The sequence below is a fragment of the Gymnoscopelus microlampas genome (genome assembly GCF_963454915.1).
Source record: "Gymnoscopelus microlampas genome assembly, chromosome: 9".
NCBI classification, from domain to species: Eukaryota; Metazoa; Chordata; class Actinopteri; order Myctophiformes; family Myctophidae; genus Gymnoscopelus; species Gymnoscopelus microlampas.
Window position 1 is genome coordinate 51,259,224 of NC_139946.1, and position 72,089 is coordinate 51,331,312.

General features: G+C 41.3%; 2 protein-coding genes across 2 annotated transcripts; both read left to right on the forward strand.

The window, feature by feature from the left end:
- Positions 1-24,268: 24,268 nt before the first annotated feature.
- Positions 24,269-42,690, forward strand: LOC311051245 (uncharacterized protein). Its single transcript, XM_084065728.1, has 10 exons — positions 24,269-24,393; positions 28,173-28,312; positions 28,525-28,650; positions 30,647-30,671; positions 34,657-34,683; positions 35,686-35,813; positions 37,782-37,907; positions 38,743-38,767; positions 38,990-39,016; positions 40,639-42,690. The coding sequence occupies exons 1-10, from the start codon at positions 24,342-24,344 to the stop codon at positions 40,905-40,907; spliced, it is 945 nt and encodes a 314-aa protein (XP_083921854.1). The 5' UTR covers positions 24,269-24,341; the 3' UTR covers positions 40,908-42,690.
- Positions 42,691-46,454: 3,764 nt separating this feature from the next.
- On the forward strand, positions 46,455-52,076 carry LOC311051252 (uncharacterized protein). Its single transcript, XM_084065736.1, has 6 exons — positions 46,455-46,532; positions 47,948-48,209; positions 49,368-49,409; positions 49,745-49,783; positions 50,609-50,759; positions 50,918-52,076. Exons 2-5 carry the CDS (start codon positions 47,948-47,950, stop codon positions 50,611-50,613), a joined length of 348 nt encoding a protein of 115 aa, XP_083921862.1. The 5' UTR covers positions 46,455-46,532; the 3' UTR covers positions 50,614-50,759; positions 50,918-52,076.
- Positions 52,077-72,089: the final 20,013 nt, after the last annotated feature.

Sequence of the window (72,089 nt, forward strand, 5' to 3'; positions counted from 1 at the left end):
TCCGCACGAAACTTGTCACAAACACTGGTCAGGGCTTTGCCATCACAATGGTAATGGGTGAGTGCGACAGGTTCACCTGTGCTCAAATCCGCACCAAACTTGGCACAAGCACTGTTCAGGAGTCTGCCATGACAATATAGTCGCACCAAAAAAACTAAATTGCACACATATGATGCACTACAGCAGTGTTACAGCAGCGTTTAACATTTCAAATGGCCATAACACGGTGACCATTGCTCTGATCAGCACAAATAGGGCTGATCAGTGCCTTATTTTTAGTGAAAATATGTAAATCATTTGTAAATGTTCCCATACTATCATTATTCAGTGTACTGTAATGCACAACCTCACGGAGGCAAATTCTTCATTATGAAACTGCTTATTATGAAAATGACCCCCCCCCCCCCTCTCTCTCTCTCTAGTAGTTATTTCCATGGTGATTGTCTCAGCAGAAGTTCCAAACAGTGGTGATGTTATGAGAGGTAAGTCTGTTGGTCTACTGAATGAATGAATGGATTGTTTTATTTAAGTGTCATGCCTCCTCGTGGTGGCCCATCCCTCATGCGATTATATGACACCTTTTCAAACATAATAACAATATTCAAAAGTAACTGTTTTGATACAAACAATGGTTACCGGTATTGCTGATCATATACAACATAAATACCAACAGAACAGAACAAAACAAAACAAAACAAAACATAAGGCACATATCCCCTACTGACTGTACAAGGCTTTTTCCAGTATGTGATCTGATCCATGTATCAGGAACTCAACTTTATTCTCTGTCTCTGCCCCACAGCTTCTCTCAGACTCAGTCCTGACAGAGCTCAGTTCTTTAAATATGAATCTGTCTTTCTGAGCTGTGAGGACAAACAGTCTAACTCTACTGTCTGGAGAGTGAAGAGGAAAGATACCAAAAACATCACCTCAGAGTGTGGTGTTGATGGTCGTAGCTGGGGGAAGATGAACACCACAGGATGTTTTGTCAGGACCATGACCCCTAAAATAGACAGTGCAGTTTACTGGTGTGAGTCTTCAAAGGGAAAGAGTAACACTGTTAATCTGACTGTGACTGGTATGTACAGCAAATCAACAACTTTGTTCAGTTTTTCTTGTATTTTATCTTTTGTGTTTTTCTAACCATTGTCTCTCAGAGACTTTCATGTTAAAACCTCATCATGTTGGGATAGTGTTGTTCAGAGTGATGTAACCTCAGTCAAATGCTCCTCTACTCTGTTCAGATGCTGTGATCCTGGAGAGCCCTGTTCTTCCTGTGATGGAAGGAAGTGATGTCACTCTGCACTGCTGGTCCAGAATCAAGGCGACTGCTAAACCATCCTCTGACCATCCAGCTGATTTCTATAAAGATGGATCCCTCATCAGCACTGAGTCTACAGGACAGATGACCATCCATAGTGTTTACAAGTCTGATGAAGGATTCTACAAGTGTCACATCTCTGGCCTTGGAGAGTCACCAGAGAGCTGGATGGATGTGAGAGGTAAGATCGCTGTGTCACATACCCAGACTTTATTTGACCTGCATAAGAGAAGCGATAAAATGACTGAGAGGTTGTGCTGATTGGACAACAACTCCTATAGGGCTGATACGACAGATAGGGGTGCAAGCATTGACCCATCAGTGTAACTAAAGTGGCAAGGTGAGGTCAACTAACACCGTAAACCAGCCACCCCCCTCCCCGCCGCATTTGGTACGCTAAGCCTGTACATTAAGCCGGGTTGACCATGTTGACCGCTCTACTTGACCCTCTGGTCTAGATCTTAGATTACAGATTATTTTACAGTATTCGATTACATTAAGGAAGTCACCATCGAGCATGGGTGAAACTCAGGCAACAAACTTTGTTGTGGATTTGGCTGAATTCACGGCTGAGGAGACAGGAGAGTTTATCTGGGCACTAAGGAAGCAAAACAGCTGAAGCATGTCAGCACCACACTAAATGTTCTGATTTAACTCTTGACCCATATCAGTGAATCCCGACAAGACTAAACCATTTCATCCACCAGGTGGAGTTCCTTGTTAATAATGTTATAATAATGTAGAATTTAATGTTAATCTAAAATGCGTTAACATTTACTGGCTTAGTCGACCAGAGAAAAATATATTCTATTAAATATTTTATGCAAGTGTTGGGCGAACATATTTTGGCCGTTGAATTCACTTTTTTTTTTGGCCGTTGAATTGCCGATCTCAGATTGAGTAAATTGTTGACATTTAAAACAAATGTGTGTTGAAAAGTAATATGTGTCCATTCTGCTTCATATTCTCCGGTCTCCAAAGACAACGACCAACCAGACCCTACCTTGTCCTCTCTCCCTCAACCTCTCTCTTCCTCTCTGCCTCCATATTTCTATACTATGATGTGTGCTGGAGTCTCCATCTTTCTGCTGATTCTGGGTCTGTGTCTCTGGAAGAAGTGCAGAGGTATGTCAATAATGTTCAGACACACAGACTGATGATAGATTAGGCACCAAATGGACCCTTATGGGTTTGTAACTCTGAGAGTGTACAAATGGAACCAAATGGACCCTAACGGGTCCATTTGGTTCCATTTGTACACTCTCAGAGTTAAATTCACATAGATTTTACAATATAAATTGCGGTCCAAGTGATAGAACTGCTATTAAATGGGGGTCTGTAGCCTAATGCATGTCAAACTGGGGGTCCATGAAATGGTTGAGAATAGAGCCGTAAAAAATCTTCTCTTATGGGGGTCCCTGGCATATCTTTTGAAATGGGGGTCCGCGGGCTAATAAGTGTCAATTTGGGGGTCCTTGACATGAAAAGGTTTGAGAACCACTGGTCTAGGGGTTCGAATCCACCGCGGTGCATCCGGCTTTGTTGAGCGTCTATACGAACATAGACTGCCCTGGCATAGAGGGGAGGGTTTAACATCTCCGTAGAGGGAATGCGTGCGATCCCATTGGTTCACCGATCTGTCCGTCAGCCCCCTTATTCCATCACAGCACTTCCGATACTGTTCACACTACTGGCCAGGCTGCTCACAATTCATCTGACCTTACTTTCATACTTATGTTTACAATGCACCAAGTAAAGGTCCTTGTTGTGAAAATAAATGCCAAGGCTTCAGAACCTTTGACTAAACATGTGAATGTATTGTGATTCATAATTTATATTAGTTGATGATGATGATAGTGTGCGTGCGTGTGTGTGTGTGTGTGTGTGTGTGTGTGTGTGTGTGTGTGTGTGTGTGTGTGTGTGTGTGTGTGTGTGTGTGTGTGTGTGTGTGTGTGTGTGTGTGTGTGTGTGTGTGTGTGTGTGCGCGCGCTACAGGCTGTAAGACAGACAGACAGAGTGAAGATGTGACGTATGCTGATGTGAGAGTGACACAAGAAGCTCAACACAGGCAGAGGAGAGGTACAGTAACTCAACTACACACTAAGATCACTCACATAAACAATGATCACACACTTACTTTGTTATTCTGCCACACTAGCTACGTCGTCCACAGTTCACACAAATTGGTACACAACCCATCTTGTATCATTCCGATTTTTCATATTAGATTCCCATTGGCTTCTAAAGTTTGCAGAAGGGGACCATTTTTACAGAAAATCCAAAATGTGGGTACCACATTGAGCCAAAAGCTATTTCACTTTCACTTTGTGGGGCACCACAAGTTTTTTTTTCTTCTCCAGATTAGATGTGGTAATGTTGGGCTGCTGTTTCCCTCTCTCTGTGTTTACATTATTTCAATGTTTTAACACTATATTTGTATTTATTTTTAGATGACGCGTCTGAAGGACAAGACATCTACTCCATTGTGAAGATACACACAGGTCAGTCACATTGTACACAATGTACACAGTATGAGTATATTATCCTGTGTTCAGGGTTTAGGCTTTAGTCTGGTTTAGATGCAGGGAGATCTGTCCATACTGCTAACATTGATCAATAGTGATGCTACCAGGAACCGGTGTAATCTGCTACTGGTACATGAAGCTTCTGGACAAACAGTGCTGATTCAGTATCTCACCCCTTCAAGAGCTGTTATTGTTGTCATTTAAAATACAGAGCTGCTTATTGTCATCATCATCTAAAACTCTGTCAGGCTCAATAGATTTTCTGTGGATGTTTTTCACATTAATATCTTGTATTAAAAACTAACAACGCAAGATTTAGACTATGTGAGGCTACTTTGGGTGACCATTCATCCAAATGTTATTATATACTTCCTTCGAGTATACTATTTAACATAATAAACAGTGTATAATTGTATTAAATTATGTTTTTGTTTCTTTACCACCAATTTAGTTAATACCTACCACGTTAGACATTGTATAAGTAAGACATTATGTTTATTTTTCAATAATGACCATCTCACTGTACACTGCACTGCTTATTAAATGTACCCTTATGAACAAAATCAATAATTTGATGGAAATATTGATTTCAAAATAATTCTATTAGCTTACAAGCTTGTGCTTCTATATCAATGTTAAAAGAGGCAGACCACTGGATGCCTTGACTGACCGGTCAGAATCTATTTATATTCAAATATCAAATATTTGTGTCAATGCTGACCATTCATCATAATAATGTTACAGTTTATGTTTTATTGTTTTATTGTGTTACAGGTGGAGTTGTTTGAGTGAAGAAGAGAGGAAGTGCATTGGTCACACTGTCCACCTTTAAACAAAAGTAGGCACTGGCTATTTACATTAAACCCTATATGACAAATGGGTTGTCCAAAACGTGGCAGCATAGTGCAAAACGTGGCTGCATTTAAAAGGCACTATTCGGTGTGCTTTTTTTTTGTGGAGCGGTTTCAAAAGTTGAGAATAGTTTAACTTTTTTGAGAAACGTGCATAGGATGTGGGCCGCTTTATATCAGCTGAACAATCAAGATAAATATGTCCCACGTTTATTGTCTCAAACCTCTGCAACAGGTCTTCAAACTGAGCCCTGTTTAGCCTGAAGTAAGCATTAAAATGAGCCTCATCCAGACAGAGCTCATTAAAGCACCACTATGGAAATAAGCTGTGTTTTAAGGCTTTTTGTGTTTTATTCTTTTGAGACAGATATGGATACATGTATGGTCATGCATAATGCACAGTGGTGGAAAAAGTACTCAAATTCTTTACTTAAGTAAAAGTACCAATACTGGAATATAAAAATAATCTGTTACAAGTAAAAGTCCAGAATTCAAAATTTACTTGAGTAAAAGTACAAAGGTATTGGCATCAAAATGTACTTAAAGTACCAAAAGGAAAAGTACTAAATATTTGAAAATAGCAGATCTACAAGCTCACAACGCGTCGCGATGCGTTGTGAGCTTGTAGATCGGCTATTTTCAAATAGCCTATTGGTACAAAATAGGGTTAAAGTGGTTAATGTGTGTTTCACTCATAGGGTTTCACTATATCATAATTTATACCTGCAAAGTAACTAGTAACTTAAGTTTTCAAATAAGTGTAGTGGAGTAAAAGTACAATATTTGCCTCTGAGATGGAGTAGAAGTAAAAGTATTGGAAATTGGAAATACTCAAATAAAGTACAAATACCTCAAAATTGAACTTAAGTACATGTACTTAGTTACTTTCCACCACTGAATTAATGCTCCTGGGTCTGAAATAAAGATTGAATTGAATTGAATTGAATAATGCATCTTTGTAAACCACAACATCAAATCAAGACAAGCTCGTGATATGGTCAATGGAGGAAGTCACGTCTTTCATTTTCTGTAGAAAAGGCTCTGTGTTCTATGAAACCAAAGTCTGAAACCAATAGATTCACTGGTATAGATGTTGCACTCTGCATCATCAGTGGAAGATATGTTGTGGTTTTCAGATGAAAAACCACAAATGTTCTCAGTTCCAATCACCCATCATGTGTTCACTGTTTGATGTGAGTGGATACAGGAAAACAATGAAATACCGTATGATAAAAACAACTTTTAAAATAAATGTTAACACTTTTAAGAATTTACATTACCATCATTGTTTACCCAGAACGGACTTGTTGTCACCAACAGCCCACCCACACACTGAATAAAGAACCCAGCATCTCATGTTAAAACAGTTTATCCTGTGCTAAGTGCGCCCTCTGCTGCTTTTCAGTTATCTTAGAGCACTTTTCAAAAATAACTTCACAGAGTGTTTCACAGACATGGAAACAAAGAACAAAGTTCAAGTGAAAATATAAACAGTGCAGTCAACAAATATGAATACAGGAGAGACAATGAATACATCTAAAAATAAAAGCACAGTCTTGCTGTCTACTTGTCAAAGCATAGAAAAAGAAAAACTCAACTTAGTTTTTAAAAGAGTTTTAAAAGAGGACACTGAGGTAGCCTATGTGATTTCCAGTGGAGGTTTATTCCACAAGCTGTTATTGCCTTCTGTTATAGCAGCCTTGAACTGGGGACTAAGAGCAACAGCTTGTCTGCTGATTTATAGATTACAGGGAGGTGTCTACAGTATGGATCCTATATCATGCACTAAAATAGCCAATCTGCAATCTCACAGCGCGTAGATGTAGATTGGCTATTTTCACTATTTAAACATGTTTTTCAAAGTATAGAAAATGCATAAGAAGATTATGGATAAGGCATAAGGTAGGGCCCTATAAGTATCAACGCCACCCTACCAGACTATGGGACTGTTCCCACCTGTCAGCCATCTGGATGTTGAACAGGACCTGAACCCTGTCACCATGTCAGACACAGGCATCACACAGGTTTTGTTACTTCATATACATTTGACCTTGAATACCCATTGATATCTGCTGTTAAATGTGTCGTCTCTACTCGCACAAGAGACTGTGATTTTCTGCCTAATTTATTTCTAATTTGATGCGCCTTATGTTTATCTGACCCACTCTTGTACACCTGAAAACGTGTGATGGGATGGGATAATAAAGTTGAAGATGGGACATGGGAGCCCCTCCTTTCTCAAAGCTGTTGCCTTAGAAGTTATCCCTACTGATATTAGAGGCGGTGATATAGATTAAAGAAACTGCTCTACAGGGAGGTTTTCTGGATTGTCACTCTACAAGTACTTTTCCAGGCCTAAATGATGAAGTTGACTTTCTGCCGTTCTTGTAGAGTAGTTGGTTTTGATATTGTGATGACTGGGCATTTCTCTTTTCCCAGTTAACTGTTTTTTATTGGTGTTTATTTGGTCACTTATGGTTTGCATTATGTATTATGTATTATCTACACTGAATGATCTGTATAATTATGATAATGTCTGCTGTGGATCATCCTCTGATGGTGATGTATTATTGGTCGTAATGATTTTAATGCCACCCACAGCGTGACTAATCACCCTGATTGTCTCACATGTGTTGAATTATTCTCTGCTGCCTTGCTCAACAATAAATTGATTATTTTCCACCTGTAGACGGAGTGCCTCAGTACTTTTCTCCCTACAGTCTGCATCACCACAAGCAGAACTTCCGTTTGTTATTTTTTTTTGCTTCTATGGAGATATTAGGTTTCTGCCCCACAGTGACGATATACAGTATATTATAAGTATCCATGCATTTCATGGGTTAGGGTTTTGGTTAATCTGAAGAGCAGAGCATCGTGTCTCCACCTGTAGGTTCACTCTATAGGCATGAATTCCAATAATCAACCTGAATGAATGAATACTCACCCATTGCAATAGTCACATGATTACAGATTGATGATCATTCAGTTGAATTCATGAAATTCACAGAACTGAAGGTCAGACAGAAGTCATACAAAGTGGAAGTGGTTTGATACGTAAATGAGATGTTATTGTAACATAGACGTCTGTTTTGTTTGTCTCTTTATTTGTCACTGTTGATTCTCGGAAGGCAGACTCTCTCTCTGTGTGTGTGTGTGTGTGTGTGTGTGTGTGTGTGTGTGTGTGTGTGTGTGTGTGTGTGTGTGTGTGTGTGTGTGTGTGTTTACTTGCTTGTACACTTTCTGTCTGCAACATTCTTTTGTTTCACTTCCTTTGTGAGGTGAGCACTGATCTGATTGTGTGTGTGTGTGTGTGTGTGTGTGTGTGTGTGTGTGTGTGTGTGTGTGTGTGTGTGTGTGTGTGTGTGTGTGTGTGTGTGTGTGTGTGTGTGTGTGTGCGTCACTCCCAGAAACAGGTTTGAGATCACTAGTCTTGTGGTTGAGGGGGATGGGGGGTGGGGTGGGCTGGTGGGAACTAGTATGTTCTGTTATGTTGTATTGACGTCAATGTCACACATGCAAGAGCGTGTGCGTGCGTGTGCTTGCGTGCGTGCGTGTGCGCACGTGTGTGTGTGTTTGTGTGTGCGAGTGAGGCCTATTGCGTCAATGGTACTTATTTCCTAACCTGATTGCCTGAGGGAAATAGTTGAATTCCTGGAGCTTACTTGGTCTTGTCGATCACAATTTTTCCACAACCAAACAACTTTACAGGTGTGTAGTTCAGATCGAAATGGAGGGTGGATGTGGTCCAAGCAACGGTACAGGAAGAAGGGGGTCAGACCGGCTCCCATTCGTTTCAATCATCAGCATTGTCTAACAAGTTTTACAGGACATTTCTCAGTAGCCATAGTGCCGATTAAAACAGGACCAGTACCTCACCATAAATAATTTGAAACATGTATCGGAATTGTTATCAGTATTGTCAAACATGGGTGTAGGAGCCATTTCGATTGTGTTTGTTATTTGGTAGGTTGGCATTATTACTTTTGGACACTGGGTGGCGGGCTCTAGTTTTGACAGCAGTGGGTGGATATTTAAGGGGTCACAAGTGCACTGATTAGGTAGATCAGGGGTCTTCAACAGGGGGTCCGGGACCCCTAGGGGGTCCTCAGAGTTACTACAGGGGGTCCGCCAAATCTTTGTGTGATATATATATATATATTTACATTAACCACTTGAACCCTAGCATCCCCTTTCTGAGGAATACTTTAGCCAAAAATAGCCGATCTACAGGCTCACAACGCCTCAAGCTGCGAGGCGTTGTGAGCTTGTAGATCGGCTATTTTTGGCAAAGAGTTATAGGTGTAGAGGGAAAAAAGAGCAGCAAAAGTCTGAAACACAATTTTATACAATATAGAGGGGGTCCCTGCTTCATCTCTCTCTCAGCTAGGGGGTCCTTGGCCTGAAAACGTTTAAGACCCCTGAGGTAGATCATAGCACAGAGGACACAGGTTGGTGAGGAGCCACACCGTTTTTACCAGTAGCAAGGAGAAGGAGACAGACAGAACCACAAACCCAGAGATTCACTACAGAAATTAGACTGAATCATTCACTGGTATGCTCATAACAACTGCAACTTCAATAAATACACCTAAAACTGGATTTTTGGACTGGACATCCGTCTTATTTGTTTTTTTTTTACTTGTCTACTGCGTAGGATCACTCCATACAGGCATACACCACCTGTTGAAGTAATGGGCAATAATGGAACATTGAAAGGTGGAAATTGCCATTACAATGGGTCTTCTTCAATCTTCACCCACCCCGAGATAACATTGCTTTTTTTTGTCAGACGTGAGGTATCACTCCTCTCTGTGTGTATGGGTTGAGAAAAGAAATGCATTTTACCATCCCTGATGAGATTCTTACAGTAGAGCGTATAGCAGCACAGAATCATTATTACCCAAGCAGCAGCATGTGTGGTGTCATCTTCAATGGACCAAATTAAATCACTCCCAGTAGAATAGACTAGAGCAACAACAAGATCTGCATTAAGCCAAAGTCACTCAACGAAGCTCTGGACTCTCATTAGTTACATAATGCCAACCTTTGATGTGTTATCAACACAAGAAGGAAACAGAACACATTCAACACAAGCACTCTTTAAGAAACCTCTTTTCTGTGCATTCATATCTCCAGAGCCCATGATGCTCACAGAACTACAACACGTATAATGTAAGCCAGGCCTAGGCATGCACATTAGTAATTATAATAAAATACACATACAATTCATATGGCGCTTTTCTAAGTACTCAAAGTCGCTTTACAAAACAGAAACAAAATAAAAACAACTTTATTAGGAAAAACTAGTATCCTCTTGCAACCAGCAGATGGCACAAGAGGACACTGAAAATATAATTCAAGCTGAATGTCTTCTGAGTGTTTATGGGATATAGAGTTGCTTCCACACCTCAGCACAAACCACAGTACTGAGGTACAAAGCCCAATAGGCTCTATGCACAGCAGCCATATTATCACTTCCTTCACAGGTGTTACCAATGATACTAATGAAGGCTCTGTTCCATTTAGCACAGTGGTTTCCACGACCCCCATAACTCTGAGAGTGTACAAATGGATCCAAATGGACCCGTATTTGTACACTCTCAGAGTTACACACCTGTAAGGGGCCATTTGGAAGCCCATGAGGGTCCCTGGACCCCAACTTTAGACCCACTGGTGTAAGAGAGTGTTTCCAGTGGGCCAACATGCACACAATATCAGCACCCTGACTCTGTTTGACCAGAATGGAACAGAGTCTTCATTAGTATCATTGGCAACACGGCAACACCTGTGAATGTCTTCATAATATGGCTGCTGTGAATAGAGCCTATTAGTAAGGCACATGCAGACAGCTTGTCTGTAAAGGGACTGGTACCTAGGATACACTAATTACATTGTTCATAATAGTAACGTGCATTAAACACTGCCTGCCTGCCTGCGCGCGGTGTACGCGCTGAAAATAGCGCAACCTGGATAAAGATAAAAGTTGGTCTGTCTACTCTGCTCCCATTACAACACAATCGCCTTTATTTTACCGCACACACACACACACACACACATACAATCACACAGAAATCCAGCCCGCTGGACAGACACGTGTAACTACAACACATTTTGCATCATATTTCACTGAGGCTCAGTATGAACAATAGCCTATTAGTAGGCTAATTACACTCAATAGAGTGTAAGTTATTTCAGTATTCTGCCGCAAGGGACTAAAAGGCATGCTTTGGTTGTAGTAGGGTCATTAATATTAATGGTCAACTTGGACCAAGCAGGGTTGCAAATTAACCTTTTTTTTCTTTCTAACTCAAAACACTAGTTTGTTTGACAATAAAGATAACAGACTTGATTTAATCATTGAGGAAACCACATCAGTCTGGCCACATGATGAGACTAGCAGATTATCACATACTCAACACAATGATGACTTCCTGAGGCTGTTACATAAGCAACAGGAATAATGACTCATGCACACTTTGGCACCTTTTTGTTGAATTCCCCTTATTCACACTGATGTTATGTGAAAAAGGCAAATTATAAAACTGCAAAAGCAAACTGCTGTTGTTTTTCTTTCTGTGGATAGATTGTATACTCCTAAATTGACACTGTACATACACAGACACGTGTGTGTGTGTGTGTGTGTGTGTGTGTGTGTGTGTGTGTGTGTGTGTGTGTGTGTGCTAAATAGTGTAAATGTTTATCCAATTGTAGCAAGGCTATGTAAAGCAATGACTACGCCACCCACACATATAGGAGTGAGGGATCCTTTAAACACATTAACCATATACTGTATATATAGATATATAGGACTGAACAAGTTAAGGTTCCCCAGAAAGGTACGGGTTCAGAATGAACAGAAACAGAGGCTGATGTATCAAATGTGTCAAGTTTATTCAAACAGTTGGTATAAAAAGTAGTCAGGTTAAAATACAGAAAGGAAGAAAGCGGTTAGTATTACTGGGAGTTCTGCAAAGGGACTAAACCCAAAAAGCAAAGGATGCGTAAATTACGTCAGACTTCGGTGGTCTATGCCGAGAGAGACCCTTGTGGTCTCCTGATAGATGTGTTTTTCAGGCCAATTTTGAAAGAAACCAGTGGATGGTGTCAGGGCATTCCACATTTTGGTGGCAGAGCAGTAAAATGAGAACTTTCCCACCTTTGTTCTAGATTTGGGTGAAACCAGATCATAGCAGTGTCGGTGTCACACTTGCTTACTCTGATGATAATTATGAATGATGTAATTTCATTATTGTGCCAAACAGGACCAGGGGGAGAAATGTCGGGCGCTGAGGATGGTGCTGAGCTGTGCAGTGGTGTTCCTGGTGTGCTTCGCCCCGTACCACGTCACCATGCCCCTGGACTTCATGGAGAAGGCGGGCGCCCTGGGGGGCAGCTGCTCGCTCCGGGACCTGGTGCTGCGCTGTCACCCCATCACGCTGTGCCTGGCCAACCTCAACTCCACCCTGGACCCCCTCATGTACTACTTCACCACCGAGGAGTTCTGGAGACGACTGAGCCGCCCGGAGCTCCCCGACAACTTTGCGTTTCGCGGCAGAACTTTGCGTTCAGCAGACAATTGTCCAACGTTACGGAGGAACGAGGCCAAAGGCCGACCCGACGAGGACGTAGACCCCGAGTGTTGTTTTCAACGGACCGCCAACCAACCACTAAAACCCACTGAGACGTCATGATGATTGTTGTTTGAGGGGCACTTCGCCCATTTTCAACCTATCTCCATGTAATTGGTCCTCACTAATGCTCATTATAAGATGGCACCGGTGTTGATTTCGTCGACAATGACGAAAGATGTCCGTCGACTACCTTTTTTTCACTGACGAAAACTAAATAAAAACTAAGCTACGATGACTAAAACTGAGACTAAATATATTGACAATTTCGTCATAAAATAAAAACTAGACTAAAATGTTAGTGAGGGACGAGTGGAGAGGAGATCCAGTAAAGACAAGTCATTTTATGTTTGGTTGCGCTCGGGTGTTGCGCTCTGAAAATAGACGATCTACGAGCTCACAACGCGTCACGCTGCGACGCGTTGTGAGCTTGTAGATCGGCTATTTTCTGCCTGCAACCAAGTGTAAAATCAGCCATTACGACACCATCAAGGCACCGCCAAAATTCCTTTTTGTCGACTAAATCAACTGTAGATTTAGTCAACTATAATCTTATATTTAGTCGACTAAAACTAGACAAAAACTAATACATTTCAGGTGACTAAAATATGACAAAAAGTAAATGGAATTGTATTCAAAAGACTATGACTAAATCAAAATTTGCTGTCAAAACCAACACTGGATGGCACGTTTTCTGTCTACTCACTATGTGTCTCAGAGGAGGGCTGTGGACAGTTCAGAAACCTGCCTACCAGTGACGTCATTGGTGGGCAGGTTTGGTCATTTCAGACAAGATTTTCATGTTTTATTGATGCAAGAACAATGGCTTCTATTGCAGCATGCTAACTTTCCAGGAAGAGAAAAGCTGTAGTTTATATTTGCTTAATTGGTATCCCCTTCGATGATGTCACTGGTAGGCAGGTTTCTGAACTGTCCGTAGCCCACCAGTGAGACGCGAGTAGACGGAAATTGCACCATCTTATAATGAGCATCAGTGAGGACCAATTATATGAAGATGAGGTTGAAAATGGGTGTGGTGCTCCTTTAAACCCACAGAGCTAATTACAGAAAAGCACCTTTCAAGGTAAACAGAACAGTGTGTTTACACTCCAAATGTTTAACAGAATGTTGTTTAAATACCCAGCTAAACTCTTTTTAAGTCTTAATAATGTAAACTATAAAAAATGATGTTTTTCCTTAAAGCAATGTCTATTTTTATTTTTTTTCCCTGTTATGAGAGACCTATCTCTATAACAGTGCAAGCTACTGTGAGCATACACCTACTGTACCAAAAGAGGTCCTGGAACCAAAAAATATTCTATACAGTTGCTCTCTTCCTATATCATCCACCCACCCATCCATCTTCCTGTGGTGGAAATGTTTTTTTGTCACATTTTTCACTTAAGTAAAAGTATCAATACTGCAATCTAGAAATAGTATGTTACAAGTAAAAGTCCGCAATTAAAAATGTACTTGAGTAAAGGTGCAAACGTTTTGGTACAAAAATATACTTAAAGTACCAAAAGTAGAAAGTACTCATTATCCCATCTCACAAGTTTTTCAAATGTCTAAAATGTATTAAAATCTTTCGATAGCAGATCTACAAGCTCACAATGTGTCGCACGAAACGCATTGTGAGCTTGTAGATCGGCTATTTTCAAGCGGCCGTAATGTATATAAGGGCTGAAGTGGGTAATGTATTTTTTTTTTAATAATTATCAAAATCTACAAAGTAACTCAAGTTTTCAAATAATTGTAGTGGAGTAAAAATACAATATTTTCCTCTGGGATGTAGTGGAGTAGAAGTAAAAGTAATGAAAATTGGAAATACTCCAGTAAAGTAAAGATACCTCAAAACTGTAAATGTAATTAGAGGCCAGCCGCCCGTCTGAGAAACATAATTTCGGGACGATTGTAGGCCTATCTGCCATCTTATTCTTTCGGTCATGACCCACACACACTTCATAACCATAGGCAAGAGTATAGGAAAGACAGATATTATAAATACATCAGGGGTCTTCAACGTTTTCAGGCCAAGGACCCCCTAGCTGAGAGAGAGATGAAGCAGGGACCCCCTCAATATCGTATAAAATTGTTTTTCAGATTCAACTTTTTTTGTTTACTTGGTCTGCTCTTTTTTCCCTCTACACCTATAGCCTCTTTGCCAAAAAATGCCAATTAAAGTGTAGTGATTGCTTTGTTGCATTAAGAATGTTTTTTTTTTAAAATACATATACACTGTGTTATACAGTATATGTTGCACCTGCCAAAAGGCTAGACATGTATGCATATAGCTTGTAATAGTTTAAAAAAAACATATTTCATTTTATTTATTTTGAAAGAGCCCACAATATTTTTTTAATAGAACCTAGTTCCATTTCGAGCTTTAGTTTAGTACAGTAAATGTACACAGCATGTCCATGCACTCGTTGCTTTAATCAAACTGTGAATCAATTTAAAGTCCCTCAGAGTTACAGTGGTGGCTCCAGAACCCTAGGTTGAGAAACAGTGTCCTAGCTCAGTGTGCTCAAACTTTTCCATGTGAAGGACCCCCAAAATGACATGTATTTGGCCGCGGACCCCCATCTCAAAATATTTTGTTCCAGGGAGCCCCAGACGCAAAGATTTGAGTTACAAATGTTCGCTTAAATATATACATATATATTCAAAGGTTTGCACACATTTTCACGATTTTTCAAAAATAGCAGATCTACAAGCTCATAGCGCTATGAGCTTGTAGATCTGCTATTTTTGAATAGCCAAAGTATAAAAGGTTAAAATTATTGTGATGCTATGTTAACACATTTTGCAGGGGGCTCCCTGGAACCCCCTCAAGGACCCCCGGGGGTCCGCGGACCCCACTTTGAGAACCAATGTCCTAGCTATAGTTCACATTCCTTGTGGAGGGCTTCGCTGTGACCTTGTGTCCAGTCTGGTGAGGTCTTCTCTCATCTGACCACATTCTTCTCATGGAAGACATGGAACCGTGGTTCTCAAAGTGTGATCCGGGGGCCCCCCCGACGGCGCCCCCCCAGCAAAATAGCCGACCTATAAAAGCTCACAACTTGATGCCCACACAACCTGTGCGGACTTGGGGGTCCCTGGCACAACATATGTTCAGATGGCAAGGGGGTCCACGGACAAATACATATGAATTATTGGGGGTCCTTGACATGAAAATGTTTGAGAACAGCTGTCTTTTCTGTCTCTTAACTGTCTTTTTCTTCTGTATTGTGAATTGTCTTTGCACTCAGAGCTGGTGATTAAACTCTGTCAAATGTGAAATATCTTACGTGGCTCGTTTTACAGTTCAGATTCAATCTCCTCCATCTTAGACGTTGATACGTGCTGACCTGCAGTCCAGTGGTGACAAAAGTACTCAAATGTTTTACTTAAGTAAAAGTAGCTATACTGCAATGTAGAAGTACTCTGTTACAAGTAAAATTACGGTATAAAAAATGTACTTACTTACTAAAAGTACATCTCTTTTTTTGTTTTTTGTTGATAACTGAGTGAACGCTGGACTTATTGACCACTTCCACTTGCTCTATTCATTTTGTCCACACGAGGGGGACAAAGACAGTTGAATAAAATACACTGCATTAGTTCAATGGATTTAGATCAATGTTATGTTTCAAACCCATGCAGTCAGTCAGTCAGTCAGTCAGTCAGTCAGTCAGTTCAACAGCTCACTGTGTAGAGCAGGGGTCTTCAACGTTTTCAGGCCAAGGACCCCCTAGCTGAGATAGAGATGAAGCAGGGACCCCTTACTCTATATTGTATACAATTGTGTTTCAGATTAAAGTTTTTTTTTTTACTTAAGTCTGCTCTTTTTTCCCTTTACACCTATAGCCTCTTTGCCAAAAATAGCCGATCTACAAGCTCTCAACGCCTCGCAGCGTGAGGCGTTGAGGACCCCCTAGGGGTCCCGGACGCCCCTTGTGTAGAGAAACACTGCATGATCCAAAGGTCCTGGGTTCAAATCCTACAAATAGCTGATCTACATTTTGAAGAATCTTACAATTTCTTAATACTTTTCAAAGTTTTAAACACATTTATAGGAAGGGGGAAAACCATACATTACAAATTCCACTTTAGCCCCATTTCAAATATATATATATATATATATATATATATATATATATATATAACATAGTAGATCTAATATAGTGACAATAGCTCATCTACAAGCTCACAACATGCCGCATTTAGACGTGCTGTGAGCTTGTAGATTAGCTTAGTTTTTGTTTTTTTCTGTCATTTTTTCCCCGATTTATATGAATCCAGATTTGGATCACATTCCTAAGTGGTTTGAAATGAGAATCTAATGAGATTTCTGAACACTCGTACACTGAAGCTTGATTCATACTTTGTCAGTACAACGGTGTCACTTAGAAAATAGCAGATCTACAAGCATCAGTTTTTACGCGTATGTACTTTTGTTTGGTTAAATTTCACATCCACAGACAAACGTAAACATTTCCATGCTCCTTCGTTGCCTCTTTTGCTGGACAATATATAGAGGATGAAATGCATAATGTATTAAATAATATAAAGGTTACGTCAAATTTGTATTTGATGCAACCTGCATTTTTCAATTGATTGCTATAGCACCACCCTTTGGGCAATGGTTGTGCGCTTCGTGTCTTCGCCATTTCACATAATGTCCTCTACCATATTGCAGAGTTTTGTAAAAACTGACTGCATTGTTGGCATATGGAAAAACGGTGGAAGAGTAAAACAGAGAAACAAGAGGGGACCTTGGCCCCCTAATGAAGACTAGATACAGTACCATAGCATTAAGTGCTTGGCCCCCTAATGAAGACTAGATACAGCACCATAATCATTTTGGATTGTATAGTTACCTTGCCATGATGTAACTCCAAATGTGGGCGAGCAATCAAAAATAGTTGCTCCATTGGTTAGACATTTTTCATTCAAAATGTGCATCTCATTGTTGATCAAGATCATCATGTTGATGAAATACATCAACATGGTGATCTTGATCTTCTTCTTGTTCAGGCAAGAAATTAAACTTTTAAATGAAAAACGTAGATTGTCTTGATTAAAATGTAGCAGCGTCATGTGATTAGTGTGAACGGAACGAAATGACCAGGTCTGGATTTACAGAGGCTTATGTCTAAAAATGTATTGAATGCAAAGTCTCTCTCACACACACACACACACACACACACACACACACACACACACACACACACACACACACACACACACACACACACACACACACACACACACACACACACACACACACACACACACACACACACACACACACACACACACACACACACACACACACACAAAATAACAGCCACAACACTACCAACATAGTCGTACTACAACCTGAAAGAAACGTGTTAGGGTTCGGGTTACACTACCAACATAGTCGTACTACACCCTGAAAAAAACTACCTTGTAGATTCAACCTGAAAACAATAAATACATATACAATTGTCGATTCCACAACCTGGAAAAAAAAGCAGCAGAGCAACATCTTTAACCACATCAGCACACATACGACTCAATCAGCATCCAACATGCATACGCCACAAGCACCATCCAACAGACTGCAGCATGAAGCAACTGCAGCATCCAGCAAAGGAAAAGGAAACATTAGTTCCTAAAATTAGGTCCTACTATGAGGTGTCTTCAGAGGAAACCCCCGCCGGGCCGAGGTCTTTGGCGGAGACCACCAGTGGAGACCACCGTAGTCGACAGAAATCTGATCGAGCAGCAATCGAGCCACAGTGGAGGTCCACCTAAGACCAGGGTCAACCGCACGGAGGAATCCCCCCCCCCCCCGGCAGACAAATCCATGGATAGAGAGATCTCCATCTCTAAGGGCATCCTCGGGTTGAGCCTACCAACGGCGTCTTCCGCCATCTCCTTGAGAACCTCAGTCTTCTGGGCATTTAGGGCACAAGAACAATCTCAGCACAGTCTGTGTCTCCACTCTGAGAAAGAGAGAGAGAGAAAGAAAGAAAGAAAGAAAGAAAGAAGTTTGCTTTAAAAAATATTATATTCAAAGATTTGCACACATTTTTCTAAAATAGCAGATCTACAAGCTCATAGTGCGGCACTCGGTGCCGCGCTATGAGCTTGTATATCTGCTATTTTTGAATAGCCAAAGTATTAAAGGTTAAAGTGGTTGCAAATAAAATGATTGTGATTCTATAATAACACATTTTGCTGGGGACCCCCTGGAACCCCCCCAAGGACCCCTGGGGGTCCCCGGACCCCACTCTGAGAACCAACGCTCTACAGCGCTTTCCCAATCAACAGGATTACCCTACCAGCTCTGCAGAGGAGAGACAGGTGACCCACACATCATTTAACTTCCTCACAGGGTCAACAGCCTCAATAAACACATTTAAAACCCTTTTAGTCCTTGTGTGTTGCTTTAACAAGGGAACCAGGAGACCTGGTACTGCCAGACCCCTAGTGGTTGAGATCTGGATGGCTTCGCATGACGTGTGTGCAGAGGAAAAGAGGGACAGACCGACCGACAAAGCCTCATGTAGGCCCGACCCCCTGGGTCTGGCAAAAATGTCATTATGCACTCAGAGGAAACATTGCAACACAATTAATCTGTCACTTCCAAACCAGCGGGTGATGTCAATTAGTCATTTGACTCTGTCTGTCTGTCTGTCTGTCTGTCTGTCTGTCTGTCTGTCTGTCTGTCTGTCTGTCTGTCTGTCTGTCTGTCTGTCTGTCTGTCTGTCTGTCTGTCTGTCTGTCTGTGTGTGTGTGTGTGTGTGTGTGTGTGTGTGTGACACACACCACAAGGTGTTGGCATCAAAATGTACTTTAAAACCCTTTAAGCCATGGAACGCATCTGTACAATTTTTAGATTTGAGCTAAAAAGCTTTATTTTACACTTTGGCTATTCAAAAATAGCAGATCTACAAGCTCATAGCACGGCACTGAGTGCCGCGCTATGAGCTTGTATATCTGCTATTTTTGAAAAAACGTGAAAATGTGTGCAAATCTTTGAATATATATATATTTTCAAAGCGAACATTTTTAACTCAAATCTTTGCTTCTGGGACCCCCTGGAACAAAATATTTTGAGATGGGGGTCCGTGGCCAAATACATATACCGGCCAAATACAGACCCTTATGGGTCTGTAACTCTGACAGTGTACAAATGTAACCAAATGGACCCTTATGGGTCTGTAACTCTGAGAGCGTACAAATGGAACCAAATGGACCCTTATGGGTCTGTAACTCTGAGAGTGTACAAATGTAACCAAATGGACCCTTATGTGTCTGTAACTCTGAAAGTGTACAAATGGAACCACATAGACCCTTATGGGTCTGTAACTCTGACAGTGTACAAATGTAACCAAATGGACCCTTATGGGTCTGTAACTCTGAGAGTGTACAAATGTAACCAAATGGACCCTTATGGGTCTGTAACTCTGAGTGTACAAATGTAACCAAATGGACCCTTATGGGTCTGTAACTGAGTGTACAAATGGAACTAAATGGACCCTTATGGGCCTGTAACTCTGAGAGTGTACAAATGTAACCAAATGGACCCTTATGGGTCTGTAACTCTGAGAGTGTACAAATGTAACCAAATGGACCCTTATGGGTCTGTTACTCTGAGAGTGTACAAATGTAACCAAATGGACCCTTATGGGTCTGTAACTCTGAGAGTGTACAAATGGAACTAAATGGACCCTTATGGGTCTGTAACTCTGAGAGTGTACAAATGTAACCAAATGGACCCTTATGGGTCTGTAACTCTGAGAGTGTACAAATGGAACTAAATGGACCCTTATGGGTCTGTAACTCTGAGAGTGTACAAATGTAACCAAATGGACCCTTATGGGTCTGTTACTCTGAGAGTGTACAAATGTAACCAAATGGACCCTTATGGGTCTGTAACTCTGAGAGTGTACAAATGTAACCAAATGGACCCTTATGGGTCTGTAACTGAGTGTACAAATGGAACCAAATGGACCCTTATGGGTCTGTAACTCTGAGAGTGTACAAATGTAACCAAATGGACCCTTATGGGTCTGTAACTGAGTGTACAAATGGAACCAAATGGACCCTTATGGGTCTGTAACTCTTAGAGTGTACAAATGGAACCAAATGGACCCTTATGGGTCTGTAACTCTGAGTTCCTCTTAGTATCCAGGGTGTTAACAGTCGCATTGGATCTTAACGGGCCATAGAGAATGCTAATAAAACCCCTTGTAAAATCCATTGTCAGTGCTCTTTCAATTGGAGAGGTACCTATGTTAGTTGATAGTGTTGTGTGCGCCTGAGAATGAAATCCCTCACCTGTAAAAAATATGAAAAAATTGACCATATTTTTCTAGTATTTGATCAAACGACATGAGTATAGGACCCTCAGACACATTTCCTAATGTTGTTATACCACCATCTTTACAAGAATTAAACCCAGGGTCATTAAGGCCAGGAGGGAAGTCTGGGTTCCCCTGAATTGAGGTGAGAGGTGATGTTATTTTGGCTCGGCCCTCCAGGAGCCTCGTCACCCTCCACGCCCTAAGCGTGTTGGAAACAATCGGGTTTTTAGAAAGTTTCTTCACTGTTTTAGGGTCTGTAAGAAACAAGAGATGCCGGAGAGGATAATCACACTGTGCAGTTTCAATATCTAGCCAAATTGAAGGCTGGCCACCCTTTAACCAGGCCGCTACAAACCGCAATAGGCTCTACGCACAGCAGCCATATTGGGAATGAATTGGGCCCCTTCCGTACTTCCTTCACAGGTGTTACCAATGATACTAATGAAGGCTCTGTTCCATTCTGGTCAGGGTGCTGATATTGTGCATGTTGGCTCACTAGGAACACTCCATTTTGGTTCCCAAATGGCCCCTTGTGTGTAACTCTGAGAGTGTAAAAATGGAACCAAATGGACCCGTAAGGGTCCATTTGGTTCCTTGAAAATAAGACAACTACTGTGCCACACTAAATGGAACAGAGCCTTAATTAGTATTATTGGCAACACCTGTGAAGGAATTAAGGAAAGGGCCCAATTCATTCCCAATATGGCTGCTGTGCGTAGAACCTATTGTGCAGCTGCCTGATACCACTTTATAAGATCTAGTCCACCCTCAGGGCCAGACAGAACTTGTAATTTTGATAATTTTAACCTGGGCCGTCTCTTGCTCCAAATGAACGAGCTCAGCCAGCCTTCAATGATATTAACCACCTTGCTTGAGAGACAAATAGGAACCAGCGGACCCCCCATCTCAAAATGTGTTGTTCCAGGGACCCCCCAGAAGCAAAGATTTGACTTTTCGCTTTTAAAAAATATACATATTCATAGATTTGACAAATTTTCACAATATCTTTTTCAAAAATAGCAGATCTACAAGCTCATAGCGCGGCACTCGGTGCCGCGCTATGAGCTTGTAGATCTGCTGTTTTTGAATAGCCAAAGAAATCTTAAAATGACACAGATGCATTCCCGGATTGAATGGGTTAACTCAACTATTATGTTATCTACACAATGACTCTTAATCATAAAGGAATTTCCAAACAGATTCCACTATATGTCACACACAGGCCCAGTTCATTCACAAATTATAAAAAGACAAAACATGATACAAATATGAACATCCCTCCTCCTCCTCCTCTACAGCAGTGGTTCTCAAACTTTTTCATGTCAAGGACCCCCAAAATGATATGTATTTGGCCGCGGACCCCCATCTCAAAATATTTTGTTCCAGGGACCCGCAGAAGCAAAGAATTGAGCGTTCGCTTTAAAAAATATTATATTCAAAGATTTGCACAAATATTCACAATGTTTCTAAAATAGCCAAAGTATAAAAGGTTAGAGTGGTTACAAATAAAACTAGAAAAAGTGCTCCTCGGAGCACAAGTCTCCGCCAGCAGACTTGTGTTGGGAATGTTGGGAATGTTCTAATTCTTATGTTCTAATTCTTACAAAAAATAGAACATGTTACTGTGTCAAAGTAACATGACACATGACACAAGTGTCCTATCCGTCTGTATAACTGTCCTATCCGTCCTGTCTGTATAAGTGTCCTGTCTATATAAGTGTGTCCTGTCCGTCCTGTCTATGTAAGTGTCCTATCCGTCCTGTCTGTGTAAGTGTCCTGTCTGTATAAGTGTCCTATCTGTCCTGTCTGTGTAAGTGTCCTATCCAATTGTTACAGTATCCGCCATTTCGTGATTATTCCTGTCTTACCTCACTTTGAAAGAGGCTAAGACTCTTTCAAAGTGACACATGTATTTATAGGCCGCTATACGTCACTAGCCAATCAGATCACACTATTTCACCGTATTGTCACGTGTCACGTGTCACGTGAGGCTTGACCAATGTTAGCTTGACATGTGGAAAGTGAAAACAATGTCTCCTGGCGGAGACAATGATTGTGATTCTATATTAACACATTTTGCTGGGGACCCCCTGGAACCCCCCGCACTTTGAGAACCAGCGCTTTCCCAAACAACAGGATTACCCTACCAGCTCTGCAGAGGAGAGACACGTGACCCACACATCATTTAACTTCCTCACAGGGTCAACAGCCTCAATAAACATATTTAAAACCCTTTTAGTCCTTGTGTGTTGCTTTAAAATGTCATTATACACACAGAGGAAACATTGAAACACAATTGATCTGTCACTTCCAAACCAGCTGGTGATGTCAATTAGTCATTTGACTCAGCTGTGTGTGTGTGTGTGTGTGTGTGTGTGTGTGTGTGTGTGTGTGTGTGTGTGTGTGTGTGTGCACGTGCTCTTACGTCAATGGGGTGATGATGCTGTGTTGTTACAGGTCAGTCGGTTTGCATCCTGAGCATTAACACACACATAAAGGTACACAAATCAAAAAGGAGTGTCTGAGTTTAGTGTTTGCAAGTCAGTGCTTTAACTATTATATGGGCGAGGAAACAGAACATATTGTAGTGCACTATACACCCAGACACTATACTGAACTCTCAACAAAGTGTACACCACAGACCCTACACTACAGAACTACAACCTCAACATAATGTACACCAAGAGTTCCCACACTTTTCAGGCTGTGACGGCCCAACATAATCATATTTGAACTGGGGACCCAGTTTTGAGCTTGTAGATCTTGTTGTGAAGCTCACAATGCCTCACATTGCGAGGCGTTGTGAGCTTGTAGATCTTGTTGTGAGTTTGTATTTTCACAATTGTTGCCTCTTTCTCAGGTAATATTTGTCAATTTGGCCAATGTTTGACCTCTTTTTAAAATGACTTTTGGTCGTAAAAGTCATTAAATTGTGACTTTAGAAATGTGCAGATACCCTGTATAAACGTACTTATTGGCTTGTTTACTGTTGAGTGAGAAAACAATGTTGCACATTAAGCCAATCATCTGGAGACCCCCCAAAATCATTTGGGGGTCCCGACCCCCAGTTTGGGAATCATTGGTGTGCACTCATACTGTGCACTACAGAATCAAACACAACTCTCAACATAGTGTATAGCAGACCCTACTACAAAACTACAACCTCACACCAAACAATCTTCCTGCAGTAGGCTATAAAACACTTGATTCTGTGTTATATGGTTTACTGTATTTTAAGGGACTGTTGTAAAGCCAAAAAAAAAATGAGGGGGGGAGGGAGGTTCTGAGTTAGAAATGATATTTCAACTATCCATATTATGGACTATCAAGTGAGACTTTAAACTCGGTATTTACTCTTACACTGGATGTAGTCAGGTAATAAGTCATAAAGATTATTATTAACTACAAACAAAAAGAGCTGTTATAAGTTACTGTTGAGCTAAACCCCTCTAGTGTGAATGGCAATGGTACAGTCCACATAGCCGCCTCGGTAGGAAACCTCATTCCGACACAGAGGCAGAGCTCAGTCAGTAAGTTACTGTTACAGTAACAGTAACACACTGACACACTGACACACACACACACACACACTCACACCTGCTGCTGTGTCCTCTCCAGTCTGTGTTGTTCTATATACGTACACAACTTGGATATTATACATAACTACTTCAATGGCAACTCCACTGCTGGATTCCAAATGGATTTTCACTATTATCATCTTCAGTAAGTGACGTTTCTTAATCCCTTTGATTCAGAGATAATATGAAGAAAAACATTATCAAGTAAAGGAGTAGCCTAGTGCGACTTTACTTTAGACTAGAGTGTCCCAAGTTCATGACTGAATCAAATAGCCTGCATTAGATTCGTGGAATGCGCTATAAATGTTTGTTTAGCCCTTCATTGTTTTCTTGGCCATTGTTGCATAATAGTTTACCTGTTTTATTGAGTCTTGAAGAAGGGGTTTTCCTTAGCCCTGAAACATGACTGTCATATCATGACCATCATGGATGAACTTCAACCTGGTGTTTGCACTATTTCTATTGCTAACCCGTACATCTACATAAACGTTCAAATTTCAAATATAAAGTGTTTACCCTATGGCCACGGATGTTACAATTATGTACGGGTCCTCAGAAGTACCCGTATATTTTGTATTGATCAATAAAAAGCATTTTAAACCGATCGATGGCCATTTCTCTGTATTTTCTCCATACGCTTTCAACTACGTGACCCTATCGGTTGGGAGGTGTATTGCATTCTAATACATCATAACTCTATGAGAAAATGGCCACCAATCGGATTAAAATGCTTTTTATTGAACAATACGGAAGATACGGACACTTTTGAGGACCCGTACATAATTGTTATATCCGTGGTCATGGGTTAAGCACTTTATACTTGCAATTTGAACGTTTATGTAGATATACAAGCTGTAAATAGAGACAGTGCAAATACCAGGTTGAAGTTCATCCATGACGGTCGTGACAGACGACCGTCGTGCAGGCTAGGGTTTTCCCCAACATGCGCGTTATTATTTTTCTGCCGGGAGTTATGTGTAAACATTTTTGATATTTGGATTGGATTTCATTGGCATGGAAATACTACTAAATTCTAAAACTCTATGCAAATCAGTTGATTTCATTTCAAATTGTCACTGGCTTCCCAAAGTGGTCTAGCCTATAGAGCACTGTTTCCCAAACTTTTTAGCTCGAGACCCAAAAGAGAAACGTGATGTCTCCCCTCCCCAGCAACCTAACTAGTGAAAATATCAGATCTACAAGCTCACAACATGTAGCGATTGTGAGCTTGTAGATCTGATATTTTCACTACTTCTTACACATTTGTTTTCTAATTTATGGAATTTATATTCTTTTATTATTTTTATTGGAAAAATCATTGAATTTGTTTCTAATTCATGAAAAATTGGGCTTTAAAAACATTTTTGAAACAAAAAATAAATAGATATGTATTTACTCATGACCCATAAAAATGTGTCTGCGACCCACAAATGGGTCCCGAGTCCCGACCCTATGTTTGGGAAACAGTGGTCTAGATAACGTTATCCCTGGAAGACACCATATCAGAACTCATTACACTGTAATAATCTATTGAGTGTAATTACCTTTCGCTTAGAGCCTCAGATATAATTATAGCCTCTCAGGTGACAAAAACGCTGAAAAGACGATCAAAAAGGTCCACAAAATAACACAGAGGATGTGGAGGCTTGTTCGTAAAGTCAGTAAGAATACTCTGAAGATTCTTGTAGGGGCCCTCATACAAGGTCATTATGATTATGCATGCACTTCATGGTATCACAACACCTCCAAGGCCCTAAAAACAAGGCTCCAAACATCCCAAAACAAACTTGTAAGGCTACTTCTTGGCCTCAATTACAAAGCCCATCTAACCCATGCCCATTTTGCTAGGCTTGGATGGCTTAGGGTTGAGGACAGAGTACAGCAACTTGCTATGGGCCTGGTCTTTAAGATACACCACAACATTGGGATCCCCCTGTATTTGTCTAAATACTTCCAAAATGTTAATCAAGTCCATGATCATAACACCAGAGGCAGCTCCACAAACCATGTTCAACCCAGATTTGGCACAACAAAGGGAATGAACTCTTTCTCATGCTATTCATCTAAAATGTGGAATGCCCTACCAAAAGGAGTAAAGGAGTGTAAAACCCTACTTACTTTCAAAAATGCCCTAAAGATACACCTTCAGGAGGCTGCAATTCAAAAATGGCCCCTGTCCAAGTCCTAACCTACCCCATGTCCTAACCTAACCTACCCCCCCCCCCCCTCTCTTTCTTTTTTGTACATATTTTTCACCCTTCATACTTCATACCAGTAACCTGTAAACTGATTGTATGACATTCTGTATAGTAGTGTGTATATCTGTCTGTCTCTTATATGTCAACATGATTTGTGTGCATGGGGATCTCATCTTAAACAAGCTACGTGCTTAACTGAGCTATCCAGTTTAGTAGACCTTGTATTGCGAATTTGTACTTCCATGTACTGTTATGTACTGCCATGTACTGTTCTCATGTCTTACTAAATAAAGTACATCAATCAAGCCCAGGGTTGGCACTTGGCAGCTACCCGTGTCTGTTTAGCGTGCGTGTGCCTCTGTCTGTGGGTTTTTGGTGGATTGTATGACCATACGCTTGCGCGCGCGCAAAAAAAAATGTGTGTTTGTGTTGGGACAGAGAGGTCATCGTCGTCACCAACACAAATGTTAACCTCCAGTAACCTAAACAGGTTGTTGTGTTTTAAATGTGTTATTTTCAGCGTCAGTAGAACATGAGGTTTATATGAATGTTTATATTTATGTCAGAAAAAAAATGCATTCACCTCTAAAGGTCCAAATTGCATGGTCTGGGTTAGGGTTAAGATGAGGGTATGGTGATTCATGTTGAACCTGGATGTGGAATGAAATGATCGCCTAATACACCAAGTCCTCACAATGTTGTGCTGACCTAGTTTATTTGACAAATGACAACTAAAGATAACAGTGATGAGGAAACCGTATAATCAGATGATTACATAGGAACTATGACTTCCTCTGAACTCACTTTCATGCTCATGACTAAGGACCAGGACCAGTGGAATTTCATTGCTATCATAATTAGAGGCCCGCTGAGACAAACTGCTGTAAACCTTTGTTTATGTTATGTTTTATGCTTTTTATGTTTTGTGTGTGTGTGTGTGTGTGTGTGTGTGTGTGTGTGTGTGTGTGTGTGTGTGTGTGTGTGTGTGCGTGCGTGCGTGCGTGCGTGCGTGCGTGCGTGCGTGCGTGCGTGCGTGCGTGCGTGCGTGCGTGCGTGCGTGCGTGCGTGCGTGCGTGCGTGCGTGCGTGTGTGTGTCTCTGGAGCTGCAGACCCACACTACCAATACCATTCTAATAAATGGTTTTAATGTTGACATGAGCGTTTTGACAGAAACACACGATTCAGACGTTGTTGTTTTTTGCAGTCCAGTGAATTGTCACACACACACACACACACACACACACACACACACACACACACACACACACACACACACACACACACACACACACACACACACGCGCGCAATGTCTGAGTCATTACGTGGCCACTCCCACTCACCCCATCATAACACTCCACCCCTACCTTTCTCCCGTTTATCATTTACAGTAACAAGAACAATATGGGAATTCCTGCATGCCTCACTAAGAAAACACAGCAGAGGGATTCCCCTTTAACTAGAGGCTGCGCGTGTGTGTGTTCGGCTGTGTGCGTGTGCGTGTGCGTGTGCGTGTGTGTGTGTGTGTGTGCGCGTGCGTGCGTGCGTGCGTGCGTGCGTGCGTGCGTGCGTGCGTGTGTGTGTGTGTGTGGGCTAAGAGATTATAATGTAATATTTACTGCTGACTCAGGAAAGCTGCATATTGTTTTGTTTAAAGACATGTGTGTGAGATAAATCATAATTTCCCTGGTGGCATCAATAAGGATCTATCTATGTGTTGTTGTACAGGTGGTCTGAAAGTCGCAGCAGGTCCAGTCAGAAGCAGGGTGTCCTGTGTGACCTCTGTTCACCCTGACGGTTCAGCCTCCTACCAGCTGTCCCAGCCTCCTCCCTCCCATAGCTGTGACACTTCCTGGGAAGATGACAATGTGAGTGACCTCCTGACCTGTCTGGTCCTTCACTGCTCTGTCACTGTGTTGATGTGAAGGTGTGGCTTTACTGTGTAGCAGAGCACTGGCTGCTTTTGGATTGACTTTTCAAAAAGCATAAAAATTGCAATGATAACATAACATTGATATCTGTCTGTCTGTCTGTCTGTCTGTCTGTCTGTCTGTCTGTCTGTCTGTCTGTCTGTCTACAGAGGTTTGTCCTTGCTAATGATCTTGAGGGCGACCCATCACGAGTCACACATCTGACCAATCAGAGCATCACCCTGAATGTGTGTGTGGAACATGTCATTCATGGAGTGGACTGTTTTTCAATAGGGGTAAGAAATGTTTCTCAAAATATCACAACTACACTACCTGGCGAGGCTGACAGGCTCCATTTTGTCCTTTCTTCATCCCACAATGCATCAGTCACCCAGTCTACACTCTGTCACGTCTGAAGTGCCAACATTATTTTAAGATGATGAAATAATAATCATAAAACTGTATAAAAATACATTGTGTCCCTGGTGGAGACAACATGATCCTTGTGAGTTCTAATCTGACTCCGACACGTCTCCTCTCTGTCTGTCCTCTGATAAATGTCTCTGTACACGCTCGTAAACAAAGGTTAATTAAAGGTAGGGTAAGTGATTTTCTTTGGTTAAAATAAGTGTTAAATAGCTCTATATTCTGATAGTACTCATTGCTATAGAGTGTTTGTTCAGTAAAAGGAGTTTCAGTTTCAGTTTAATTTCCAATTTTATCCAATCAGGATAGAGAACTCAATCAGGATATAGATTTAACAAGTGAAATTGGAAGTGATGACACTAAGAAATGAGCAGACAAAATTGGAACTGGAACACTATAAAAATGAAGCTTAAAAATGGGTACTTTCTCCTGATTGGCTGAGATTTTGACACCTACCGAAAAATGTATTTTCTGTTTATTAAAGAGCTGGAGAGACGGGGAGACTCCTGTTACTGAACAAACACTCTATAGCAATGATTACTATCAGAATATAGAGCTTTAACCTTTTAACAAAATACTTTTTGTTTTAACCCAAAAATATCACATACCCTACCTTTAACACTTAACTAGTGACATACAGGACTCACATTAGAGTAAAAAAAACATGACAGTAGACTGAACTAGACGATGAAACACCATATATACAATCTAGACAGTAGTCGTAGTGGTGATGTAATGGAATTTATGATGAGAAGGATGGACCATTCAACTCAACAGCAAATTACTTTACAGAGGCCAAGATAGATACTACTATTGTACTGTAGAGTTGTATTGTAGATAGCGACGATATATGGAATTTGGCTCTCTGCCACGTTGCTTTCCGCTACGTTCAGATGTTAAGACCTTTGCAGCACAGAGAGGAAAATCCTCAAGCACTTAACACTGGGTCAGTGAGAAACATTACGATAGCTAATTAATTCATAGCAGCTTTGGTCTTGATGTAGATGTGAGCTTATCACTGATTCAGTTGTACAGTATGATTTTAGTTACATAGACACATTAACTATTATGCTGAGGTGTTGTATTTCTCAATGCACACGTCCAGACATGCTACTGTATATTGACATGTCTGGTGTCAAATCTGTCTGCATCCATTTCCTATTGCAGTTCTTTATTAGCAAGACATAGAAAAGTAATAGAGTACAGAAGTCCTGACGTCACTCGTTCATCCCCAGGTTCGTAAAGTAATTTCGCTATGGAGAATAACATTGGGTCATCATAGAATCGTCTCATATAAGAATTGTGGACCAAAAATAAACAAACTGTCTCGGCGATATTGTCAGGGAGGAGGTTCTGTATCATTTATGATAGTCAGTCACTTATATTTGATACAGTCTGTTTCTGGCGAAAATTTAACTAATTCGGCGGAAGTAACATTATCGTTTTCTCACCGTCAGTTGATGCTTCATATCCATAAGAGTAAAACCGCCAGGGTCATTTGTTTATTTTTGGAACAGTTCTTATTTAACGTGATATTAAATACGTCTATGGGGATTCAGAATGGGGGTGGAAAACCGCGAACCAGGTAAACAAACCTAGGATGTGTAAATTACGTCAGACTTCGTGCTCTATGATGACTGATCATACAAAGGTTACAAAAATAATACCGTATTTGAGCTAAACACACACACACACACACACACACACACACACACACACACACACACACACACACACACACACACACACACACACACACACACACACACACACACACACACACACACACACACACACACACACACACACACACACACACTACTACATGTACTTATTTAGTCATTGTGAAATCTCTCTCTCTTCCAGGTCTCATATACGACAGATTGCAGAGGTGAGAGTTCAATATAGACAGGAGGGATTTCAGAAAAAAGGCCTTCTATAAGGAGGTTAGAGGCATTTGGGGGTAAAAGTTGGGAACAAAGCCATTTTACATAATTCAAGGGTGCTGAATCAGAAAAACACTGTTCCCAAGCAAAATTCTTAGTGCTTAACCTCCTAATTTGCATATCAAAATGGCTGCCGATTTTGAAGTATTTCTTAAATAACTCTATAACAAAGCAATCAAATCTGACAAATAAAGTGTATATATTTATATTCTGAGGGTCAGACAATGTGTGGAAGGTATTTATAATGTAATAGATGTAAATAAATGTAAATAATGTAAATAAATATGCAAATTAGAGGCCACTATTACAGAAAACGGTTTCATACTTAAAGTGATCCATCCGCATCCCCCTTATTTTATTTTATTTCTACTTATCTGTATTTTTACCATCCTTAGGACATCTAAAATAAATATTTAGATGATGTAAAAATCCTGGTACATTTGGCCCTGATGACCAAAAAATAAATGTGACGTTCCATAAATACGCTATCATGGGGATTTCTGCCTTGTATAACTCACCCCCAGGAGGAGTTAGAGCCACAGAACTGGTACTGATAACTGAACACAAACTACTTTCAACACAACTATATAGAGTGGGATGGGGATGGCTATAGGTACACTTAGATGGCCAACAGGGAAAAAAACTATTGGTCGTGCACACACAAACTATTGCCCGTGTACACAGTGGTTAATCCCAATGGTCTGAGTATCGACAGGGCTGACAAGGGACTAGTGCAGCCTAGTACAACCTAATAGAGCCTAGTACAACCTAGTCTTAACTAGTCCAGTCTGTTCCATGCTAGTATAGCCTATATCGCCGTCCCCTAGTCTGTTCCATCAAAAGGCTGGACTAGGCTATGGGTGTACTAGGCTTTACTGTTGTAGACTCTACTGGTCTCTAATAGACTGTTTTAAATTCCAGTAGGCTGTGCTGGTCTGTACAACACTATATTAGGCTGTACAGGGCAGATCTGTACTATGGTCTACAAAGGTTCATGCAAAACTATTGCTTGTGCACACACAAGCTATTGCCCGTGTACACAGTGGTTAGTCCCAATGGTCTGAGTATCTACAGGGCTGACAAGAGCCTAGCACAGCCTAATAGAGCATATTAGAGTCTAGTACAGCCTAGTACAGCCTAATCTATCCTAGTCCAGCCTTATCAGTCCTAGCATAGCCTTGTACCCCCTCCCCTATTCTGTTCTCCCAAAAGGCTGGACTAGGCATGGGTGTACTAGGCTGTGCTATACTAGATTCTACTGGTCTATAATAGGCTGTTTTAAGCTCTAGTAGGCTGTGCTAGGCTGTACTAGGCTCTATTAGGCTGTGCAAGGCAGATCTGTACTATGGTCTACAAAGGTTCATGCAAAACTATTGCTTGTGCACACACAAGCTATTGCCCGTGTACACAGTGGTTAGTCCCTATGGGTTGAGGATCTACAGGGCTGACAAGAGCCTAGCACAGACTAATAGAGTCTATTAGAGTCTGGTACAGACTAGTACAGCCTAACATATAGTCCAGCCTTATCAGTCCTAGCGTAGCCTTGTACCCCCTCCCCTATTCTGTTCTCTCAAAAGGCTGGACTAGTCATGGGTGTACTAGGCTGTACTATACTAGACTCTACTGGTCTATAATAGGCTGTTTTAAGCTCTAGTAGGCTGTGCTAGGCTCAGGCTGTACTAGGCTCTATTAGGCTGTGCAAGGCAGATCTGTACTATGGTCTACAAAGGTTCATGCAAAACTATTGCTCATGCACACACAAGCTATTGCCCGTATACACAGTGGTTAGTCCCTATGGGTTGAGGATCTACAGGGCTGACAAGAGCCTAGCACAGCCTAATAGAGCCTATTAGAGTCTAGTACAGCCTAGTACAGCCTAATCTATCCTAGTCCAGCCTTATCAGTCCTAGCATAGCCTTGTACCCCCTCCCCTATTCTGTTCTCCCAAAAGGCTGGACTAGTCATGGGTGTACTAGGTTGTACTATACTAGACTCTACTGGTCTGTAATAGGCTGTTTTAAGCTCTAGTAGGCTGTGCTAGGCTGTACTAGGCTCTATTAGGCTGTGCAAGGCAGATCTGTACTATGGTCTACAAAGATTCATGCAAAACTATTGCTCGTGCAGACACAAGCTATTGCCCGTGTACACAGTGGTTAGTCCCTATGGATGAGGATCTACAGGGCTGACAAGAGCATAGTACAGCCTAATATAGCCTATTAGAGTCTAGTACAGCCTAGTACAGCCTCATCTATCCTAGTCCAGCCTTATCAGTCCTAGCATAGCCTGGTACCCCCTCCCCTATTATGTTCTCCCACCAGGCTGGACTAGGCTAGACCTGGGTGTACTAGGTTTTACTGTACTAGTCTCTGCTGGGCTCTAATAGTCTGCTTTCAGCTCTAGCAGCCTTTGCTAGGCTTTACTGGGCTCTATTAGGCTATATAAGGCAGTACTTTACTTTGGCCTACAAATGTTCATGCAAAACTATTTCTCGTGCCCACACAAGCTATTGCCCGTGTACACAGTGGTTAGTCCCTATGGGTTGAGGATCTACAGGGCGGACAAGAGCCTAGTACAGCCTAATAGAGCCTATTAGAGTTTAGTACAGCCTAGTACAACCTAGTCTAGCCTAGTCCAGCCTGTTCCATGCTAGTATAGCCTATACCACCCTCCCCTAGTCTGTTCTCCCAAAAGGCTGGACTAGTCTTGGATGTACTAGGCTGTACTGTACTAGACTCTACTGGTCTCTAATAGGCTTTTTAGCGACGCTAGCCGCTCTATACCTGACTTTGTCCGATGATTTCATGTGCATGCCATAAGCAATGCACAACACGTCGTTGCAAATGCCGGAAATCTGGGTTACGATGCACAGCCATGTGTGCATGTCAGCAACGGAGTGATGATCAACCTCCTTGTATGAATGTGGTCTAGTGTCTAGACTTTCGTTCAACAATGGCCAATACAGTATCTTTAGAGTACTAACCCGTTATCTGTTATGGGGGGCGCTATTTTGCATATTTCGGATTAGGCTGATTATTATCATATTATATTATATTATCATATTATAGTACTTACAAATTCTTTACTCACATTGTAGAAACTGTATATAGACACTTCATTTGTCAATTTTGCTTGCCTGGCCGCAGAGTTATTGAAGATAAAGGTGCGAATTTGCCAATTTGGCAGCCATTCACAGATATGCAGATTAGAAGGTCAAAAACTAAATATTTAGCATGGGGAAAAAGTATGTATTTTAGATGTCCTAAGGATGGCAAAAATACAGATAATTAGAAACAAAATAAGGGGGATGCACCTTTTGCACCGTTTGAGTACTACGGTACATCATTTTATGTAATGGTGGCCTCTAATTTGCATATTTATTTACATTATTTACATTTATTACATTACAAATATCTTCCACACATTGTATGACCCTCAGAACATAAATATATACACTTTATTTGTCAGATTTGCTTGCTTTGTTATAGAGTTGTTTAAGAAATACTTCAAAATCGGCAGCCATTTTGATATGCAAATTAGGAGGTTAAGCACTAAGAATTTTGCTTGGGAACAGTGTTTTTCTGATTCAGCACCCTTGAATTATGTAAAATGGCCTTGTTCCCAACTTTTACCCCCAAATGCCTCTAACAATCACATATTTCAGAAATCCCACCGGTCTAATATGATAATTATATTTCCATTTGAAGTTCTTTCATAAATGAATCTTGATTTCATTCGGTCTATGAGTATATGATTTGGTAACTAACACATAAGTAATGGGAGCTGGTAGGTGTGACCTATCTCTTTCAGTCTGATTCATTGCACTTCCACAGGGAATTCTCAGAACCAGTTGTTTAAGTATTAAATATTGTCATTGTTTGTTTTGTTTTTGTCACTCAACAATAACTTTAACAATGTCTATTTTGTACTTAGCTAACTGTTCAGTGACAAAGAACAAAGGTGAGTAATTCTCTCTCTCTCTCTCTCTCTCTCTCTCTCTCTCTCTCTCTCTCTCTCTCTCTCTCTCTCTCTCAATGTCTATTATGTTGACATTTAGTCTACATAGCTGCAGTAGGGGAGGACGGGGTAAGATGAGCCGCCATGTGTTTCAAGGAATCTAAGAAGGCTACTGCATGCCAGCACTAATCATACCTTCATGAGCCATGTGATGGTTTGATCATATTGTCGGTATCAAACCATTATATTTAGAGTTGTATTTTTGTGGCTGTGATAATGCTAAATGTCAAAAGTGACTCATCCTACCCCAGCCTTGACCACCTGTGCAGCAGCAGCAGCGACAGCGAGTGTATTGCGTGAAAGAACAGTCATGTGACTGGTGAAGAAATACTTGTTGATATTGTAGGTATTTTCCATCCCTCCTGTGATGAAGCAACAACCCTTTCCTTCCTTGTTTTACTAGAGGTGTGATTCACTTCCACTTACTGACCGACAGCCTCACACAAACACCTCTGCAAAACATCTCATGTATATACTGTACCAGTGTGCAGACTGCTTGCCTATAAGACTCACAGACTCAGCGCACTCCTCTCTCCTTGTATCTCTCTTCTTGTATCCCTTCTCGTCACCTTTTTTTAATAGTTGCTGGTTTCTCCCCCCTTATCACCTTTTTCGATAGATTTGTTTTTTTATGAATCACAAATTGTGTGATAGCAAAACATTGTATTACTTTAGATAGCATGTTGTTACAAGATGTTTGGTGGTTTGTTACAAATGTTAGACATGTAGTTATGTAATGATATGTGATACTTGGTTAAATGAAAAATGAGGGTTTTCATACCAGTACAGTAATGCTTATAAAACAGAAACAAGTTGTAGTCTCAGGTAGACCTACATAATGTATAAACAACTTAGGCATATTTCTACCAGTGTCCCCTGCCAATATGGCAGCGATCTTGACCTACGATCCACTGGCCAATACTTACATAATGTCTATGTCTACAGACACAGCAGAGCGGCTCAGAAGCTCTGTGTCGTGTGTGACCTCTGTCCACCCTGACGGTTCAGCCTCCTACCAGCTGTCCCAGCCTCCTCCCTACCATCACTGTGACACAACCTGGGAAGATGACAACGTGAGTGACACTCTGATCTGTTCACTGGCTGCTCAGCGGCCCCCGGCTTAAAGGGCCATGGAATTATAGGTTGTTTACAGCAGTGGTTCTCAACCTGTGGGTCGGGTCACCCAGGGGGGTCCCCACATGATCTTGGGGGGTGTCCCCAGATGATAGTGAAGTGACAATTTAAGGACCTTTAAGACCTTTTTAATACCTAAAAAATCACACCCAGTGTGAAGTGAGTATTTAAAAACTCACTTAAAAAATTGGCTCCGATATTGGCTTTTTTACCGATAACCGATATACCGATATTGTCCAACTCTTAATTACCGATACCGATATCAACCGATACCGATATATGTGGGGATTATTGTGATTAGGGTAAGCTCAAATTTCATATCACACACACCATATACAGTAAGAACTCCTGTAACTTATTTATAAAGCCAAAAAAAACAAAACAAAAAAAACATTTTTTTTTTTTTTTTCAAAAACCGATACCGATATTTTCCCGATATCAATTTTTATGCTAATATCGGCCGATAATATCGGGAGGCCGATAAAATCGGACATCCCTAAAAAAAAGTAATTTTTTTGAAGTGCGTGGTGCTATTTATAGGTTATTAATTTCATCATGCGTCTCGCTAGCCAATCACAGTACTGAGCAAAGGGTCTGAATACCAATCAGCCAATCACAGTACAGCGAAAGACAAATCTTCAAGGTATGAAAACTTCAAGGTATGAAAACTTTCCCAAACCCACAAAAATAAGAGAAAGAAAATAAAAAAGACTGTTACTGCATGAAAAGTAATCAACAAACTGGTCAAAGATTGGCCAAATTGTGAAATAATATAAGAAAGAGGCAAACATTGTGAAAATAGCAGATCTACACGCTCACAACGCCTCACAACGTGAGGCGTTGTGAGCTTGTTGATTTGCTATTTTCACAATATTTATCTGTGGAACCGAGTCAACAGAATTGAATGCCTCAACTCCTACAACTCCAAATGCTTGTCAGGGTGGGGGGTCCCCAGTTCAAATATGTTTCTTTTCGGGGGTCATGGCCTGAACAGGTTGAGAACCGAACTGAACAACACTCCACACACATGCTACTGTAGGTTCATTTTTTACCTGGTATCCTGTTGTTACAAATGTACAGAATAGTATGTTGTTTTTAGACAGATGCTAGCAGGTTCATTGTTTATCTGGTTACTAGTTTCTCCGAAGGCACTAACTACACTGTTCTCTCTGCACTCTACTTATGTGACTATTTACTCTGCTTATTCCCATCTCGCACTTGTAAGTTTCTGTGGATAAGAGCGTCTTCTAAATACTTAAATTGTGAATTGTAAATTGTACGAATGCATGCATTCATGCACGCACACGCGCACGTACACACACACACAGACGCGCGCACACACACACACACACACACACACACACACACACACACACACACACACACACACACACACACACACACACACACACACACACACACACACACACACACACACACACACAAAGTAGAGGAGAGGGGCGTGTGTGTGTACACACTGCATTTCCACAGAATTGTTTTGTACTGTTTTACAGTAAGTCACACGATTGTTTATGAGAAGTGGGTTGGAGTAGGTGACACATGACTGGTGTGGTCTGTGCCATAGACTCTGTGGTGACAGACCACATTACATCTCTAAAAGAACTAAATCCCCATTCCAAGAATGAAAAAACAACCTCCACTAATTCATCAGTAACATCAGTAGCTGTTATCTAAGATTTGATCTGTAAAGTAAAAATCAGCCCAGTGACTCACTGTTCGTGTACACGCACGCACGCACCGCGCACACGCACACGCACACACACACACACACACACACACACACACACACACACACACACACACACACACACAACCTTATGCTTCTGAAGTATGTATGTATGCATTTATATGTATACACTAATGTCTGTCTGTCTGTCTTTCTATAGAAGATTGTCATAGCTGCTGGTTCTGATCGTAACCAATCACGAGTCTCACATCTGACCAATCAGAGCATCACCCTGAATGTCTGTCTGGGGCATGTGACGTATGGAGTGGAGTGTTTTTTGGAAGGGGTAAGGATATCTTTCGTACAGGACCTATAACATCACATTTCACTTTTATTCTTAGCTTTTACATTATGTTTTGGTTCTGTAGTGTGCCTTCTACTAAAAAAAAAAATAGAAAAAAATATTGTAGTGGTGCCAACTGCTGTATTCAGGGCCGCATGAAGGGTGGTGCGAACGGTGCGGCCGCACCGGGCCCCGCGCTGGGGGGGGCCTCGCAAAAAAAACGGGAAACCAGCAGAATTTAATATGGGGTTAACATGACACCCAACTTAATGTTTTGAGGGCAAAAATAACCGCAAATAACCACCCAAAACTCGGATATATCCGACAGAAACCGCAAAAAAATCGCGCGCGCGTGCGTGCTCGCCAACTCCGCACCGGGCCCCGCATTTCTCCCAGACGGCTCTGGCTGTATTGCGACTACATCATTTGTCTCTCTGTTAAGTTATGATTGCAGCACAGAGACCACTTAGTGAGAAACTTAGGTTAGGGTCAATATAGGAGAGACAGGCAGTATGACTGCTGATAGGGAGACAGAGACAGACAGTATGAGAGTTGACAGGGAGACACTGTGTAGAAGAGACAGAGAGCTGACAGAGAGACGGTGTAACAGTGCTGAACAAAACCTTATCTTCTATCGCATACTGTATGTCAGCATCCATATTGCAGCATTTTATTGCCATGAAAAAATATACATTTTATTGTCAAAACATAGCAAAGCAATGTTGAGCATTCACGAGTGATAATAATTTACACTGTTTGATCTAAACACGCACGCACGCACACCTGTATTGTATGTACTTAATGTATACTAATTATAAAATCTCTCTCCCTATTGCAGATCTTATATAAGACAGAGTGCAGAGGTGAGAGAGTTCAATATGAAAATTATATTTCTAGAAAGTGTTCTTTCATAAATGAAGTGTTACTTTCACTCTGTCAGTCTGACTCGTTTTGGTTTCACATGACTGATTTAGTTTTCTTTCCAGTAATTCTCAGAACCAGTTATTCAAGTATCACATATTGTTATTGTTTGATTTTGTTGCCATTCAAACAATAACTTCAACAATGTATTTTCTTATGCGCAGCTAATTGTTCAGCAAGACCCACTAAAGGTGAGTCATGTATGTCTGTCTGTCTGTCTGTCTGTCTGTCTAAAAGCATCTACACATCTCTATTGTTGTAATACAGTATTTCATCTCATTGCAATAATCAAAGGAAGCTTCTTGTACAGTATGATCTGAATAGTTTTTTTTCTTATGAACACAAACATCCTCGACATCCTCGTTTTATTGAAAGTGTGAGTTCACTCACAGTTCAACAGTTCAAACTAGTTGCTCTCACCCACAAACCATTTGAGGGCAGGTGCTGGACTCAAGGAGAACAATCATAAAACATAAAAGGAAGTGACATTCATCCATGTCTATTTAAATTAGAATACACAGTGTTCCCTATTTTCGCCAGTGCCTTACCCATTATCCCTAAACTTCTTTGCCATTTTTTAAAACTATTTTTAAAAACATTTTCAAATAGTTCAAATCTACAAGCTCACAACGTGTCGATGTAGATCGGCTAGTTGAACTATTTGAAAATATTTTTAAAAATAGTAAAAAATGTCAAAGAAGTTGAGGGATAATGGGTAAGGCACCGGCGAAAATAGGGCTCAGTAAGTAATATCCCTTATCAGTGCATAATAAAAATGAACACATTCAGTCCGCAAACACATAAACATCAATGTGGACCTCTCAGCATACATCAGGCTAAATGGTCATAATACCTTCAATATACTGTAGCTGTAGAGGCTTCCCTGAAATAGATTAAAAATAGGATGTCACACACATCATATTGTGAATTAGGAATCTATAACATCATGGATAACTATCTAGGAGAACACCATGGGATCTGAAATCCACTAAGCAGATCATAATTGTAAAAATGTTCAATAGTGGAAGGTGTAGGTTGGTAGGTGTGATCACCATGGTGCGCAAATTACGACGCACTTCTTTCATTTTGTTTGTTTTATTTCGCACACTGTGCAGGGGATTATGCAATTTTAGTTGTGTGGTTTTCTGTATATCAGACAAAATACAGAACAAGGAGAAAAGTTACCCACATGTAATCAAAGTAACAAACATAATTCGATTATACTGCACATCAAACATATCCAAACTCAATACAAACTTACTTAGAATGAACGCACACACTGCAGCCTCTGCTGCTGCTCTCTGCACCAGACCTGACACACTGACCAAACATTTACTTTTATAGGTGCACATTACAAATCAAATCAGCAGCAGGTGCACTAATTGGCCAATCAACTGCTGTGCACTCAGAACACATCAAAGTGAAATCAAAGGGTCCATTTTGGAGGAAAAACAGAAATTTAAGGTTTGGGGAATCTTCTTAACAATAATACATGACCATAGTTTTATAGCAGTTGTCAATAAAAGAAACATCACACTAAAAGCCTGATTACACTTGCCAACACCTGCATAAGCACGAGAGTCAGCGTACAGCAGACTCGTGATTATATTACAATATGTGTCTGCAGACATGTATTTGTTCAAGAGCAAGAAGGCATGCACTCGGATGTCCCCTTGGATCTGTGTAAATATGAGTGGCCTAACAGCTCTCTTTTCAAAGTAAAGAATAGAATTTATGTTATTGTTGCCCACACGGTCAAGGTCTATCATCGTGTCATACTTTATAATGAACTAATAGTCTTCTCTTTGACCAGGTCCAACTCTAACCTGTCTTGGTACCTGGTGTACAGACCGATGGAGAGTTGTGCTGGTATTCGTCATTCCTCTTGCAGCCATCGTCCTGGTGTCCTGTCTTATCTACTGTCTCTGGGTCTACAACTCCAAACAGCGTTTCAGTGTTGTCAGTGAAACCTGTGATGGGACTGAATACAAGGACTCCTACAGTGCCGTGACAACGACCAGAGACACTGCAGGAGAGGACACTAAACCTGACAGACCAGAGGACAGAGAGACAGGGTTCTGATGAGCAGGGTGCAGGAGAGAGAGACAGAGTGGGGGGAGACACACACACAACCACACCCACATGCGCACGCGCACACACGCACTGGTGATAGTGGAACATGCATACAACATAGCAGCCGTTTCTTTTATTTTCTTTTTCTGTCTTGCTGAACTGCAGTACCGGTACATCTATCGCATACCCTGTATGTCACACCCAAAAGCTTGAACTTGCTAGTTTCCATTGATTCATATGCATTCATCATTACCACCCATATTTGCAACTAACATATTAAGTGTACATTTTTGTTTGAATGGGTCTAGATTGTTTAGCTTCTCTGGTTTCTAAAGTTGATACTGTCCTATTTATTTTTGTTCCCTCCAAAAGGTCTGTGCACTATTTGAAGAACAGCAAGAAAATCACATTTTAAACAGCTTTAGATGAAAAGACTATAATCGATAGGACAATGCATGATTAGGTGCTATGAAACTATATGTACTGTGCCATATACAATAGACAACTTCTCAACACCTGTTGCCTTCCAGTTCACACAGGGAAATCAAAGCTTTGTAGAAGTGAGTTTTATCTGATTTAAACCTCACATCTCAGGCAGCTAACCACGATAAGTCAACCATGGTGTTCATCTCAACCACGATAAGTAAACCATGGTGTTTATCTCCTCCAGTTAACCATGATAAGTCAACCATAGTGTTTATCTCCTCCAGCTAACCACGATAAGTCAACCATGGTGTTTATCTCCTCCAGTTAACCACGATAAGCTTCATTCCTCGGTTACATTTCACACCCGTTTAAAAACCAGCATAAACTCAGGATTATCTCACAACTGTATTGTCTACGGGTCTATCAACTCTCAGATATGTCCCATGTCCCCTCAACCAGCCCAAGCTTTAGTCTTAACTAAACAGCCTACCTCTAGTTTTAGGATATTCTCGCAAGTGTGTGGAAAGACATCACTCCAGAGTCCAGACCCCATTACTCTATTGTTTGGGGTGGCCATTAGTGGATAGAGAGGACGTCTGGTAATCAGAAAGACACCGGTTCGCATTCCAGTCTGCCAAGTATACAGTATGTGTCGAAGATGAACCTAAATTTCCCCTACGGGATAAATAAAGGTCTACCGTTCTTACTTTACTGGAAGATGAACAGCACCTCCATGAGAAACAATTAGCTTCTAGTAATCTGGGATAGCGTCCTACCACCCTGTCATTTATAATATAAATGTATATTAGGTATTTCAGCTGTGGAAATTGAAATACCTACATAATATAAAAACAACTAAACATGACATTTTATTGAATATATATTTATCATATTTCCCAATATACATACTATATACAGTATATAGTTTGACATTAATGTATATAATTATATCAGAATCAGAATACATATTATGCATGCTTGCACTTTAGTGAGGAACTTGATTGTGTGCAGTACAGTGGATAGAAAGAAATATAGATAAACAAAGGATAGACCACTATAAAATATCAAGGCTATATAAGTGTAGAAACAGGGATATGGGAAAAATAAATATGAATTATTGCACATGTACTAGGTGTGGTGGGCCTTGTATTTTCATATTATATGTATTGTATATGGTATAAATGTTTTATGTCAACTGTTAAATATTGATTCCCTGAGGTTGATGTATCTGTGAGGTGACCACAAGATCAATTGTCTATTGTTCATTTATTCTGTCAAGATTTTACTTCATATGTCCTAAAATATTATAACTAACAAAGTGTCCTTAACCATTGATGATTTGTAGAAGCTGCTGTTCTCAAATGAACTACAATTTTACTATGATCCTAATTATGTTTGCGTGTGTTGAATCAAATTACATACAATTAAAGAAGTGCTGACCACCTCTGAATGTTCTCCGTTTTGATAAGACACTTTTGTTTGACTACTTATTGTAATAATATGTACAGTGTAGTATTGTATTGTTGGATAGTTCCAGTGATCCTGGACTGCACCAACACAGAGTAAATAAGGTGGTGGAATGGAGTGATAACAACGCTCTTATCATTAACACAAAAAAGACAGAAGAGATTGTTTTTGGTGCCCCACTAGAGATACACAGATCCCCTATTACTATTCATAGTGAACAGATCAACCAGGTATGTTCGTATACATACCTAGGAGTAGTAATAGACCACCTTTTGTCATGGAAAGACCAGATTGAATCAGTGGGTAAGAAGACAAAACAAAGAGTCTATTTCCTTCGCCGTCTGAGATCTTTTGGTGCTAGTAGACAGATTCTTCTTTTGTTTTTCACTTCTGTTATTATGAGTGTCCTGCAGTACTGTAGTACCACCTGGTATGGATGTCTGTCTGTAGCTTTAAAGTCACAACTGCTGCAACAAGTGAACATTTGTTCAAAGATTGTTGGACAACCACTTCAGAGGCTCTATACATCTACGTATGATAACAGTATGATAAGGTTGGCAAGGAATATCACTTCAAACACTAGCCATGCTTTGTATGGAGAATATAGGTTGCTGCCTTCAGGAAGGAGATACAGTGTTCCTACATACAATAAGGTCAAACTGAAGAGGTCCTTTGTCCATCAGACGACATTGAGGCTTAATCAGGAGTTATAAGCCAGGGGTAGGCTGAGTGGTGGACATTGCTCTTGTCTTTGCATGTCTTTATGTATGTATTTGTATTTTGTTGTTTTCTTGTGTCATGTCAAATGTGTGTACTGTTATATGTTGCATACATGGCTGTTTCTGGGTCGCAAGACAAATTTCAGTGCAAACTGACAATAAAGTATTATCGTATCGTATCGTATCGTATTGTCACTGTCAGGTGGAAACCTTGTATGTCTGTATGTATTTTCAGGAAATGGAAGAAGGAAATGAACCTGTGTTCCAATGGATCCAATGTAGTTATTATTTAGTCAGAAGCTCGTGTTAATACTTTTCATTGGTTCAATATTTATAAAACCAAAAGACACACTGTCACATTATTCAAAATTAGCAGGTCTACAAGCGTTTGGAGCTTATAAATCGGCAATTTCTGCTACTTTTGTGTGACACTGAAGTATGACAAAGTAGGGCATTGATTAAAAAAGAAAAACATTTGAAATATGGCGATATGAGGTTTCTGCCTGACAACAACAAATTAGCTTTTATAGGTCTACAGGATGAAGTGATCATGGTGGATGTCATACCTATAGACTCACACACTGTCCACTGGATCATATGTCAGCATCACCATATTTGCAGGAGCAACTTGCCGTAATAAATATGCCAATTTTACAATTACAAGGAGTAGGAGAACAAAGACACTGTATAACTACAATAACAGAATCCATAGTCAATGAGATGATTATTTACACTTGCTCATGGACAGAGGAACGTGAACGACTTGTCAAACTGTTCATGTCTCCTGAAGTACCTGTCCAGCGTATTATCTTTGGCACTGAGTCAAGTGCTGTGAACGAACCTAATCTAAACAAATAAGCTATTGTGTACGAGAGTGTGTGATTATAACTGTATGATCATTGTCTGCTTGAGTCCTTGATTCTGGTGACCGTGTTTTTTCTCTTACTTTTCATTAATTTTGTTATTGTTTTGTTTTTCCCCTTCATTTGATACACTACTGTTGTTATAACTGTAGTTAATTTCTGTTTGTTTAATACATTACTTTGTTTGCCTCTTGAAATGGAGCGTGTGGCGACGGTGGCATGTCCCACTTTGTCATGGCCTTAAGAGTCAGTTTTTACAGAGACCCACAACAAAGTATGTCACAAATCCACCCTAGTTAATGACAGCTTCCTCTCTAGGCCAGTGCAGGTTGAAGTTCACCTCAATCAGGAAGTGGAGAGAAGAGAGTAGGGAGAACAGGAAGCATTATGTACTCTGGTAGAAAGTGGTCGGGGGGGGGCTAGTGCAGACGAATGACTGTCTAAGTCATCCAGACGTTCCTCGCACTGTGTGTGTGTGTGTGTGTGTGTGTGTGTGTGCGTGTGTGTGTGTGTGTGTGTGTGTGTGTGTAATTCAAAGAAAACGTTTTTCAGTGTGTGGACCGCCAGTGGCTCAGGCAGTAGAGCGGCCGTTTGGGACATAGAAGGTTCCTTGTTTGATCCCCGGTGTTGAAGTGTCCTTGAGCAAGACACTGAACCTGTCTGCTCCTGATGAGCATGTTGGTGCCTTGTATCATTTCCTCTGCCCTCTGTTTGTGTGTGAATGAGAGAATGCAATGCACATTGTAAAGCGCTTTGATTAAATATGCCATATACAGTATATGCAAATTATTTACATGTCAAGATGAAAACCATTTACTGCTGTGAGTTTGCATTGTACATATTTTTCCAAACAGACAGGAAACTGTCTGTCTGAGTGACATTCAGGTGACAGACCGAAAACATTTATGACATCCTGTTGCTTTTTTATTAAACACGCACACACACGCACACACACGCACACACACGCGCACACGCACGCACGCACGCACGCACCCACGCGGCACGCACGCACGCACACACACACACACACACACACACACACACACACACACACACACACACACACACACACACACACACACACACACACACACACACACACACACACACACACACACACACACACACACACACACACACACACACACACACACACACACACACACACACAGGCTACCGTGGCTCTTACAATGGAGAGGTATTCAAACCGAGCAACTTTCTCTTTTTTTCTCCAAACATAATGAGTCAGATAGTATTGAGAGTGGGAGGGTAGGTTGTATTATTGTTTTTATTGGCTATTTGTACTAACACATCATGATTTATTTTGCTATGATGTAATACTTTATCCCTCAATAAATATTAGAATATTACAATATTTTTCTGTCTGTTAAGAATGAATGTTTTTTTCTAAGTACTGAAATTCCTCCTTCTTTATGATTACTGTATTAAGTATGTGTATATATGTATGTATGTATGTATGTATGTATGTATGTATGTATGTATGTATGTATGTATGTATGTATGGTATTGAAATTGGTATTCTAGCCTTTTATTGTTAAGAAATCTCTTTTAGGTTTGCTTAGAGATAAAGCTGTCCTTCATTGGACTGGCTTTGTGCCACAGGTGTTGTGTGTGTGCGTGCCAACATCTGTGAGCCTAATCTCTCAAGAACAGATTCTGAGCTGCGTGAAAAACAGCAGAGGGCGCTGTTTTTCCTTTTTTTTTGACGATGGGTTCCCAGATTGTTTTCATTGTTTCATTTGTCACTCAGCCCAGGTACAACAAGCATGCAGCGAAATGTTCTGCGAGACTATACAAACAACAACAACAACAACAACAACAACAACAACAACAACAACAACAACAACAACAATATAACAACATGATATAAATAATGAAAATGCTGGATGTAATAAAAATAAGAAAAACAAAAAGAGACGAATAAAGTTGGCGAGTTGGAGAGAGATAAAGAGGGGAGGGAGAGAGAGACAGAGAGAGATACAAGGGGAGAGCGAGAGAGAGAGCGAGAGCGAGAGAGAGAGAGAGCGAGCAAGAGAGAGAGAGAGAGAGAGAGAGATAGGCTACTCCGCCCCTCCGGCTTTCCCTGCCTCTTCCTGCTGTCTGTAGGACTGAAGAAGGAGCGATCGAGTCAACACAAGGTGCGTTAATAGTTTAGTTCACTTTCATCACTTTGTTTTAGTTAGTTTGTTATAAATCAGTTAACTTTCACATAACATGCAGTGTGTGTTTTATGTTCATTGTGCTCCGTTATGGACGGCGAGCGTTTGGGAAATATGATCATACAGCAAGAGCGACGTTATTACATCATCAACATGATCATGTTGTAGGACTAGGAGCAGCCGAGCAGGTGGTCTGGTCCATAGAGTTATAATATGGGTCTGGACGGTGCAACATGGACTAGCCTTTATCAGAGATCATGACCAGAGCTAGCCTTAGATCAAGACCATCGTATATGTATTTTATGTATTTTGACATTTTTATCTACGAAAACTGTCAAAATCGATAAAATGATCTACGATAGTCTTGATCTATTAGACTAGACCACTAGACCAGAGCTAGTAGGCCTATTCCACACTAGCTCTGGTCACACAACCATCATTCCTGTGTCGATAGGACCTATACGATAGACAGGTGTGCGTTGCGGTTGGTGCGCGGTCATTGATGACCCTGGATGTCTATTGTGTGCATCTATGTGCTCTCTGGATGGAATGTAGTCCTTGTGAAACTCGTGGTAAAGTCTGGAGTTATTTTATTAAATGTATGTAGTAACGTCACACACAACCATTGCCATTCTAGGACTAGCGCGCATCAGCATGAATGGTCTCGCTTAGCCATGGTTCACAAATGACGCTCGTCTGTCACAAGCGTCATGGCGCTACTTGTTCCTGGTTTTTGAACTCTCTCCATTTACAACCCGTACATCTACATACACATTCACATTTCAAATATAAAGTGCTTGCCCCTAGGCCACAAATGTAACAAGTTAACACGCTTGGGCCTAAGTACCCGTATCTTCCGTATTGTTCAATAAAAAGCATTTTAATCCGATCGGTGGCCATTTTTTTATGTGCTTTCAACAACGTGCCCCTATCGGTTGGGAGGTGTATTGCACTCTGATACGTTATAATTCTATGAGAAAATGGCCGCCGATCGGATTAAAATTATGTTTATTGAACAATACGGAAGATACGGGTACTTTTACTCAAGCGTTTTAACTTGTTACATCCGTGGCCGTGGGGTAAGCACTTCATATTTGGAATTTTAACGTTTATGTAGATGTACGGGTTGTAAATAAAGAAAGTTCAAATACCAGGAACAAGTTGCGCCATGCCATGACTGTCATGATATGACAGTCATGTCCTGGAATCTACAGGCATAGTTCTACTGTACAGCATTAAGCATTTTAGATTTTTAGATCACATCACAGATTGTACAAGAAGGGGTATAGACACTGTACAGAACAATGTCATAATGTGGTTGTTACTATTCATTCTGTGGTATTTCAAAAGCAAAAATGTATAATAATAATAAACTAAACCTCTCTCTTACACAGATGACGCTCAATTGCTTCAGTACCACCGACCCAGAGTCGGTGAATCTGACCCACATCTATAATGACTTGGAGGATAGTGGCTCCCTGTGGAGAGGAGAGCCATCTGACATGGTGGGGTGTTCCGACACACTCACCCCCGACCCGTCTCGCTGTGTGCCGTGCTTTGTGGACCAGGCTGTCCATGTGATTTGTAAGGACATCCCTGAGAGATTCAAGCTGGTCATGGAGGCAGTGGGTGAACACATTGACAGCTTTAATGCTGGTGAGTTTAAAAGTTTGAGTGAAAAGAAGGGAAATGGACAGAAATTACATTCCACTGGGATACTGTTAGCAGAGAATAGGGCGCTTGGGTGGCGCAGGGGTAAGGGACCTGCCCACCAGCACAAAACCAGGACCGTCTTGTGTCTGAATTATTGTTTGTCTCCGCCAGGAGACATTGTTTTCACTTTCCGTGAAACAAGCTAACATTGGTCAAGCCTCACGTGACACGTGACAATACGGTGAAATAGTGTGATCTGATTGGCTAGTGACGTATAGCGGCCTATAAATACATGTGTCACTTTGAAAGAGTCTTAGCCTCTTTCAAAGTGAGGTAAGACAGGAATAATCACGAAATGGCTGAGAAATACTGTAACAATTGGATAGGACACTTACACAGACAGGACAGATAGGACACTTACACGGACAGGACGGATAGGACACTTACATAGACAGGACGGATAGGACACTTATACAGACAGGACGGATAGGACACTTATACAGACAGGACGGATAGGACACTTATACAGACAGGACGGATAGGACACTTATACAGACAGGACGGATAGGACACTTATACAGACAGGACGGATAGGACACTTATACAGACAGATAGGACACTTGTGTCATGTTACTATGACACAGTAACATGTTCTATTTTTTGAACAGATCCTTCATTCCCAACACAAGTCTGCTGGCGGAGACTTGTGCTCCGAGGAGCACTTTTTCTAGTTATTATTATTATTACTACAACTACTGTACAAAGAAGGAAAGGAGACAACACGTTCTTGGTCTGTCATTGATTTCAATTCATTACAGTTTGCCTCCCAGTGTGTCCATTGTGCATGACCTTGGTGCAGAATGTGTCTGTTCCTTCTTTATATGTCCTTGCACCTCCGTAAACCCATCTGTACAGCAGAAAGCAGATTCACAAGTATTTTAATGTTTGGTAAAATGACAACAACAACAACAACAACAAACAGCAACGATATTTAAATAAATGTAATGCGTGAAACCCATCCTGATGTCTCAAACTGGTGTGAAGTAGTGGTAGTAATAGTAACAGTAGCGGTAGCGGTAATAATAATTAGTAACAGTAAGGCAGATAGATAGATTATGCTGGTTAATGAAGTGCTTAACTTTTACCCTTGTGTCATTACAGACCCCAGATGTCCAACCATCTTTGAACCCATTGTCTCTGGTGGTGAGTACCAGTAATATAAGCAGTAGTACCAGCATTACCAGTAATACACGCAGCAGTACCAGCCAGCAGTACCAGTAATACAGCAGTAGTACCAGTAATACACGTAGTAGTAGTACCAGTATAAATATACTCCATATAAAGCAAGTACTGCTAACTAATAAGTTGAGGGCAAAAAATCATAATTCAAGGAAAAATTGACTAAAAGGTGATCTCGATCACAGAGTCTGAAAGGGAGCCCGGATGGAAGTTGAACTTGAAATGTATGTGGCCAACAGACAGGAATCTCAAAGCAAGTCACACAATGAAAATAACAACAATTCTATTGTATTTTACAGACCAGAAAGAACAGCAAGACCAACATGTTGAAGAAACAGGTGAGTGCAAAGATGAATTATTGTACAATGTAGAGTACTAGTTTATATAGTAACATACTGTCTAGGCATACTAGTAATTAGTTACTACTAATGCTAATAATACTACCACCACTACTACTACTACAACTCTTTTAAATCAAAGCTTCTGCGCAAATGCGCTGCCATTTACTGATTTTGTTTAAATACAGACACTTGTTTTCTTATTTTTCAGTTTTTATTTGGCTTGTTTTTATTTTTGTTTGTTTTTTATTGCACTCTCCTAGCACACTGTTTCTTAATGTCTTCATGCTTAATGTGTTATGTACATTGAATTGCCTTGTTGAAATGTGTTATACAAATAAGCTTGCTTACTGCTATTACTACTGTACCAACAACCTACATTCACGCTAATCTCTGTGGATAAATATTACTTTTCACCCTTTCTCTTATGCTGCTAAAAAAAGGAGCAGTTTGAAGTAAGAGATTTGTAATGTTTATCAAAGTATATATGTGTGTGTGTGTGTGTGTGTGTGTGTGTGTGTGTGTGTGTGTGTGTGTGTGTGTGTGTGTGTGTGTGTGTGTGTGTGTGTGTGTGTGTGTGTGTGTGTGTGTGTGTGTGTGTGTGTGTGTGTGTGTGTGTGCGTGCGTGCGTGCGTGCGTGCGCGCGCGTGCGTGCGCGTGCGTGCGTGTTTGTGTTTCAGTAAACTTGTGTATCATATCATTGAGTGGTTAAAATCACTGATCTATAAAAGCTATTGATTATTGAGTTGTTAATAGTTGATCATGAAGCTGTAAGGAGGATGGATGACTGAACCTCTGTTCTTCATCTGTCATTCTCTCTCTCAGGGTGAGAGTTTCCCCAGTGGGGTGTGGGTCTTATCATCGCCCTCTGCATCATCAGCATCATCATCAGTGTCCTGGTTTATAAGAGACGAAGCATTATGGAGTTTGGCCGCAGATTCAGCAGACGTGCAAATCCAGCTGACACCACAGACAGGTACAGAATGATTATTGTTGGAATTCATGTCAACTTACCTCAGTGTCTTTTACCTCAACCATTTGTTTTGCAAATGGTTCTACACTTCAATACAATCTCTCCTTTCTCCAACCCCCGCCCCCCCCCCATCCCTTGTCACTCTACTATCTTCTGTCCAGGTCTAAGGATGGTGTCTCTGAGGACAGTCCTATGAACGGAGTCTCAACAAACCAGGTCTGAAGGTCGTTGATGGAACATCTACTCAACTCATGTATCTTCACCTTCCTGCTACACTTCCTTCTGTCTGTCTCTGCTTCAAAGCTTGCGGATGACTGTTCCCTACCAGTTATTCTGTAAGTGTGTGTGTGTGTGTGTGTGTGTGTGTGTGTGTGTGTGTGTGTGTGTGTGTGTGTGTGTGTGTGTGTGTGTGTGTGTGTGTGTGTGTGTGTGTGTGTGTGTGTGTGTGTGTGTGTGAGAGAGAGAGAGAGAGAGAGAGAGAAAGAGAGTACATGTAATATTGTTACTGTAAAGCAGGCAACAAATGATGCTCAGTAAAATGCTCGTTAAACTCAAGACTAGACCTAGAGTAGGTGCTGAGTCAACACTTCAGCCTGTTCTCACTCCCAAGGCGGCACATTTTGCCGCTCTGTCAGTAGCCCTGAAACGTCAAGTTTTGACATGACGGGACGCCATGGCGACGACGACGTCACATGTTGACAAAACTGTGCCTAAACCTAACCTCTCAAAAATATGCCTAAACCTAACCTTAATCCTAACCCTAAACTCTGTGCAATTGCTTGATTCGAGTAGTATTTGAAGCTAGAATGCAGCAGGTGATCTCACTCAGCTAATAATGTATTAATTGTATTGTATTAATTCATTAATATATTTTTCTTCCAATTTAGTCGTTATGTCAATTGCCAATTTACAACACACAGTGTTACAACATACAGTTTGTAGTCCCTGTCCCTTACACCTGTGCTACCTGAACTCCTGAACAAGTTCACAGTTTTAAAAACGTTTTGGGTGACCAAAACGTCTGCACAGACTGCACACCAGTGCATTTAATTCAGGCGGTAACGTTTTGTAGCATCAACCCTAGGCTGGGAGTCGACCCTTCCTCCAGAGGAAAACAATGACAGCATCAGCAGCAGTTTTCATACTCATCATATGTTGCCTGCTTAAACCTTTGTTCTACACTGCTGTTAAGAATTGTCTGCATCAGGAGAGGACACTAAACCTGACAGACCAGAGGACAGATAGACAGGGTTCTTGCTACTGTCTTCTGGCAAATTTGAAGACAACACATTTTAAACGGCTTTATGCAAAGACTATAATCGAAAATACATGATTACGTGCTATGTATCTACATTATTCATAGGATACTTCTATGCTATTCATTATTACACGAATAGTGTACCCAAATCTTGTGTATTTATGTACTGACTGTGCCATATACAATAGACCAGTGTTTATCAACCTTTTTGGTGCCAAGGCACACCTGGCATAGCCAAAATATCCCAGGGCACACCTAGAATTTAGCGGCTGGCCCTGGGTGCACCTCTTCTTTGCTGGTGGAGCTCTCATCATCTTGTAGTAATAATACTGAGTGCCAAAGCATGTACCCTGTGCCCCTTTTATACAGTACCAGGTAGGACAACATATTTGCATTCCTATGGGTGATGGTCGCTACACTGAATGGCCGTATCAATTGACGGACAATCACCGCTATTGTTCTCAAGGGGCTGGGTTCACACTTTCTTCAAACGTCGCAGCACACCTCAGCAGTACTCGCGGCCCAAAATTGGGCCCTTTGCCAGGGTTGATAAACACTGCAATAGACAACCTCTCAACACCTGTTACCTTCCAGTTCACACAGGGAAATCATAGCTTTGTAGAAGTGAGTTTTATCTGATAGTGGGCATTTAAACCTCACATTTTCGCCAGTTAACCACGATAAGTCAACCATGGTGTTTATCTCCTCCAGTTAACCATGATAAGTCAACCATGGTGCATGGGAGGAGACTCCAGTTAACCACGATGAGCTTCATTCCTGGGTTAAAAACCAGCATAAACTCATTTTTATCTCACAACTGTATTGTCTACAGGTCTATCAACTCTCAGATATGTCCCATATCCCCTCAACCAGGCCAAGCTTTAGTCTTAACTAAACAGCCTACCTCACATTCTCTCAAATGTGTGGAAAGACATCACTCCAGACCCCATTACCCTATAATTAGTGGATAGACAGGTCGCCTGGTAATCCCAGTCTGCCAAGTATACAGTATGTGTCGAAGATGAACCTAAATTTAATTTGAGAAAACTTTGAGAAACAATTAGCTTCTAGTTATCTGAGATAGCATCCTACCACCCTGTCATTTATAATATAACCAGTCTTTCAGCTGTGGAAGTTGAAATACCTAATACATAATATACTATGAGTTACATAATATAAAAACACCTAAACATGACATTTTATTGAATATATATTTATTATATTTCACAATATATATTATATACAGTATGTACAGATTTAACTATATCGTTTTATATTAAATATATAATATAATAATATATTAGATGATTGTGTGGTTAGTGCAATACAGTGGGTAGCGACAACTAAAACATATGTTCTAAAAATATATATATATATATATATATCCAGAAATATGGATATGGTAAAATAAATATGAATTATTGCACTATTATTATATTATTATTATAGTAATAATAGGTTATTATATGTATAGGTCTAGTATATATATCTAGGCTATATAGCATATTCCCTCTCACATTCCTGTTCAATACAGTGTCATTCATATTGTATGTATTGTATGGTATAAATGTTTTATGTCAACTGTTAAATATTGATTCCCTGAGGTTGATGTATCTGTGAGGTGACCGCAAGATCAACAGTCTATTGTTCATTTATTCTGTTAGATTGTACTTCATTATATCCTAAAATATTATGACTAACAAAGTGCCCTCAATCATTGATGTGTTGAAACTGCTTTTTTCAAATGCTTTTCTCAATCTTTTTTTTACTATAATCCAATTGCATCAAATTAAAGAAGTGCTGACCACCTCAGAGTGTGTTCTGTTTTAGGACATTTCTTTGACTATTACTGTACCTACAGTACCTATTGTGTACAGTGTAGTATTGTCGCTCACTGAGTCAAGTGCTGTGAATGAATGAACCACACCTAATTTAAACAAATGAGCACCCCGAGTGTGTGTGCTTATGACTTATTGTCTGCTTGAATGTGTTTATAGTTTTAGGTATAACTTATGTGTATATGGTTTACAGTTCATAACAGCAAGCTCTGATTTATGATAGCTTCATAGAAAGCGTTACCAGTCTAGTACTACTTTTAATAGAATCAGAATCATTTATATTTTTTCAGCTTTATTGTCACATGATCATCACAGGTTTACAGAAGTAAAACAGTGGGTGAAATTTGTTTTCGTGCATAGTTCCCATCGAGTTGTTATTTTCCACAGTTCTCACTCCTGCTCTTGCCACCTTCTTCTAATTCATGTGACTTCCTGTCAATGCCCCCCTCTTCTGAGCAGAGCTGTAGTTCTCATGTGGTTGAAGCTGATGTAACAATTGTATTTTCATGGTCTCCAAGACAGCAGCATTGTTTTGTTTTTTTCTCTCTAGTTCCTCATCACAGATGTCCAGATAGGCAGATAACACCAGTTGTTTACCTCTCAGCCTCTTCTCATAAAACATGTGACTTATAGTAAAAGAAGAAAAAAAAAACGATGCAGAATATTAACCCACAGAGTGCATTGGGTTCATTCCTGTCTGGTCACACACGTCTGTAGAAGAAATCAGCAACATAAACAAACACCAGGATGCTGACGTCTGTCTGTCTGTCTGTTTGTTATCAGCCATGGTCCCCATGACAACTGATAAAAGCCATTTAATTTAATTTTCTGTCTGTCTGTCTGTCTGTCTGTCTGTCTGTGACATTATGAGGGTCAAACAAAAAAGGGGCTCCCACACCACCGACATGCACTGTTCCCACCCTGACTGTTACTGCTCCCAAATAGTATATATATATTTTTTTTCTGGTACAGATGGGACAACGGCTGTTTAATCAGCTTGCTTTCTTGAAGGAACACATGTTGCATAAATGTACACATAATACAAACTACGATGACAATCATTTGTACAAAGGAAACAAAATAACAAGAGACATACGGTGTGCACCTTCTCCCCAGAATATGCAGGAGTTACTCTTTTTTGTATTCTCTTATTTTATAGCCTCTTTTGACGTTATGAAAAAGCTCCCTTTCCTTCTGAATCTCTGTGATCCTGACACCAGTGGGGGGGGGGGGGGGGAAACGTCAGTCACCCCTGCAAAAATAATAAATATATGCAGACCAGTCAAGTGCTCCAGTATTTTATTTGGGTAGTCTCTCCTGAAGTGCCCAGGTATTATTCTCCATGGTTTGGGTTCACTTCTCCCCACACAAATCAATCCAAAGTTATTATTGTGTACCTTTATCCTATGATGAAACATTTCTATCCTGATGGGAGTGGTCTCTTTCAGCCAGGATGACAATGCACCTTCAATGCCCCCTGACATGAGGGGCTCACTGAAGTATGAAAATGATGTGAATCATATCATATGGCCTTCAGTCACCTGAGATCTCAACCCAATTAAACCTGTGAGATTTTCCAGACGGCGACATGTTGTGGGATTGAACCCTGAGATGAAATAACAGAGTGTGGGACAACTTCACGATCAGTTATTCACAGGAATCAGGAACTAATTTAGACCTGACACACCTTGTGAATGTCTGTCGGGACAGTGTGTCGCACGCACGCTCACACAGACACAGACACAGACGCACGCACGCACGCACGCACGCACACACAGACACACAGACACACACACACACACACAGACACACACACACACACACACACACACACACACACACACACACACACACACACACACACACACACACACACACACACACACACACACAGGATTGGCTTGTATCAAATGCACCTGACAAATGACAGTTGAAATAAATATCACTGTATGAGTTCTGTCTTTTGCTGCCTGTGATGAGAACAACATGTGATCATATTGAACAGACAGGAAACTCAAGTGCTCAGAAGTATCCAACCTGATCAAAGTGGTTTGAACTGGTGGCAGGCCTGAAAGATTTATGACATCCTGTTTGTTTTTCACCCTTGCCATTCACAGCACAGAGGCCCAGACATTTTATACACGCACGCGCACACACACACACACACACACACACACACACACACACACACACACACACACACACACACACACACACACACACACACACACACACACACACACACACACACACACACACACACACACACACACACACACACACACAATGCACGTGTGGCTCTGACAATGGTGAGAAATGCAAACCGAGCAACTTTGGCTTGTTCTCTGGAACTAGATTGAGTCAGGTAGCAGTGAGAGAGTATATGTTTTATTGGCTATTTAATACCTTAACTATGTACTACCTTAACCCTTAACCTTAACCTTAACGGGTCCATTTGGTTCCATTTGGACACTCTCAGAGTTAAATTAACATTGATTTTACAATATGAATTTGGGTCCCAGAGAAATAAATGCCATTAAATGGGGGTCCGTAGTCTAATGCATGTCAAACTGGGGGTCCTTGAAATTAAAATGGTCGAGAATCACTGCTAGAGCCGTAAAAATCGTCTCTTATGGGGGGTCCCTGGCATATATTTTCAAATGGAGGTCCTTGACATGAAACGGGGGACCTGAGGATGAGGCTGGCAGGGCAGGCACCCGGAACTATAGTGGCAAGCAAACTGACAATATGGGAGCCAAACCAGGGTCACTCACACACACTGAGTGACTAAAGTTGACACTAGAGTTGTCAACTCTAGAGTTGAGATATACATTTTGATCTTTCTGTGTGTGACTGAGCATACACTCTAATCTTTTACGACCAACCTTACATGTCTGCCCGGCATCTTGTTTCGATTAATTAAGTACAAAGGACCCCAATGGAAACCCCAATGGATAGTGCTTTCTTGGGTTTAAAATCCTCTTAACAGACCTTGTATTGAACTGTACTTCCCTGTGCTTGTCTTTGCAAACTGTTAATAAAGTATTCAATCAATCAAACACACGCGCGTGCACACACTTCCAAAGAATAGTTTTTGCTCTTTTACAGTAAACCAGGTGGTTTATGAGAAGGGGACGACGGGGACAGGTAGCAAACTGGTGAAGCTGGGTCGTCTGTCTTAAGTCAACAATGAGAACTTATCCACTTTGCATCATCCAGCTTTATCAGCGCCACTCCCTTCAGCCCACACACAATATGTCACCTTTCACCTGTTTAATGACGATTACATCGACAAAGTGTTTGCACTTCTTCTCCTATCTATCTCCTATCTATTAAGGACCCTGAACCATACGCGTGTTCAGTGCCCACAGGCCTGGCTGGTATTCACACACACACACACGCACGCACGCACGCACACACGCACGCACGCACGCACACACACACACACACACTTAATGAGATGTTGTGTTTACAGATGAGAATAGTGATAGCTTTATGATCCCACAGAGTGGCATGAACACTATAAGATTTACTGCAGCCGCACCGCAGAAATACAAAGCAGTGCTTCAGAGGATTTTTTTAAATTTCAGGTCATTGTTCACGTGTGTGTGTGTATGTGTATGTGTATGTGTATGTGTATGTGTGTGTGTGTGTGTGTGTGTGTGTGTGTGTGGGTGTGTGTGTGTGTGTGCGTGCGTTCGTGTGTCTGTCTTACAGTCTTAGTGTGTGCGTCTGTGTGTGTGTGTGTGTGGACACGCGTGTGTGGCTGTGGATAATCCCCATCTGAGAGATGGAGGAGAGAGACAAGAGAGAGACGAGAGAGAGCCAAAGGAGCGGGAGGTGGAATGATGTCATGCAGAAGCCAGCAGCACACAGGCCCCTGGGCTAAACTGCTGAGGCAGCTCCCTTGAGACATTCACACAGAGTGGGGGGGGGGGGGGGGGGGGGGGGGGTTCCCAGTCTTCACCCTTCACACACTGAAACCTATTCTCAGGATGAGGGCCAGTGTTTCTCAGACAGGGACCAAAGCAGCATCAAAAAGGAAAGAACTGGTCAAAGGTGCATAATTAGTTGGTGACATTTGAACAGCAGTGTCTTTAGATAAACCCAGCATGGGAACTGACATCTTATTTGAACCCTTCCTTATCATTGATAGAAGTGTGTTACCACATGACACACATAGAAATCAACTATATACAAATACATATACAACAGCCAAATATGACCAACACACATTTGGCTAATGCTCCAAAATGGAAGTTAAGTTAACTCTGAGAGTGTAGAAAGACTCACATTTACTGTGTAGATCCACCTCTTCTAGGAAGAGAGGGAGAAAACACTGATGAGTCACAGTCCCGGGACATGTGCCAAAGATAACTGGAGAGCTGGAGTGGAGGGGGACAATTATCCTATTAAAAACGGTAATCTTATACACACTGTAAGAGGGACATTGTGTCAGACAGGGTGTTCCTACTCTACCCTCTGACCTGAGACCAATCTGAGAAACACCATGTGTAGAACAGGAGAAACCTGTGCTATGGGAATAAAAACGATATGTCACAACTCAGTCACATGATTTTCAAATGGAACCGTAAGGGTCCATTTGGTTCTATTTGTACACTCTCAGTGTTACAGACAGTTACAGTTCAGACAGTCTTCACTTCAGACTCCTTTCTGCTGCCGATACAGCTCAGCTCACTGACTGCATTGGCCCATTTTTCAGCATGTTGGGTTGTTGTACCAGAATGGATGATGATTTACTTAGTGCGCGCTTTAATGGCATGTCTCGTAAAACAGTCTTTTACAAGACTGTTTCCAGAACAGCTGATAGCAGTCAGAGAGGAAAGCCATAAGCCGCAGAGACCTGAGCTGATTTCCAGTCACTACCTATTTCATTTAGAATATCATTACCATACATTTATCATGTGGTGTCTCTAAATTCCTGTTCTCTTGATAAGTGAGCTTTTGTTTCTCGCACCGAGACATGGCCATCACCATTGATAATGCTGTGGTGACGTCAACTCAGACTGCAAAGAATCTGGGTGTGACCCTGGACGATCAACTGACGTTCTCGGCAAACATCGCATCAATCTAATTTCATCTAATTTCATCTTATTCAGCATCTAAAAAATTATAGAGTGCCTGTTGTCTTGATAGGTGAGCTTTTGTTTAGGTTTTTTTTTCAACCAAGGCCTGGTGTACTGTACAATTCCTAAACAAGTAGTAATGCCAGTCTACACACTCCCAGATATCAGATTCTAAGAGCAATATAACATTGGTATGTTTGCCTGCCTTTAGAAAGGAATTCCCCTGCTCTCTCTCTCTGCCTTGTTTTCTCTGTCTGTCTGTCCTTTCACTCGGCCACTCCCACATGTCTATCAGTTTCCACTCCCTCATCAGCCCAATGGTCCCCTGCTTGTTACACATCTAAATCTGCCCCTCATCAAGCCTGCCTATACCTGGACTTTCCGTCCCTTCCGTTTTTTAGTCTTTGTCTGTCTTTCAACAGCTTGGGCACCGGTGTACCCATAGACATATAAACATATATAGACGCCTCCTTCGGCTGTGAGGCATTGGTATCTCGGGTGCCATTTTAGAGGAGGAAAGTTTCCGCATGTGTCACAGAAGGGGGCGTTCGGTAGCCAATCAGTCGCAAGTGGGGGCGGGTCTTTCCGTAAGAGGCAGCCACGCAGCAAAAGTCAGTTAGACGCGCTGTGATTGGCCAGTAGTCGACGCGCTGTGATTGGCCAGTAGTCAACGCGCTGTGATTGGCCAGTAGTCAACGCGCTGTGATTGGCCAGTAGTCACTACTGAATGGTAGCTTTCCTCCTCTAAAATGGCGACCGCGATACCAACCGTGATACCATGCTGCTTGTCTGAAGCTCAACCTGGACAAGACAGAGCTGATGTTCCTCCCGGGGATTGATTGATTGATGTACTTTATTTAGTAAGACATGAGAACAACAGTACATGGAAGTACAAATTCACAATACAAGGTCTACTAAACTGGAAGACTCATAAAAGCACAGAGCTTGTTTCAAATGAGTTCCCCATGCACACAAATCATGATGACATATAAGAGACAGACAGATATACACAACTACTATAGAATGTCATACAATCAGTTTACAGGTTACTGGTATGAAGAGTGAGAAATATGTACAAAAGGAGAAGGAGAGAGGGGGGGGGGGGGAAGGGCTGTCCACACCGAGACATGGCCATCACCATTTGATAATGCTGTGGTGACGTCAACTCGGACTGCAAAGAATCTGGGTGTGACCCTGGACGATCAACTGACGTTCTCGGCAAACATCGCATCAATCTAATTTCATCTAATTTCATCTTATTCAGCATCTAATTCACATGGTTTTTGCTTTTATCTTACTCCATTCATAATTATGTCTATGCATGTATTAGTTATGCACCTAGCCTATATGTAATTTCCACTTATACATACTTCTCCTCCCCTCTTTTATGTTGTCTTTTTAAAGTGTTTTCCTTTGTTGCTCCTAAATGTTTTGTGAACTTGCTCTGTTGTTTTTGCATTGTTGTTTTTGAATTTGCCTGTACAGCACTTTGGTTCAGCTTGCCTGTTTGTAAATGTGCTATATAAATAAAGCTTGATTTGATTTGATTTGATCAGTGACACGGTCCTGCAGATTCCTCCTCTACAACATCAGGAGGATTCGCCCCTTCCTCACGGAGAAGGCAGCCCAGGTGCTCATCCATGCAGGCTCTTGTCATCTCCCGCCTGGACTACAGCAACTCCCTCCTTGCTGGTGCTCCGGCATCTGCCATCAGACCTCTGGAGCTTGTTCAGAAAGCTGCGGCTCGTCTGGTGTTCAACCGCCCCAAGTTCTCCCACACAACTATCCTTCTCCGTTCTCTACACTGGCTCCCCGTAGCGGCTCGCATACAGTTTAAAACCCTGGTGTTAGCCTATAGGGCAGTGAAAGGAGCAGCTCCTTCTTACCTCCGGGCTATGGTCGATGCTTACACCCCTGCCCGACCACTTCGGTCTGCCACCTCAGGGCGACTGATTGCCTCGTCACTCAAGGGTCCTTCTAGCCGATCTACACGGTCACAACTTTTTTCTGTTCTGGCCCCACAGTGGTGGAATGAACTCCCCACTGATGTCAGGACAGCAGAGTCACTCCCAATCTTTCGCCGCTGTGTGTGTGTGTGTGTGTGTGTGTGTGTGTGTGTGTGTGTGTGTGTGTGTGTGTGTGTGTGTGCGTGTGCGTGTGCGTGTGTGTGTGTGCGTGTGTGTACAGTACATGCATGCATGTCACTGAGCACAAACATGTGGGTGCTTATTGGTGGGACACTTACATGCATGCTTGTGTGAACATCTAATTTTGAATTAATCAGGTGTCATGTCTTTCTCACGGTGTGTTTACTGTATGCGATGTCTCTTCATGTTGACTTTTCTGGTTCTTTGCCCAGATTGCAGTGAGGCGAGTGGAGGCCATCAGGCCATCCAGGAAGGAAGGCATAGAAAAGGAGAGAAAAAGAAGAGAGGAAGTAATCTACCGAAGTAATTCTTCAACAATGGCCCACTCACATTGGTAGAAACTCCAACACAAAAGGAGGGCATTTCCACCTTATTCACAGGTGTGTGTGTGTGTGTGTGTGTGTGTGTGTGTGTGTGTGTGTGTGTGTGTGTGCTAGCGTGTGTGTGTGTGTGTGTGTGTGTGTGTGTGTGTGTGTGTGTGTGTGTGTGTGTGTGTGTGTGTGTGTGTGTGTGTGTGTGTGTGTGTGTGTGTGTGTGTGTGTGTGTGTGTGTGCGTGCGTGCGTGCGTGCGTGCGTGCGTGCGTACGTGTGTGTGTGTGTATCTTTATAACCTGTGTGAGTCATTCATTCACAGAAGTAAAACAGGTTTGAGGGGGGGAACTACAGTATGTTCGCTTATGTTGTATTGACGTCAATGTCAACCTGCAACTTGTCCTCGGGAGAGGACAAGTTGCAGGTTGAGGATGCTCTCAGCTCGGAACTCTCCAAATTCCATACTTGGCTTACTGATAACAAACTGTCACTACACCTTAGGAAAACTGAATCCATCCTATTTGGGACCAAACATTCCCTCAGTAAGATGAAGGTAAATGATTTCAAGGTCAAAGTCGATGACACAATCATCTCTAGCAAAGAAGAGATTACCTATTTGGGATGTATTCTTGACAAATACCTGACAGGTGAAGGCATGGCAACAAAGGTGGTCAAAAGAGTAAACCAGAGAACCAGATTTATGGGCAGAGTTTCCTCTTTTGTCCAGGCCCTCAGGACCCTCTCAGGGGCCCTGATTCAGCCCCTTTTTGACTATGCTTGCTCCTCTTGGTACTCCAACACCTCAGTGTCACTGAAGACTTAGACTGAGAGAACGAGAGCAATCCATGGTCTCGAAGGGCGGATCCAAACCCAAGCGCCCGGAGCAGGCGCGTCCTCCGATTGCTTCACCAATCTATGTCCCCGCCTCCCCCCCCCTCCCCCCTCCCCCCCCCCCCGGTCTGTGCACGGAGCAGGCTGACGTCACCAAATTTAGAGCGACGCCCCTCTGCACTCTGAATGGTTAGGAGATAACAAGCTTCAAAGACCATCGTTCCTGCATCGTTCCCCCAGACTTTTTTCTTTTGTAACAAGAAAAATGGCTGGGTTTCCGAGGCTACTGAAGACTAAGCTTCAAACCTCCCAAAACAAACTGATTCGACTACTTCTCATGACCCACCTCTCTCACACTCATTTTGCCAGCCTAGACTGGCTCAGGGTGGAAGACAGGGTTAAACAACTAAACATGGGACTGGTCGTCAAAATTGTAAATGCAGATTTGCCCGAAATGCCCCCTATACATATAAAGAAATAAAGCAACTTTGGGCTTGTTTTTTCTGTAAAGTTGCTTGAAGGTGTAGTTGCTTATTTGGCCTTGTTTCCTGATGTTGTTTGAACCAGTTGTTCTCAAACATTTTCATGGCAAGGACCCCCAAATTAATATTTGTCCGCAGACCTCCCCCCTTCTGAAAACATGTTGTGCCATAGACCCCCATACAAGATCTGTGTGGATTTGGAAAATATTCCACAATTTACATTTTTCCCCAAGATTATCTTCTTTGAAAATAGCCTATCTGCAACGTGAGATTGTAGATCGGCTATGTTCAAATATACAATGTATTTGTATAGGTTTAAAGTGCTCATGTGGCCTATAGTCGCTTTTGTTGGGATTTTTTTCATAGATCTGGTTGCTTATTTCTCTCTGCAAAAGCACACACACAAATGTTATGGAGTGGATTTCTTATATCCTATGCATACTGAACTTTGGCTTTTGATCTGTTACCAAAAACTATCACTTACCCTACCTTTAAGATTTTAATGATAATATAAAAAAGAAGGTCATGGTATGGTTTTTTCTCTTTAAAATCTAGAAAAGTGAGTTTCCATTGTGATACTGCTAAATAGGAACTTAGCCTTTACTACGTTAGTTCTATTGATCCATGCTGGAACACAATCAATTGATTGATCATAACATGCTCTGAAAATGCACGCACGGGCCCACCCATCTGGGTGGGCCCGTGAATAGTGATCCAGAAAAGGTTGAGAACCACTGATTTAAACCAAACTAGTGACATATTACACCCTGTCATGAGACTGAATGGATGACTGACTCTTGTTTCTCATGCACACACGCACGCACACACACACGCACACACACACACACACACACACACACACACACACACACACACACACACACACACACACACACACACACACACACACACACACACACACACACACACACACACACACACACACACACACACACACACACACACACACAGCTGTGAATCTGTATGGATTACAATTTTCGCTGTTGAGTCAGGACTGTGGAATTAGGTTAACCATTAATTGTACATTAATAGCATAGTACACAGTACACACACACACACACACACACACACACACAGAGCACATCAGACAGGGAGTGCTACAGAGGAGAGGACATAGTTGAGCTGGGTTCATTGTCTACGCAGTGAGTTCATTCTAAAAGTCGTGTTTTGTCTTTTATTCTTTTTATCATTTTGTTTACTGTTGTAGGAGTTGGCGTATACTATGTATTGTTTTGTAGGATCTTTGCTCTTTTTCATCCTCACCCCCTATAGCACTTCACTCCCCTTGTATCCTCTCTGTATCACCCTGTATCACCTGCAGGCCCGTCACAATTATTACATACAGTAATCGTATGCATAATCGTCATAATCATACATGTCAAAATAGCTGATCTACAAGCTTACAACGCGTCACTTGACGCGTTGTAAGCTTGTAGATCAGCTATTTCTGCTATTTTGACATGTATAACATTTGTAAATGTCAATTATGTCTTTGTATATTTCATAATTTGTCATATCTGCCTAGTGCAATTTTTGATTAAGAAGCCTAAAAGGCAAACAGAAATGAAAATTGTATTCACATGTTCCAATGTTCAACGCCAAACACACAATGAAATCGTTAATCAAAATGATTTGAATGACAATGAATCGTCAATTTGTAATCGTGACAGCCCTAATCACCTGTTCTCATGTTTTCCTTCTTAGATTTGTTGTCTTGACCACAAATGTACACATTTTTATTTAGATGTTTTATTTAGACAGATGCTATAGGGTCACTGTTTATCATCCGTCATATAGTTTCAAATGTACAGCAGAATGTTATTTTTGGGGGAAAGATTGTCTTTGAAGCACCAATATTACACTGTTCTCTCTTCATTCTAATTAAGTGACTGTTTACCTTGTTGTTTATGGTCTAGAGCAGTGGTTTTCAGCCGTTTCATGCCAAGGACCCCTAAATTGATATACATTTGGCCGCGGACCACCATCTGAAAATGTTTTGTGCCAGGGACCCCCGGCCCAGAAGAGAAGATTTGTGTTAAAAATGCTAAATCCTACAAACTCTTAAGATTTTTCTAAAAACGTTCAAAAATAGCAGATCTACAAGCTTGTATATCTGCTATTTTTGAATAGCCAACGAGTACAATATGTATAAAGGGGTGAAAATGTATCAACGCCTTATGCTGGGAACCCCCTCGAGGACCACTGGTGGTCCCCGGACCACTGGTTGAGAACCAACGGTCAAGAGTTCATGTTTACTCTGCTCATTCTGATCTCACACTTGTAAGTAGCTCTGGATAAGAGCGTCTTACTAAATGCCTATCTATTGTAAATGATAATATTGTATTTACGTTTATTTTTGCTGTTCAGGAGCTGACTTTGAGATGGCCAGGTGGTCCACTGTGTCATGGTGTCTGTGGATGATACTGGGGGGGGTGGCAGCTCAAACGGGTATACGTCACTCTACTCATTACATGTTAATCTGTCACTTATTATTCAATAACACAATGACACTTCAGTATTACATGTTAAACTGTCACTTATTATTCAGAGCACAGCATCGTTTTGTTTCTGGTAAAAAACATGACACACATATCCAGTGGTGTAAAGTAACTAATTACATTTACTGTAAGTACTGTACTTAAGTACAATATTGAGGTATTTATTTAGGTTAGAGTATTTCCAATTTTCAGAACTTTTACTTCTACTCCACTACATCTCAGAGGCAAATATTATACTTTTACTCCACTAACAATTATTTGAAAACTTTAGTAACTAGTTACTTTGTAGATTTTGATTATTATTACAAAACATACATTAACCCCTTCAGCCCTATATGCATTTCGGCCATTGACTGATTGATTGAATTTTTTATTTGGCAAAAAGAATGTAAAACACAGTTACATTTATAATACTTTTGTCTAAAAGGTCCGACCAAAAAAGTCCTTGCGGACTTGTTTCCGTTGGGGTCCTTGAATTAATTTCATAGACATATATAGTAGCAACCAAAAAAACTCAAATTATATTAATAATCATACTAAAATCTTCCGTTGATCATTCATATATCGTATGTGATGGTTCTTTTCAATGGCTGTGTGTAATGTTTCAGTTTGTTTACAATTTGAATATATCGTCTCTGCAACTATGCGACTATGCGTGCGTGCGTGTGTGTGCGTGTGCATGTGTGCGTGTGTGCGTGCATGCGTGCGTGTTCAGAGCGTGCTCTTCCTCAGTGGTTGACAGGGATCATAGCTGTTGCTGCGTTTCTCTTCATGGTTTTCCTGGTTTTCCTGGTAAACAAGGCCTGGTGTGATGACTCACGGTGAGACCCTTCACAGTCACACAAACTATTAGGGATGCATGGGCATTTGGACCTTTTTTGGTAAACGTTTAACCTTTTAGACTGTGGCCTGTTAACCGTCATATCAATAAATAAATGTGCAGTCCTATGTGTGGGCAGTTAAAATAGGGCCTAAAACATGTAATGGAACATACATTAGGTGTATATCTCATTCTGTAAGGTTGTTTTCTTCTCTTCAAATGTCTCTTTCTTTACTAAGTATTGAAACATATTGTATGAGGAACAGTTACAAATTATATTTAAGTGATTTATTCCATTAATATTCTGTTCATATTTTATTTATTTTCATATGACTGAAACAACATGTTTCAACATCTAAAACATTTAAAAGGAGCATTTCACAAATGATAAGACCAGCCACACACACAAACTCGCTTTGTCTTTTTAAATCTGCCAACACTGCATGTAGTTCATTAGTTTTGTTTTGTGCAGGAAGGGGGTTAAGGAGGAGGAGTCAGTGGGTGTCGGTCGCTTCACCATGACCAATGAGAACCCCTATGACATCACTGTGGACACGCCCATCAGGTATGACATTGGACCAAAGATGGTTAATTTATGAAGATACGCCATCCCGATTAGAGCCGCTAGAGGCGACATGGTACACAAATCCTACAAGTGGGCACCGGGGTCTGAGGGCAAATCTCACGAACGTCCTATGTGTACTGGTGCTAGATCCCGCAAGAGTGTGCTGCTGGGACAGAGAAAGGTTGATAATAAAGTATATTTTGGGAATATTGTGTGGCTTGTGACGATCAGGTCCAATATTTAGTTCATAGACCATGGAGCTAAAGAATGGTTCAGAAGGTGTGTTCATGTTCATTCTTCCATTGGAATGAATAGACACCAACCTGCTTCCGCTCTCCTAAAAAGGCGTCCACCTACGTCACGCAGATAAACCGGAGATGGCATGTCTTGCTATTTCCGTCTTGGACCCATTCTTCACAAGCCACACACCTTCCCGAAATTCTGACACTAAAATGGCTATTGGCGCACGCGTGTGTGTGTGTGTGTGTGTGTGTGTGTGTGTGTGTGTGTGTGTGTCCTATAGAAGTGGAGCTGAACAGTGTCATGACAACCTGGGGTTGGCAACAGAAGAAAGAATCACTTCCATGTGACCATCCTGGACCAATCCTATTGGCTGCTGGGACGTCACACACACACACACACACACACACACACACACACACACACACACACATGTGCGTGCACGCGCGCACACACACACACACACACACACACACACACACACACACACACACACACACACACACACACACACACACACACACACACACACACACACACACACACACACACACACACACACACACACGCGCACACACACACACACACACACACACACACACACACAGATATGTACGTGCACGCAACTGTACTAGTTGACCCTGTCAAAAGTCCTATATTTACATGTGTACCGGTAAATGATTTTGAATTCAAGTCAATCAAGCTAAGTGTACAGAGCCTTTATGTGCACACATATGCACTACAGTGGTGTGTTCTATCGTGGTACGCTGTATACGCCGTATGTGTCACTCCCTTCATGAACGAGGCAGAACATCCCAAAACAAACTAGTAAGGCTACTTCTTGGCCTCAATCACAAAACCCATCTAACCCCTGCTCATTTTGCTATAGGATTGGATGGCTTAGGGTTGAGGACAGAGTACAGCAACTTGCTATGGGCCTGGTCTTCAAGATACACCACAACATTGGGATCCCCCTGTATTTGTCTAAATACTTCCAAAATGTTAATGAAGTCCACGATCATAACAACAGAAGGCAGCTCCACAAATCATGTGCAACCCAGATTTGGCTCAACAAAGGGAATGAACTCGTTCTCATGCTATTCATCAAAAATGTGGAATGCCCTACCAAAAGGAGTAAAGGAGTGTAAAACCCTACTCACTTTCAAAACTGCCCTAAAGATACACCTTCAGGAGGCTGCAATTCGAAAATGGCCCCTGTCTAAGTCTTAACCTACCCCCCCCCCCCCCTTTTTCTTTTCTTCTCTTGTACATTTCTTTTCACTCTTCATACCAGTAACCTGTAGGCTGATTGTATGACATTCTGTATAGTAGTTGTGTATATCTGTCTGTCTCTTATGTCATCATGATTTGTGTGCATGGGGATCTCATCTTAAACAAGCTCAGTGCTTTATGAGTCTCCCAGTTTAGTAGACCTTGTATTGTGATTTTTTTGTACTTCCATGTACTGATGTTCTCATGTCTTACTAAATAAAGTACATCAATCAATCAGTGTGGTTTGCTACTGATGGGTTATTAAGCATCTTTCTCAGCTTAATGTACCAACGTCAAACTGTTTCAAAACACACACAAAATAACCAACGAAAAGGATGACACAAAACATGTCACGCACATAAAACATAAGTTAAGAAAAATGCACTAAAGAAATTAAATTACCTCATTGACTGCATGAAATCAAAGAAGGGAATGAGCCTTCAGGAAACCCAAACAAGAAATAAAACAAACAATCAATTGAACTCATAATAAAACATGACGTACAACTCATTGACAAGAACATAAACGTTGACATGTAAAATAAAACAAACCTTGTATCAGTGACCACGCTGCAAACAAACATTGTGCTCTCACGGTGAGCGTCACCGACACTCTGAGCTCAACCCTTCCCCAGCAGGGGGCAGTAAGCTTCAATTCACCACAAGTATCAGTCTTTCCAACTTGGACCTGACCAGTGTTGCCACGTCTGCTTATTATAAGCGACTTTGGGCTTGTATTTCTGTAAAGTTGCTTGTAAATATTGGTAGTTGCGGGTTGCGTTTTTTTTGGGTTTGTTTCTAAAGTGTAGTTTCTTATTTTGTGCGTGCTGTGTAATGTTTAAACCAGTTGTTTGTATCAGTGGTTTTCAAATATAGTTTATGCCAAGGAGATCCCCCAAATTAATATATTAATATATATTTGACCACGGATTGTGCCAAATATGAAATGGAGAGGAGTGTGCTGTTCACTGCAGTGCACGAACAGTGTGAGGTAGCAATACGCCGACGGGCATATAGAAGGAGAAGAAGAAGACCTGGTTGCTTGTTTCTCTCGCAAAACCTGGCAACACTGGACCCGACGTCGTTGATCCGGAAGTTAATTGATTGTATTATTCGTTGCAGCTTAGTTCGTTTCCTTTGGTCGCGAGACGCACAGCACCGAGAGCTAACGGCAGCTCCTGAATAGAATATTAATAGAATAGAATATATTATTATTTTATGGGTCAAACTATAGTTTTAATATGACGTCACTACAAACACTGAGGTGTTTGATCAGCCAGAGGCTGTGCCAAGGGCGTATCGTCATAGAGGCCAATGGGGCCATGGCCCGGTCTGGAAAACTCTGCTCCCCCACTGCCCCCAGGGGGGGGGAAAAAACAAAAAATCTACATAACAACATTAGCACGCCTTTGTTTTCAAATCGGGCTTATTTGCATTCGGCCGGATAGTTAATGGGTGGCCATTAAAAAACGGTTTCCCCGTCAAACCGGTTCTCTTGCCAGGTAAACAGTTGTTTTATTAGTTTTATTGTGTTTTATTCACGTCTCTCTCTTGCATTAACGCTGATGGTAATTCTCAATAGACTGTCACTTATCAGCCGTCGTTGCGCGAGCCCCCCCCCCCCCCCCCGCGAGGGGGCGGGGCGGGCGGTTTAAGAATCTGGCCCGGTCCACGTTAGAACCCACCATACGCTAGTGGGCTGTGCGTCGCCGCTGAGGAGATCTTTGTCCTTGTGGAGAGGATTCTGACAGAGTATGAGGAGCTCCATCTGTGTTCAACACAACAACAACAACAACAACAACAACAACAACAACAACAAGCTGTACAACCACACACAGCAGGTACCAACACTCAGTGGTGGAAAGTAACTAAGTGGAAAGATGCTAATGTATCCGGTAGGAGACTCAAAGGAGTCTCAAAGCGTCTCCTACCGCAGAGACCGCCGGTTATCAAATAATTAGCTTAGGAATGCGACAAAAACAAACACACATTTTTTTTTGGGGTGTACTACTTCTTTAAGGAGACCGACCGTTTAAGATGGAATCGTTAAGGAACCGGAATCGTTGAAATCCTAAAACCTAAAGGATCCCATTCCTAGTCAGGCTACTGGCTCTGTTGTCTCTGTGGTTTGCGTGCACACCAAACATATTTGCGCTGTTTTAAAGCGCAGACATTGCCAGGACCACTGATAATATGAAACTTTGATGGTCAGGTTCTGAGAACAAATAGACTGGAGTCAGGAATCATTCTCGGCTTGGTTTATTAAAACAGCCCTGTGTTAAGGGCTGATTAAGAGAGGTTTAAATGTGTTTCACTCAGACAACCCAAACTCCTTCCTATGGCTAAACATGTGGTATCAGGTATCAATAGGCTCTATTCACAGCAGCCATAGTGAAGACATTCACAGGTGTTACCAATGATACTAATGAAGGCTCTGTTCCATTCTGGTCAGACAGAGTCAGGGTGCTGATATTGTGCATGTTGGCTCACTGGAAACACTCTGCTACACCAGTGGGCCTAAAGTTGTGGTCCAGGGACCCTCATGGGCTTCCAAATGGCCCCTTACGGGTGCGTAACTCTGAGAGTGAACAAATGGAACCAAATGGACCCTTAAGGGTTCCATTTGTTCACTCTCAGAGTTATGAGGGTCGTGGAAACCACTGTGCTACACTAAATGGAACAGAGCCTTTATTAGTATCATTGGTAACACCCGTGAAGGAAGTGTTAATATGGCTGCTGTGAATAGAGCCTATTGCAGAACAGAACACCTGTTGTAGACCCTCACATTCCATGACAATAGACTCTATGGTCTATGCACAGCTGCTATATTGGAAAGAAATTGGGTGTAAGGGTTAGCATTCTTTACTTCCTTCACAGGTCTTACCAATTTATACTAATTAAGGCTCTGTTCCATTTAGTTAAGCACAGTGGTAATCAAACGTTTTAATTTCAAGGACCCCCATAACTCTTGAGTGTACACATTTGGTTCTATTTGTACACGCTCAGAGTTACATACCCGTAAGGTGCCATTTGGAACCCAATAAAGGAACCATGAGGGTCCCTGGACCACACTTTGAGAGCCACTGGTGTAGCAGAGTGTTTCCAGTGAGCCAACATGCACAATATCAGCACCCTGACTCTGTTTGACCAGAATGGAACAGAGCCTTCATTAGTATTTGGTAAGACCTGTGAAGGAAATAAGGAACAGGCCCAATTTCTTTCCAATATGGCTGCTGTGCATAGAGCCAACCAACCTTTTTGCCAGACCTAGGTCACATTAACATTCCATGCAATTAACTAGACATCCTAAACCGGACATGGGTCTCATGAACATCTGTTCCTCATTACCATTTAGTAGAGAGAGATCTTAAAAAAAATACATAGGGTTTGCCACAAAACCTACCAACAGTTAACAAAACATACTAATAACAGGGTCCCCACGGTCATGAAATTCCTGGAAATATTTTGAAATTAAAAAAGAAATAATCCAGTACTGGAAAAGGTTTGGAATTGATCAAACTTCATCAAAGGTCCTGGAATTTATCAAGGGTCCTGGAAAAATATTTGGCTATGCATTGTTTTTGGCTATTGATTTTTTTTAATACAAAACCTTTTCATAAACATGTATAACATTACACGAAATATGTAACATAAGTAGTTTTTCGCCGAACAGGCTGTGTAACACCCCATCCGCACTGCCAGCGATGCGACGTGACGCGACGCGAGCGGGCGATGAAATCTCATTAAAATACATGTTTTTGAATGAGACCGTCCTGACCTACCGCAAGTGACAACGAACCGTGCAACGACGTCGTCCACCCCTCCTATTTTCGCTCGCAGGCTCTATTTGAGCGAGGTTTCGCGGCTGTGCCCCTCCCCCAAACACTTTTTATTGTTTTTTATTTATTTATTTTGCTACACTGCCTATCTTTGGGCATTGTACATAGGAGTAAGAGACACATT

Bases quoted from the DNA above. Each gene is read 5' to 3' on its own strand.
- LOC311051245 (XM_084065728.1), top strand. From the start codon at position 24,342: ATGGCAACTCCACTGCTGGATTCCAAATGGATTTTCACTATTATCATC. The intron at 30,672-34,656 runs GTGAGAGTTCAA...TTTTGTACTTAG, and splicing joins ATATACGACAGATTGCAGAG to CTAACTGTTCAGTGACAAAG. The intron at 39,017-40,638 runs GTGAGTCATGTA...CTCTTTGACCAG, and splicing joins TTCAGCAAGACCCACTAAAG to GTCCAACTCTAACCTGTCTT.
- LOC311051252 (XM_084065736.1), top strand. From the start codon at position 47,948: ATGACGCTCAATTGCTTCAGTACCACCGACCCAGAGTCGGTGAATCTG. The intron at 48,210-49,367 runs GTGAGTTTAAAA...GTGTCATTACAG, and splicing joins CATTGACAGCTTTAATGCTG to ACCCCAGATGTCCAACCATC. The intron at 49,410-49,744 runs GTGAGTACCAGT...TGTATTTTACAG, and splicing joins TGAACCCATTGTCTCTGGTG to ACCAGAAAGAACAGCAAGAC.